The sequence below is a fragment of the Gasterosteus aculeatus genome, chromosome Y, assembly GCF_964276395.1.
Source record: "Gasterosteus aculeatus chromosome Y, fGasAcu3.hap1.1, whole genome shotgun sequence".
In the NCBI taxonomy this organism is placed as follows: Eukaryota; Metazoa; Chordata; class Actinopteri; order Perciformes; family Gasterosteidae; genus Gasterosteus; species Gasterosteus aculeatus.
In genome coordinates, this window is record NC_135709.1 from 8076096 (window position 1) to 8148184 (window position 72089).

A 72089-nucleotide genomic window follows, 5' to 3' on the forward strand; every position below is an offset into this window, starting at 1 on the left:
TTTGGTGAGGGCATGCCAAACCATTTGGAAGTTACGAGTCTTGCGAGATTAAGCGCACAAGATTACATTTTATTCAACAATTAAATGCAGCGCCCCTTATTCTTCAAATATTCTGAAGAAATTAGGGTCTTTTAAGGGGTTCAATGTTCACTTGTGTTACAAGTTTGGTGAGGGCATGCCAAACCATTTGGAAGTTACGAGGCTTGCCAGATTAAGCCCACAAGACTACATTTTATTCAACAATTGATTGCAGCGCCCCCTGTTCTTCAAATATTCTGAAGAAATTAGGGTCTTTTAAGGGGTTCAATGTTCACATGTGTTACAAGTTTGGTGAGGGCATGCCAAACCATTTGGAAGTTACGAGTCTTGCCAGATTAAGCGCACAAGACTACATTTTAATCAACAATTGATTGCAGCGCCCCTATTCTTCAAATATTCTGAAGAAATTAGGGTGTGTTAAGGGGTTCAATGTTCACATGGGTTACAAGTTTGATGAGGGCAGGACAAACCATTTGGAAGTTACGAGTCTTGCCAGATCAAGCGCACAAGACTACATTTTAATCAACAATTGATTGCAGCGCCCCTATTCTTCAAATATTCTGAAAAAATTATGCTGTGTTCAGGGGTTCAATGTACACATGTGTTACAAGTTTGGTGAGGGCATGCCAAACCATTTGGAAGTTACGAGGCTTGCCAGATTAAGCCCACAAGACTACATTTTATTCAACAATTGTTTGCAGCGCCCCCTGTTCTTCAAATATTCTGAAGAAATTAGGGTCTTTTAAGGGGTTCAATGTTCACATGTGTTACAAGTTTGGTGAGGGCATGCCAAACCATTTGGAAGTTACGAGTCTTGCCAGATTAAGCGCACAAGACTACATTTTAATCAACAATTGATTGCAGCGCCCCTATTCTTCAAATATTCTGAAGAAATTAGGGTGTGTTAAGGGGTTCAATGTTCACATGTGTTACAAGTTTGGTGAGGGCATGCCAAACCATTTGGAAGTTACGAGTCTTGCGAGATTAAGCGCACAAGATTACATTTTATTCAACAATTAAATGCAGCGCCCCTTATTCTTCAAATATTCTGAAGAAATTAGGGTCTTTTAAGGGGTTCAATGTTCACATGTGTTACAAGTTTGGTGAGGGCATGCCAAACCATTTGGAAGTTACGAGTCTTGCGAGATTAAGCGCACAAGATTACATTTTATTCAACAATTAAATGCAGCGCCCCCTATTCTTCAAATATTCTGAAGAAATTAGGGTCTTTTAAGGGGTTCAATGTTCACATGTGTTACAAGTTTGGTGAGGGCATGCCAAACCATTTGGAAGTTACGAGTCTTGCCAGATTAAGCGCACAAGACTACATTTTAATCAACAATTGATTGCAGCGCCCCTATTCTTCAAATATTCTGAAGAAATTAGGGTGTGTTAAGGGGTTCAATGTTCACATGGGTTACAAGTTTGGTGAGGTTATGCCAAACCATTTGGAAGTTACGATTTTTGCCAGATTAAGCGAACAAGACTACATTTTAATCAACAATTAATTGCAGCACCCCCTATTCTTCAAATATTCTGAAGAAATTAGGGTGTGTTAAGGGGTTCAATGTTCACATGTGTTACAAGTTTGGTGAGGGCATACCAAACCATTTGGAAGTTACGAGGCTTGCCAGATTAAGCGCACAAGATTACATTTTAATCAACAATTGATTGCAGCACCCCTATTCTTCAAATATTCTGAAAAAATTATGCTGTGTTCAGGGGTTCAATGTACACATGTGTTACAAGTTTGGTGAGGGCAGGAATACCATTTGGAAGTTACGAGTCTTGCCAGATTAAGCGCACAAGACTACATTTTAATCAACAATTGATTGCAGCGCCCCTATTCTTCAAATATTCTGAAGAAATTAGGGTGTGTTAAGGGGTTCAATCTTCACATGTGTTACAAGTTTGGTGAGGGCAGGAATACCATTTGGAAGTTACGAGTCTTGCCAGATTAAGCGCACAAGACTACATTTTAATCAACAATTGATTGCAGCACCCCTATTCTTCAAATATTCTGAAGAAATTAGGGTGTGTTAAGGGGTTCAATGTTCACATGTGTTACAAGTTTGGTGAGGGCATGCCAAACCATTTGGAAGTTACGAGTCTTGCGAGATTAAGCGCACAAGATTACATTTTATTCAACAATTAAATGCAGCGCCCCCTATTCTTCAAATATTCTGAAGAAATTAGGGTCTTTTAAGGGGTTCAATGTTCACATGTGTTACAAGTTTGGTGAGGGCATGCCAAACCATTTGGAAGTTACGAGTCTTGCCAGATTAAGCGCACAAGACTACATTTTAATCAACAATTGATTGCAGCGCCCCTATTCTTCAAATATTCTGAAGAAATTAGGGTGTGTTAAGGGGTTCAATGTTCACATGGGTTACAAGTTTGGTGAGGTTATGCCAAACCATTTGGAAGTTACGATTTTTGCCAGATTAAGCGAACAAGACTACATTTTAATCAACAATTAATTGCAGCACCCCCTATTCTTCAAATATTCTGAAGAAATTAGGGTGTGTTAAGGGGTTCAATGTTCACATGTGTTACAAGTTTGGTGAGGGCATACCAAACCATTTGGAAGTTACGAGGCTTGCCAGATTAAGCCCACAAGACTACATTTTATTCAACAATTGATTGCAGCGCCCCTATTCTTCAAATATTCTGAAGAAATTAGGGTGTGTTAAGGGGTTCAATGTTCACATGGGTTACAAGTTTGGTGAGGTTATGCCAAACCATTTGGAAGTTACGATTTTTGCCAGATTAAGCGAACAAGACTACATTTTAATCAACAATTAATTGCAGCACCCCCTATTCTTCAAATATTCTGAAGAAATTGGGGTGTGTTAAGGGGTTCAATGTTCACATGTGTTACAAGTTTGGTGAGGGCATGCCAAACCATTTGGAAGTTACGAAGCTTGCCAGATTAAGCCCACAAGACTACATTTTATTCAACAATTGATTGTAGCGCCCCCTGTTCTTCAAATATTCTGAAGAAATTAGGGTCTTTTAAGGGGTTCAATGTTCACATGTGTTACAAGTTTGGTGAGGGCATGCCAAACCATTTGGAAGTTACGAGTCTTGCCAGATTAAGCGCACAAGACTACATTTTAATCAACAATTGATTGCAGCGCCCCTATTCTTCAAATATTCTGAAAAAATTATGCTGTGTTCAGGGGTTCAATGTACACATGTGTTACAAGTTTGGTGAGGGCATGCCAAACCATTTGGAAGTTACGAGTCTTGCGAGATTAAGCGCACAAGATTACATTTTATTCAACAATTAAATGCAGCGCCCCCTATTCTTCAAATATTCTGAAGAAATTAGGGTCTTTTAAGGGGTTCAATGTTCACATGTGTTTCAAGTTTGGTGAGGGCATGCCAAACCATTTGGAGGTTACGAGGCTTGCCAGATTAAGCCCACAAGACTACATTTTATTCAACAATTGATTGCAGCGCCCCCTGTTCTTCAAATATTCTGAAGAAATTAGGGTCTTTTAAGGGGTTCAATGTTCACATGTGTTACAAGTTTGGTGAGGGCATGCCAAACCATTTGGAAGTTACGAGTCTTGCCAGATTAAGCGCACACGACTACATTTTAATCAACAATTGATTGCAGCGCCCCTATTCTTCAAATATTCTGAAGAAATTAGGGTGTGTTAAGGGGTTCAATGTTCACATGTGTTACAAGTTTGGTGAGGGCATGCCAAACCATTTGGAAGTTACGAGTCTTGCGAGATTAAGCGCACAAGATTACATTTTATTCAACAATTAAATGCAGCGCCCCTTATTCTTCAAATATTCTGAAGAAATTAGGGTCTTTTAAGGGGTTCAATGTTCACATGTGTTACAAGTTTGGTGAGGGCATGCCAAACCATTTGGAAGTTACGAGTCTTGCGAGATTAAGCGCACAAGATTACATTTTATTCAACAATTAAATGCAGCGCCCCCTATTCTTCAAATATTCTGAAGAAATTAGGGTCTTTTAAGGGGTTCAATGTTCACATGTGTTACAAGTTTGGTGAGGGCATGCCAAACCATTTGGAAGTTACGAGTCTTGCGAGATTAAGCGCACAAGATTACATTTTAATCAACAATTGATTGCAGCGCCCCCTGTTCTTCAAATATTCTGAAGAAATTAGGGTGTGTTAAGGGGTTCAATGTTCACATGTGTTACAAGTTTGGTGAGGGCATGCCAAACCATTTGGAAGTTACGAGTCTTGCGAGATTAAGCGCACAAGATTACATTTTATTCAACAATTAAATGCAGCGCCCCTTATTCTTCAAATATTCTGAAGAAATTAGGGTCTTTTAAGGGGTTCAATGTTCACTTGTGTTACAAGTTTGGTGAGGGCATGCCAAACCATTTGGAAGTTACGAGGCTTGCCAGATTAAGCCCACAAGACTACATTTTATTCAACAATTGATTGCAGCGCCCCCTGTTCTTCAAATATTCTGAAGAAATTAGGGTCTTTTAAGGGGTTCAATGTTCACATGTGTTACAAGTTTGGTGAGGGCATGCCAAACCATTTGGAAGTTACGAGTCTTGCCAGATTAAGCGCACAAGACTACATTTTAATCAACAATTGATTGCAGCGCCCCTATTCTTCAAATATTCTGAAGAAATTAGGGTGTGTTAAGGGGTTCAATGTTCACATGGGTTACAAGTTTGATGAGGGCAGGACAAACCATTTGGAAGTTACGAGTCTTGCCAGATCAAGCGCACAAGACTACATTTTAATCAACAATTGATTGCAGCGCCCCTATTCTTCAAATATTCTGAAAAAATTATGCTGTGTTCAGGGGTTCAATGTACACATGTGTTACAAGTTTGGTGAGGGCATGCCAAACCATTTGGAAGTTACGAGGCTTGCCAGATTAAGCCCACAAGACTACATTTTATTCAACAATTGTTTGCAGCGCCCCCTGTTCTTCAAATATTCTGAAGAAATTAGGGTCTTTTAAGGGGTTCAATGTTCACATGTGTTACAAGTTTGGTGAGGGCATGCCAAACCATTTGGAAGTTACGAGTCTTGCCAGATTAAGCGCACAAGACTACATTTTAATCAACAATTGATTGCAGCGCCCCTATTCTTCAAATATTCTGAAGAAATTAGGGTGTGTTAAGGGGTTCAATGTTCACATGTGTTACAAGTTTGGTGAGGGCATGCCAAACCATTTGGAAGTTACGAGTCTTGCGAGATTAAGCGCACAAGATTACATTTTATTCAACAATTAAATGCAGCGCCCCTTATTCTTCAAATATTCTGAAGAAATTAGGGTCTTTTAAGGGGTTCAATGTTCACATGTGTTACAAGTTTGGTGAGGGCATGCCAAACCATTTGGAAGTTACGAGTCTTGCGAGATTAAGCGCACAAGATTACATTTTATTCAACAATTAAATGCAGCGCCCCCTATTCTTCAAATATTCTGAAGAAATTAGGGTCTTTTAAGGGGTTCAATGTTCACATGTGTTACAAGTTTGGTGAGGGCATGCCAAACCATTTGGAAGTTACGAGTCTTGCGAGATTAAGCGCACAAGATTACATTTTAATCAACAATTGATTGCAGCGCCCCCTGTTCTTCAAATATTCTGAAGAAATTAGGGTGTGTTAAGGGGTTCAATGTTCACATGTGTTACAAGTTTGGTGAGGGCATGCCAAACCATTTGGAAGTTACGAGTCTTGCCAGATCAAGCGCACAAGACTACAATTTAATCAACAATTGATTGCAGCGCCCCTATTCTTCAAATATTCTGAAAACATTATGCTGTGTTCAGGGGTTCAATGTACACATGTGTTACAAGTTTGGTGAGGGCAGGAATACCATTTGGAAATTACGATTTTTGCCAGATTAAGCGAACAAGCCAACATTTTAATCGACAATTAATTGCAGCACCCCCTATTCTTCAAATATTCTGAAGAAATTGGGGTGTGTTAAGGGGTTCAATGTTCACATGTGTTACAAGTTTGGTGAGGGCATGCCAAACCATTTGGAAGTTACGAGGCTTGCCAGATTAAGCCCACAAGACTACATTTTATTCAACAATTGATTGCAGCGCCCCCTGTTCTTCAAATATTCTGAAGAAATTAGGGTCTTTTAAGGGGTTCAATGTTCACATGTGTTACAAGTTTGGTGAGGGCATGCCAAACCATTTGGAAGTTACGAGTCTTGCCAGATTAAGCGCACAAGACTACATTTTAATCAACAATTGATTGCAGCGCCCCTATTCTTCAAATATTCTGAAGAAATTAGGGTGTGTTAAGGGGTTCAATGTTCACATGTGTTACAAGTTTGGTGAGGGCATGCCAAACCATTTGGAAGTTACGAGTCTTGCGAGATTAAGCGCACAAGATTACATTTTATTCAACAATTAAATGCAGCGCCCCTTATTCTTCAAATATTCTGAAGAAATTAGGGTCTTTTAAGGGGTTCAATGTTCACATGTGTTACAAGTTTGGTGAGGGCATGCCAAACCATTTGGAAGTTACGAGGCTTGCCAGATTAAGCCCACAAGACTACATTTTATTCAACAATTGATTGCAGCGCCCCCTGTTCTTCAAATATTCTGAAGAAATTAGGGTCTTTTAAGGGGTTCAATGTTCACATGTGTTACAAGTTTGGTGAGGGCATGCCAAACCATTTGGAAGTTACGAGTCTTGCCAGATTAAGCGCACAAGACTACATTTTAATCAACAATTGATTGCAGCGCCCCTATTCTTCAAATATTCTGAAGAAATTAGGGTGTGTTAAGGGGTTCAATGTTCACATGGGTTACAAGTTTGATGAGGGCAGGACAAACCATTTGGAAGTTACGAGTCTTGCCAGATCAAGCGCACAAGACTACATTTTAATCAACAATTGTTTGCAGCGCCCCCTGTTCTTCAAATATTCTGAAGAAATTAGGGTCTTTTAAGGGGTTCAATGTTCACATGTGTTACAAGTTTGGTGAGGGCATGCCAAACCATTTGGAAGTTACGAGTCTTGCCAGATTAAGCGCACAAGACTACATTTTAATCAACAATTGATTGCAGCGCCCCTATTCTTCAAATATTCTGAAGAAATTAGGGTGTGTTAAGGGGTTCAATGTTCACATGTGTTACAAGTTTGGTGAGGGCATGCCAAACCATTTGGAAGTTACGAGTCTTGCGAGATTAAGCGCACAAGATTACATTTTAATCAACAATTGATTGCAGCGCCCCCTGTTCTTCAAATATTCTGAAGAAATTAGGGTGTGTTAAGGGGTTCAATGTTCACATGTGTTACAAGTTTGGTGAGGGCATGCCAAACCATTTGGAAGTTACGAGTCTTGCCAGATCAAGCGCACAAGACTACAATTTAATCAACAATTGATTGCAGCGCCCCTATTCTTCAAATATTCTGAAAAAATTATGCTGTGTTCAGGGGTTCAATGTACACATGTGTTACAAGTTTGGTGAGGGCAGGAATACCATTTGGAAATTACGATTTTTGCCAGATTAAGCGAACAAGCCAACATTTTAATCGACAATTAATTGCAGCACCCCCTATTCTTCAAATATTCTGAAGAAATTGGGGTGTGTTAAGGGGTTCAATGTTCACATGTGTTACAAGTTTGGTGAGGGCATGCCAAACCATTTGGAAGTTACGAGGCTTGCCAGATTAAGCCCACAAGACTACATTTTATTCAACAATTGATTGCAGCGCCCCCTGTTCTTCAAATATTCTGAAGAAATTAGGGTCTTTTAAGGGGTTCAATGTTCACATGTGTTACAAGTTTGGTGAGGGCATGCCAAACCATTTGGAAGTTACGAGTCTTGCCAGATTAAGCGCACAAGACTACATTTTAATCAACAATTGATTGCAGCGCCCCTATTCTTCAAATATTCTGAAGAAATTAGGGTGTGTTAAGGGGTTCAATGTTCACATGTGTTACAAGTTTGGTGAGGGCATGCCAAACCATTTGGAAGTTACGAGTCTTGCGAGATTAAGCGCACAAGATTACATTTTATTCAACAATTAAATGCAGCGCCCCTTATTCTTCAAATATTCTGAAGAAATTAGGGTCTTTTAAGGGGTTCAATGTTCACATGTGTTACAAGTTTGGTGAGGGCATGCCAAACCATTTGGAAGTTACGAGGCTTGCCAGATTAAGCCCACAAGACTACATTTTATTCAACAATTGATTGCAGCGCCCCCTGTTCTTCAAATATTCTGAAGAAATTAGGGTCTTTTAAGGGGTTCAATGTTCACATGTGTTACAAGTTTGGTGAGGGCATGCCAAACCATTTGGAAGTTACGAGTCTTGCCAGATTAAGCGCACAAGACTACATTTTAATCAACAATTGATTGCAGCGCCCCTATTCTTCAAATATTCTGAAGAAATTAGGGTGTGTTAAGGGGTTCAATGTTCACATGGGTTACAAGTTTGATGAGGGCATGCCAAACCATTTGGAAGTTACGAGTCTTGCCAGATTAAGCGCACAAGACTACATTTTAATCAACAATTGATTGCAGCGCCCCTATTCTTCAAATATTCTGAAGAAATTAGGGTGTGTTAAGGGGTTCAATGTACACATGTGTTACAAGTTTGGTGAGGGCATGCCAAACCATTTGGAAGTTACGAGGCTTGCCAGATTAAGCCCACAAGACTACATTTTATTCAACAATTGTTTGCAGCGCCCCCTGTTCTTCAAATATTCTGAAGAAATTAGGGTCTTTTAAGGGGTTCAATGTTCACATGTGTTACAAGTTTGGTGAGGGCATGCCAAACCATTTGGAAGTTACGAGTCTTGCCAGATTAAGCGCACAAGACTACATTTTAATCAACAATTGATTGCAGCGCCCCTATTCTTCAAATATTCTGAAGAAATTAGGGTGTGTTAAGGGGTTCAATGTTCACATGTGTTACAAGTTTGGTGAGGGCATGCCAAACCATTTGGAAGTTACGAGTCTTGCGAGATTAAGCGCACAAGATTACATTTTATTCAACAATTAAATGCAGCGCCCCTTATTCTTCAAATATTCTGAAGAAATTAGGGTCTTTTAAGGGGTTCAATGTTCACATGTGTTACAAGTTTGGTGAGGGCATGCCAAACCATTTGGAAGTTACGAGTCTTGCGAGATTAAGCGCACAAGATTACATTTTATTCAACAATTAAATGCAGCGCCCCCTATTCTTCAAATATTCTGAAGAAATTAGGGTCTTTTAAGGGGTTCAATGTTCACATGTGTTACAAGTTTGGTGAGGGCATGCCAAACCATTTGGAAGTTACGAGTCTTGCGAGATTAAGCGCACAAGATTACATTTTAATCAACAATTGATTGCAGCGCCCCCTGTTCTTCAAATATTCTGAAGAAATTAGGGTGTGTTAAGGGGTTCAATGTTCACATGTGTTACAAGTTTGGTGAGGGCATGCCAAACCATTTGGAAGTTACGAGTCTTGCCAGATCAAGCGCACAAGACTACAATTTAATCAACAATTGATTGCAGCGCCCCTATTCTTCAAATATTCTGAAAAAATTATGCTGTGTTCAGGGGTTCAATGTACACATGTGTTACAAGTTTGGTGAGGGCAGGAATACCATTTGGAAATTACGATTTTTGCCAGATTAAGCGAACAAGCCAACATTTTAATCGACAATTAATTGCAGCACCCCCTATTCTTCAAATATTCTGAAGAAATTGGGGTGTGTTAAGGGGTTCAATGTTCACATGTGTTACAAGTTTGGTGAGGGCATGCCAAACCATTTGGAAGTTACGAGGCTTGCCAGATTAAGCCCACAAGACTACATTTTATTCAACAATTGATTGCAGCGCCCCCTGTTCTTCAAATATTCTGAAGAAATTAGGGTCTTTTAAGGGGTTCAATGTTCACATGTGTTACAAGTTTGGTGAGGGCATGCCAAACCATTTGGAAGTTACGAGTCTTGCCAGATTAAGCGCACAAGACTACATTTTAATCAACAATTGATTGCAGCGCCCCTATTCTTCAAATATTCTGAAGAAATTAGGGTGTGTTAAGGGGTTCAATGTTCACATGTGTTACAAGTTTGGTGAGGGCATGCCAAACCATTTGGAAGTTACGAGTCTTGCGAGATTAAGCGCACAAGATTACATTTTATTCAACAATTAAATGCAGCGCCCCTTATTCTTCAAATATTCTGAAGAAATTAGGGTCTTTTAAGGGGTTCAATGTTCACATGTGTTACAAGTTTGGTGAGGGCATGCCAAACCATTTGGAAGTTACGAGGCTTGCCAGATTAAGCCCACAAGACTACATTTTATTCAACAATTGATTGCAGCGCCCCCTGTTCTTCAAATATTCTGAAGAAATTAGGGTCTTTTAAGGGGTTCAATGTTCACATGTGTTACAAGTTTGGTGAGGGCATGCCAAACCATTTGGAAGTTACGAGTCTTGCCAGATTAAGCGCACAAGACTACATTTTAATCAACAATTGATTGCAGCGCCCCTATTCTTCAAATATTCTGAAGAAATTAGGGTGTGTTAAGGGGTTCAATGTTCACATGGGTTACAAGTTTGATGAGGGCAGGACAAACCATTTGGAAGTTACGAGTCTTGCCAGATCAAGCGCACAAGACTACATTTTAATCAACAATTGATTGCAGCGCCCCTATTCTTCAAATATTCTGAAAAAATTATGCTGTGTTCAGGGGTTCAATGTACACATGTGTTACAAGTTTGGTGAGGGCATGCCAAACCATTTGGAAGTTACGAGGCTTGCCAGATTAAGCCCACAAGACTACATTTTATTCAACAATTGTTTGCAGCGCCCCCTGTTCTTCAAATATTCTGAAGAAATTAGGGTCTTTTAAGGGGTTCAATGTTCACATGTGTTACAAGTTTGGTGAGGGCATGCCAAACCATTTGGAAGTTACGAGGCTTGCCAGATTAAGCCCACAAGACTACATTTTATTCAACAATTGATTGCAGCGCCCCCTGTTCTTCAAATATTCTGAAGAAATTAGGGTCTTTTAAGGGGTTCAATGTTCACATGGGTTACAAGTTTGATGAGGGCAGGACAAACCATTTGGAAGTTACGAGTCTTGCCAGATCAAGCGCACAAGACTACATTTTAATCAACAATTGATTGCAGCGCCCCTATTCTTCAAATATTCTGAAAAAATTATGCTGTGTTCAGGGGTTCAATGTACACATGTGTTACAAGTTTGGTGAGGGCATGCCAAACCATTTGGAAGTTACGAGGCTTGCCAGATTAAGCCCACAAGACTACATTTTATTCAACAATTGTTTGCAGCGCCCCCTGTTCTTCAAATATTCTGAAGAAATTAGGGTCTTTTAAGGGGTTCAATGTTCACATGTGTTACAAGTTTGGTGAGGGCATGCCAAACCATTTGGAAGTTACGAGTCTTGCCAGATTAAGCGCACAAGACTACATTTTAATCAACAATTGATTGCAGCGCCCCTATTCTTCAAATATTCTGAAGAAATTAGGGTGTGTTAAGGGGTTCAATGTTCACATGTGTTACAAGTTTGGTGAGGGCATGCCAAACCATTTGGAAGTTACGAGTCTTGCCAGATCAAGCGCACAAGACTACATTTTAATCAACAATTGATTGCAGCGCCCCTATTCTTCAAATATTCTGAAAAAATTATGCTGTGTTCAGGGGTTCAATGTACACATGTGTTACAAGTTTGGTGAGGGCAGGAATACCATTTGGAAGTTACGAGTCTTGCCAGATTAAGCGCACAAGACTACATTTTAATCAACAATTGATTGCAGCGCCCCTATTCTTCAAATATTCTGAAGAAATTAGGGTGTGTTAAGGGGTTCAATGTTCACATGGGTTACAAGTTTGATGAGGGCAGGACAAACCATTTGGAAGTTACGAGTCTTGCCAGATCAAGCGCACAAGACTACATTTTAATCAACAATTGATTGCAGCGCCCCTATTCTTCAAATATTCTGAAAAAATTATGCTGTGTTCAGGGGTTCAATGTACACATGTGTTACAAGTTTGGTGAGGGCATGCCAAACCATTTGGAAGTTACGAGGCTTGCCAGATTAAGCCCACAAGACTACATTTTATTCAACAATTGTTTGCAGCGCCCCCTGTTCTTCAAATATTCTGAAGAAATTAGGGTCTTTTAAGGGGTTCAATGTTCACATGTGTTACAAGTTTGGTGAGGGCATGCCAAACCATTTGGAAGTTACGAGTCTTGCCAGATTAAGCGCACAAGACTACATTTTAATCAACAATTGATTGCAGCGCCCCTATTCTTCAAATATTCTGAAGAAATTAGGGTGTGTTAAGGGGTTCAATGTTCACATGTGTTACAAGTTTGGTGAGGGCATGCCAAACCATTTGGAAGTTACGAGTCTTGCGAGATTAAGCGCACAAGATTACATTTTAATCAACAATTGATTGCAGCGCCCCCTGTTCTTCAAATATTCTGAAGAAATTAGGGTGTGTTAAGGGGTTCAATGTTCACATGTGTTACAAGTTTGGTGAGGGCATGCCAAACCATTTGGAAGTTACGAGTCTTGCCAGATCAAGCGCACAAGACTACAATTTAATCAACAATTGATTGCAGCGCCCCTATTCTTCAAATATTCTGAAAAAATTATGCTGTGTTCAGGGGTTCAATGTACACATGTGTTACAAGTTTGGTGAGGGCAGGAATACCATTTGGAAATTACGATTTTTGCCAGATTAAGCGAACAAGCCAACATTTTAATCGACAATTAATTGCAGCACCCCCTATTCTTCAAATATTCTGAAGAAATTGGGGTGTGTTAAGGGGTTCAATGTTCACATGTGTTACAAGTTTGGTGAGGGCATGCCAAACCATTTGGAAGTTACGAGGCTTGCCAGATTAAGCCCACAAGACTACATTTTATTCAACAATTGATTGCAGCGCCCCCTGTTCTTCAAATATTCTGAAGAAATTAGGGTCTTTTAAGGGGTTCAATGTTCACATGTGTTACAAGTTTGGTGAGGGCATGCCAAACCATTTGGAAGTTACGAGTCTTGCCAGATTAAGCGCACAAGACTACATTTTAATCAACAATTGATTGCAGCGCCCCTATTCTTCAAATATTCTGAAGAAATTAGGGTGTGTTAAGGGGTTCAATGTTCACATGTGTTACAAGTTTGGTGAGGGCATGCCAAACCATTTGGAAGTTACGAGTCTTGCGAGATTAAGCGCACAAGATTACATTTTATTCAACAATTAAATGCAGCGCCCCTTATTCTTCAAATATTCTGAATGAAATTAGGGTCTTTTAAGGGGTTCAATGTTCACATGTGTTACAAGTTTGGTGAGGGCATGCCAAACCATTTGGAAGTTACGAGGCTTGCCAGATTAAGCCCACAAGACTACATTTTATTCAACAATTGATTGCAGCGCCCCCTGTTCTTCAAATATTCTGAAGAAATTAGGGTCTTTTAAGGGGTTCAATGTTCACATGTGTTACAAGTTTGGTGAGGGCATGCCAAACCATTTGGAAGTTACGAGTCTTGCCAGATTAAGCGCACAAGACTACATTTTAATCAACAATTGATTGCAGCGCCCCTATTCTTCAAATATTCTGAAGAAATTAGGGTGTGTTAAGGGGTTCAATGTTCACATGGGTTACAAGTTTGATGAGGGCAGGACAAACCATTTGGAAGTTACGAGTCTTGCCAGATCAAGCGCACAAGACTACATTTTAATCAACAATTGATTGCAGCGCCCCTATTCTTCAAATATTCTGAAAAAATTATGCTGTGTTCAGGGGTTCAATGTACACATGTGTTACAAGTTTGGTGAGGGCATGCCAAACCATTTGGAAGTTACGAGGCTTGCCAGATTAAGCCCACAAGACTACATTTTATTCAACAATTGTTTGCAGCGCCCCCTGTTCTTCAAATATTCTGAAGAAATTAGGGTCTTTTAAGGGGTTCAATGTTCACATGTGTTACAAGTTTGGTGAGGGCATGCCAAACCATTTGGAAGTTACGAGTCTTGCCAGATTAAGCGCACAAGACTACATTTTAATCAACAATTGATTGCAGCGCCCCTATTCTTCAAATATTCTGAAGAAATTAGGGTGTGTTAAGGGGTTCAATGTTCACATGTGTTACAAGTTTGGTGAGGGCATGCCAAACCATTTGGAAGTTACGAGTCTTGCGAGATTAAGCGCACAAGATTACATTTTAATCAACAATTGATTGCAGCGCCCCCTGTTCTTCAAATATTCTGAAGAAATTAGGGTGTGTTAAGGGGTTCAATGTTCACATGTGTTACAAGTTTGGTGAGGGCATGCCAAACCATTTGGAAGTTACGAGTCTTGCCAGATCAAGCGCACAAGACTACAATTTAATCAACAATTGATTGCAGCGCCCCTATTCTTCAAATATTCTGAAGAAATTAGGGTGTGTTAAGGGGTTCAATCTTCACATGTGTTACAAGTTTGGTGAGGGCAGGAATACCATTTGGAAGTTACGAGTCTTGCCAGATTAAGCGCACAAGACTACATTTTAATCAACAATTGATTGCAGCGCCCCTATTCTTCAAATATTCTGAAGAAATTAGGGTGTGTTAAGGGGTTCAATGTTCACATGTGTTACAAGTTTGGTGAGGGCATGCCAAACCATTTGGAAGTTACGAGTCTTGCGAGATTAAGCGCACAAGATTACATTTTATTCAACAATTAAATGCAGCGCCCCCTATTCTTCAAATATTCTGAAGAAATTAGGGTCTTTTAAGGGGTTCAATGTTCACATGTGTTACAAGTTTGGTGAGGGCATGCCAAACCATTTGGAAGTTACGAGTCTTGCCAGATTAAGCGCACAAGACTACATTTTAATCAACAATTGATTGCAGCGCCCCTATTCTTCAAATATTCTGAAGAAATTAGGGTGTGTTAAGGGGTTCAATGTTCACATGGGTTACAAGTTTGGTGAGGTTATGCCAAACCATTTGGAAGTTACGATTTTTGCCAGATTAAGCGAACAAGACTACATTTTAATCAACAATTAATTGCAGCACCCCCTATTCTTCAAATATTCTGAAGAAATTAGGGTGTGTTAAGGGGTTCAATGTTCACATGTGTTACAAGTTTGGTGAGGGCATACCAAACCATTTGGAAGTTACGAGGCTTGCCAGATTAAGCCCACAAGACTACATTTTATTCAACAATTGATTGCAGCGCCCCTATTCTTCAAATATTCTGAAGAAATTAGGGTGTGTTAAGGGGTTCAATGTTCACATGGGTTACAAGTTTGGTGAGGTTATGCCAAACCATTTGGAAGTTACGATTTTTGCCAGATTAAGCGAACAAGACTACATTTTAATCAACAATTAATTGCAGCACCCCCTATTCTTCAAATATTCTGAAGAAATTGGGGTGTGTTAAGGGGTTCAATGTTCACATGTGTTACAAGTTTGGTGAGGGCATGCCAAACCATTTGGAAGTTACGAAGCTTGCCAGATTAAGCCCACAAGACTACATTTTATTCAACAATTGATTGTAGCGCCCCCTGTTCTTCAAATATTCTGAAGAAATTAGGGTCTTTTAAGGGGTTCAATGTTCACATGTGTTACAAGTTTGGTGAGGGCATGCCAAACCATTTGGAAGTTACGAGTCTTGCCAGATTAAGCGCACAAGACTACATTTTAATCAACAATTGATTGCAGCGCCCCTATTCTTCAAATATTCTGAAAAAATTATGCTGTGTTCAGGGGTTCAATGTACACATGTGTTACAAGTTTGGTGAGGGCATGCCAAACCATTTGGAAGTTACGAGTCTTGCGAGATTAAGCGCACAAGATTACATTTTATTCAACAATTAAATGCAGCGCCCCCTATTCTTCAAATATTCTGAAGAAATTAGGGTCTTTTAAGGGGTTCAATGTTCACATGTGTTTCAAGTTTGGTGAGGGCATGCCAAACCATTTGGAAGTTACGAGGCTTGCCAGATTAAGCCCACAAGACTACATTTTATTCAACAATTGATTGCAGCGCCCCCTGTTCTTCAAATATTCTGAAGAAATTAGGGTCTTTTAAGGGGTTCAATGTTCACATGTGTTACAAGTTTGGTGAGGGCATGCCAAACCATTTGGAAGTTACGAGTCTTGCCAGATTAAGCGCACACGACTACATTTTAATCAACAATTGATTGCAGCGCCCCTATTCTTCAAATATTCTGAAGAAATTAGGGTGTGTTAAGGGGTTCAATGTTCACATGTGTTACAAGTTTGGTGAGGGCATGCCAAACCATTTGGAAGTTACGAGTCTTGCGAGATTAAGCGCACAAGATTACATTTTATTCAACAATTAAATGCAGCGCCCCTTATTCTTCAAATATTCTGAAGAAATTAGGGTCTTTTAAGGGGTTCAATGTTCACATGTGTTACAAGTTTGGTGAGGGCATGCCAAACCATTTGGAAGTTACGAGGCTTGCCAGATTAAGCCCACAAGACTACATTTTATTCAACAATTGATTGCAGCGCCCCCTGTTCTTCAAATATTCTGAAGAAATTAGGGTCTTTTAAGGGGTTCAATGTTCACATGTGTTACAAATTTGGTGAGGGCATGCCAAACCATTTGGAAGTTACGAGTCTTGCCAGATTAAGCGCACAAGACTACATTTTAATCAACAATTGATTGCAGCGCCCCTATTCTTCAAATATTCTGAAGAAATTAGGGTGTGTTAAGGGGTTCAATGTTCACATGTGTTACAAGTTTGGTGAGGGCATGCCAAACCATTTGGAAGTTACGAGTCTTGCGAGATTAAGCGCACAAGATTACATTTTAATCAACAATTGATTGCAGCGCCCCCTGTTCTTCAAATATTCTGAAGAAATTAGGGTGTGTTAAGGGGTTCAATGTTCACATGGGTTACAAGTTTGATGAGGGCAGGACAAACCATTTGGAAGTTACGAGTCTTGCCAGATCAAGCGCACAAGACTACATTTTAATCAACAATTGATTGCAGCGCCCCTATTCTTCAAATATTCTGAAAAAATTATGCTGTGTTCAGGGGTTCAATGTACACATGTGTTACAAGTTTGGTGAGGGCATGCCAAACCATTTGGAAGTTACGAGTCTTGCGAGATTAAGCGCACAAGATTACATTTTATTCAACAATTAAATGCAGCGCCCCCTATTCTTCAAATATTCTGAAGAAATTAGGGTCTTTTAAGGGGTTCAATGTTCACATGTGTTACAAGTTTGGTGAGGGCATGCCAAACCATTTGGAAGTTACGAGTCTTGCGAGATTAAGCGCACAAGATTACATTTTAATCAACAATTGATTGCAGCGCCCCCTGTTCTTCAAATATTCTGAAGAAATTAGGGTGTGTTAAGGGGTTCAATGTTCACATGTGTTACAAGTTTGGTGAGGGCATGCCAAACCATTTGGAAGTTACGAGTCTTGCCAGATCAAGCGCACAAGACTACAATTTAATCAACAATTGATTGCAGCGCCCCTATTCTTCAAATATTCTGAAAAAATTATGCTGTGTTCAGGGGTTCAATGTACACATGTGTTACAAGTTTGGTGAGGGCAGGAATACCATTTGGAAATTACGATTTTTGCCAGATTAAGCGAACAAGCCAACATTTTAATCGACAATTAATTGCAGCACCCCCTATTCTTCAAATATTCTGAAGAAATTGGGGTGTGTTAAGGGGTTCAATGTTCACATGTGTTACAAGTTTGGTGAGGGCATGCCAAACCATTTGGAAGTTACGAGGCTTGCCAGATTAAGCCCACAAGACTACATTTTATTCAACAATTGATTGCAGCGCCCCCTGTTCTTCAAATATTCTGAAGAAATTAGGGTCTTTTAAGGGGTTCAATGTTCACATGTGTTACAAGTTTGGTGAGGGCATGCCAAACCATTTGGAAGTTACGAGTCTTGCCAGATTAAGCGCACAAGACTACATTTTAATCAACAATTGATTGCAGCGCCCCTATTCTTCAAATATTCTGAAGAAATTAGGGTGTGTTAAGGGGTTCAATGTTCACATGTGTTACAAGTTTGGTGAGGGCATGCCAAACCATTTGGAAGTTACGAGTCTTGCGAGATTAAGCGCACAAGATTACATTTTATTCAACAATTAAATGCAGCGCCCCTTATTCTTCAAATATTCTGAAGAAATTAGGGTCTTTTAAGGGGTTCAATGTTCACATGTGTTACAAGTTTGGTGAGGGCATGCCAAACCATTTGGAAGTTACGAGGCTTGCCAGATTAAGCCCACAAGACTACATTTTATTCAACAATTGATTGCAGCGCCCCCTGTTCTTCAAATATTCTGAAGAAATTAGGGTCTTTTAAGGGGTTCAATGTTCACATGTGTTACAAGTTTGGTGAGGGCATGCCAAACCATTTGGAAGTTACGAGGCTTGCCAGATTAAGCGCACAAGACTACATTTTATTCAACAATTGATTGCAGCGCCCCTATTCTTCAAATATTCTGAAGAAATTAGGGTGTGTTAAGGGGTTCAATGTTCACATGTGTTACAAGTTTGGTGAGGGCATGCCAAACCATTTGGAAGTTACGAGTCTTGCCAGATTAAGCGCACAAGACTACATTTTAATCAACAATTGATTGCAGCGCCCCTATTCTTCAAATATTCTGAAGAAATTAGGGTGTGTTAAGGGGTTCAATGTTCACATGTGTTACAAGTTTGGTGAGGGCATGCCAAACCATTTGGAAGTTACGAGTCTTGCGAGATTAAGCGCACAAGATTACATTTTATTCAACAATTAAATGCAGCGCCCCCTATTCTTCAAATATTCTGAAGAAATTAGGGTCTTTTAAGGGGTTCAATGTTCACATGTGTTACAAGTTTGGTGAGGGCATGCCAAACCATTTGGAAGTTACGAGGCTTGCCAGATTAAGCCCACAAGACTACATTTTATTCAACAATTGATTGCAGCGCCCCCTGTTCTTCAAATATTCTGAAGAAATTAGGGTCTTTTAAGGGGTTCAATGTTCACATGTGTTACAAGTTTGGTGAGGGCATGCCAAACCATTTGGAAGTTACGAGGCTTGCCAGATTAAGCGCACAAGACTACATTTTATTCAACAATTGATTGCAGCGCCCCTATTCTTCAAATATTCTGAAGAAATTAGGGTGTGTTAAGGGGTTCAATGTTCACATGTGTTACAAGTTTGGTGAGGGCATGCCAAACCATTTGGAAGTTACGAGTCTTGCCAGATTAAGCGCACAAGACTACATTTTAATCAACAATTGATTGCAGCGCCCCTATTCTTCAAATATTCTGAAGAAATTAGGGTGTGTTAAGGGGTTCAATGTTCACATGTGTTACAAGTTTGGTGAGGGCATGCCAAACCATTTGGAAGTTACGAGTCTTGCCAGATTAAGCGCACAAGACTACATTTTAATCAACAATTGATTGCAGCGCCCCTATTCTTCAAATATTCTGAAGAAATTAGGGTGTGTTAAGGGGTTCAATGTTCACATGTGTTACAAGTTTGGTGAGGGCATGCCAAACCATTTGGAAGTTACGAGTCTTGCGAGATTAAGCGCACAAGATTACATTTTATTCAACAATTAAATGCAGCGCCCCCTATTCTTCAAATATTCTGAAGAAATTAGGGTCTTTTAAGGGGTTCAATGTTCACATGTGTTACAAGTTTGGTGAGGGCATGCCAAACCATTTGGAAGTTACGAGGCTTGCCAGATTAAGCCCACAAGACTACATTTTATTCAACAATTGATTGCAGCGCCCCCTGTTCTTCAAATATTCTGAAGAAATTAGGGTCTTTTAAGGGGTTCAATGTTCACATGTGTTACAAGTTTGGTGAGGGCATGCCAAACCATTTGGAAGTTACGAGGCTTGCCAGATTAAGCGCACAAGACTACATTTTATTCAACAATTGATTGCAGCGCCCCTATTCTTCAAATATTCTGAAGAAATTAGGGTGTGTTAAGGGGTTCAATGTTCACATGTGTTACAAGTTTGGTGAGGGCATGCCAAACCATTTGGAAGTTACGAGTCTTGCCAGATTAAGCGCACAAGACTACATTTTAATCAACAATTGATTGCAGCGCCCCTATTCTTCAAATATTCTGAAGAAATTAGGGTGTGTTAAGGGGTTCAATGTTCACATGTGTTACAAGTTTGGTGAGGGCATGCCAAACCATTTGGAAGTTACGAGTCTTGCGAGATTAAGCGCACAAGATTACATTTTATTCAACAATTAAATGCAGCGCCCCCTATTCTTCAAATATTCTGAAGAAATTAGGGTCTTTTAAGGGGTTCAATGTTCACATGTGTTACAAGTTTGGTGAGGGCATGCCAAACCATTTGGAAGTTACGAGTCTTGCCAGATTAAGCGCACAAGACTACATTTTAATCAACAATTGATTGCAGCGCCCCTATTCTTCAAATATTCTGAAGAAATTAGGGTGTGTTAAGGGGTTCAATGTTCACATGGGTTACAAGTTTGGTGAGGTTATGCCAAACCATTTGGAAGTTACGATTTTTGCCAGATTAAGCGAACAAGACTACATTTTAATCAACAATTAATTGCAGCACCCCCTATTCTTCAAATATTCTGAAGAAATTAGGGTGTGTTAAGGGGTTCAATGTTCACATGTGTTACAAGTTTGGTGAGGGCATACCAAACCATTTGGAAGTTACGAGGCTTGCCAGATTAAGCCCACAAGACTACATTTTATTCAACAATTGATTGCAGCGCCCCTATTCTTCAAATATTCTGAAGAAATTAGGGTGTGTTAAGGGGTTCAATGTTCACATGGGTTACAAGTTTGGTGAGGTTATGCCAAACCATTTGGAAGTTACGATTTTTGCCAGATTAAGCGAACAAGACTACATTTTAATCAACAATTAATTGCAGCACCCCCTATTCTTCAAATATTCTGAAGAAATTGGGGTGTGTTAAGGGGTTCAATGTTCACATGTGTTACAAGTTTGGTGAGGGCATGCCAAACCATTTGGAAGTTACGAAGCTTGCCAGATTAAGCCCACAAGACTACATTTTATTCAACAATTGATTGTAGCGCCCCCTGTTCTTCAAATATTCTGAAGAAATTAGGGTCTTTTAAGGGGTTCAATGTTCACATGTGTTACAAGTTTGGTGAGGGCATGCCAAACCATTTGGAAGTTACGAGTCTTGCCAGATTAAGCGCACAAGACTACATTTTAATCAACAATTGATTGCAGCGCCCCTATTCTTCAAATATTCTGAAAAAATTATGCTGTGTTCAGGGGTTCAATGTACACATGTGTTACAAGTTTGGTGAGGGCATGCCAAACCATTTGGAAGTTACGAGGCTTGCCAGATTAAGCCCACAAGACTACATTTTATTCAACAATTGATTGCAGCGCCCCCTGTTCTTCAAATATTCTGAAGAAATTAGGGTCTTTTAAGGGGTTCAATGTTCACATGTGTTACAAGTTTGGTGAGGGCATGCCAAACCATTTGGAAGTTACGAGTCTTGCCAGATTAAGCGCACAAGACTACATTTTAATCAACAATTGATTGCAGCGCCCCTATTCTTCAAATATTCTGAAAAAATTATGCTGTGTTCAGGGGTTCAATGTACACATGTGTTACAAGTTTGGTGAGGGCATGCCAAACCATTTGGAAGTTACGAGGCTTGCCAGATTAAGCCCACAAGACTACATTTTATTCAACAATTGATTGCAGCGCCCCCTGTTCTTCAAATATTCTGAAGAAATTAGGGTCTTTTAAGGGGTTCAATGTTCACATGTGTTACAAGTTTGGTGAGGGCATGCCAAACCATTTGGAAGTTACGAGTCTTGCCAGATTAAGCGCACAAGACTACATTTTAATCAACAATCGATTGCAGCGCCCCTATTCTTCAAATATTCTGAAAAAATTATGCTGTGTTCAGGGGTTCAATGTACACATGTGTTACAAGTTTGGTGAGGGCAGGAAAACCATTTGGAAGTTACGAGTCTTGCGAGATTAAGCGCACAAGATTACATTTTAATCAACAATTAATTGCAGCGCCCCCTATTCTTCAAATATTCTGACAAAATTAGGGTGTGTTCAGGGGTTCAATGTTTACATGTGTTACAAGTTTGGTGAGGGCATGCCAAACCATTTGGAAGTTACGAGTCTTGCCAGATTAAGCGCACAAGACTACATTTTAATCAACAATTGATTGCAGCGCCCCTATTCTTCAAATATTCTGAAGAAATTAGGGTGTGTTAAGGGGTTCAATGTTCACATGGGTTACAAGTTTGGTGAGGTTATGCCAAACCATTTGGAAGTTACGATTTTTGCCAGATTAAGCGAACAAGACTACATTTTAATCAACAATTAATTGCAGCACCCCCTATTCTTCAAATATTCTGAAGAAATTAGGGTGTGTTAAGGGGTTCAATGTTCACATGTGTTACAAGTTTGGTGAGGGCATACCAAACCATTTGGAAGTTACGAGGCTTGCCAGATTAAGCCCACAAGACTACATTTTATTCAACAATTGATTGCAGCGCCCCTATTCTTCAAATATTCTGAAGAAATTAGGGTGTGTTAAGGGGTTCAATGTTCACATGGGTTACAAGTTTGGTGAGGTTATGCCAAACCATTTGGAAGTTACGATTTTTGCCAGATTAAGCGAACAAGACTACATTTTAATCAACAATTAATTGCAGCACCCCCTATTCTTCAAATATTCTGAAGAAATTGGGGTGTGTTAAGGGGTTCAATGTTCACATGTGTTACAAGTTTGGTGAGGGCATGCCAAACCATTTGGAAGTTACGAAGCTTGCCAGATTAAGCCCACAAGACTACATTTTATTCAACAATTGATTGTAGCGCCCCCTGTTCTTCAAATATTCTGAAGAAATTAGGGTCTTTTAAGGGGTTCAATGTTCACATGTGTTACAAGTTTGGTGAGGGCATGCCAAACCATTTGGAAGTTACGAGTCTTGCCAGATTAAGCGCACAAGACTACATTTTAATCAACAATTGATTGCAGCGCCCCTATTCTTCAAATATTCTGAAAAAATTATGCTGTGTTCAGGGGTTCAATGTACACATGTGTTACAAGTTTGGTGAGGGCATGCCAAACCATTTGGAAGTTACGAGGCTTGCCAGATTAAGCCCACAAGACTACATTTTATTCAACAATTGATTGCAGCGCCCCCTGTTCTTCAAATATTCTGAAGAAATTAGGGTCTTTTAAGGGGTTCAATGTTCACATGTGTTACAAGTTTGGTGAGGGCATGCCAAACCATTTGGAAGTTACGAGTCTTGCCAGATTAAGCGCACAAGACTACATTTTAATCAACAATTGATTGCAGCGCCCCTATTCTTCAAATATTCTGAAAAAATTATGCTGTGTTCAGGGGTTCAATGTACACATGTGTTACAAGTTTGGTGAGGGCATGCCAAACCATTTGGAAGTTACGAGGCTTGCCAGATTAAGCCCACAAGACTACATTTTATTCAACAATTGATTGCAGCGCCCCCTGTTCTTCAAATATTCTGAAGAAATTAGGGTCTTTTAAGGGGTTCAATGTTCACATGTGTTACAAGTTTGGTGAGGGCATGCCAAACCATTTGGAAGTTACGAGTCTTGCCAGATTAAGCGCACAAGACTACATTTTAATCAACAATCGATTGCAGCGCCCCTATTCTTCAAATATTCTGAAAAAATTATGCTGTGTTCAGGGGTTCAATGTACACATGTGTTACAAGTTTGGTGAGGGCAGGAAAACCATTTGGAAGTTACGAGTCTTGCGAGATTAAGCGCACAAGATTACATTTTAATCAACAATTAATTGCAGCGCCCCCTATTCTTCAAATATTCTGACAAAATTAGGGTGTGTTCAGGGGTTCAATGTTTACATGTGTTACAAGTTTGGTGAGGGCAGGCCAAACCATTTGGAAGTTACGAGTCTTGCCAGATTTAGCGCACAAGACTACATTTTAATCAACAGTTAATTGCAGCGCCCCATGTTCTTCAAATATCCTGAAGAAATTAGGGTCTTTTAAGGGGTTCAATGTTCACATGTGTTACAAGTTTGGTGAGGGCATGCCAAACCATTTGGAAGTTACGAGTCTTGCCAGATTAAGCACACCACCCTACATTTTAATCAACAATGAAACTGATGTGACTGGCTGATATGATAACCTTTTGTCATGCGATGGACAGACCGATACATTAACAAGAAATGCAAGTGAAACATGTGATAAGTCCATCATGCCACTCAAGTTATCAGACACTAACCCGTTTAAAGCTGATGTGGAGAAAGACTTTGGGACTGATGTGAGATGTAAAGAACCACGTTCACACATTCATAATCATAGAGGTGACCCTCCAGCAGTGCCATTAATTGCCACTATTGCAACTCCCAGCACTAACCCATTTGCCGCAGCCCACTCAGGGAGTTTCATTCATAAAACTCCAGTCCCCTGTCATTCCACACGCCCCATGGGTTCACATCCGCACCGCCCTGATGACAATTCACTAATGAATAATGTAGAAATGCCATCACAGTCCCCTCTCCCCATCTATGAGCATCATAAGTCACATGCACGCCGGCCCCATTCCAAACGCCACCAGGTTTCTTCGGAGAGTAAAGATGAGTATGACTCCAGGGAAAGAATACCCATCCTGCGTTCCGGCCAGTATGATGGCACTACCCCGTGGAGGGAAGTCTTGCACCGGTTTGAGAGCTGTGCGAAGGCGAACCGCTGGACTGAAGAGACCAAGGGCATTCAGTTAAAATTCTGCCTGGTGGGTGCGGCAGGAGCCATTGTCCACAGGAACCCACGGTCAGTTTAGTGGGATTAGGGCCGCCTGGTGGAGGAAGTCGAAATTGCCTATGGTCCATCCTCAGAACATGCCGCTGCAGTGGCTGTCGAGTTGAGACAGCGTGTCCTCAAACCAGGTGAATCTCTCTACATGACATATATGAAAGAGTGTCTGTAGCCTACAGTGACAGGACTGAAAAAGAGCAAGATGCCATAGGTGTAGAGGTTTTCAATCATGCTATTGGGGATACACAGATTGTACAGAAGTTGTTGGAGAAGCGGCCCCACACACTAGCCCAAGCCTACGACATTGCCCGCCGTTATGAAACCACCAAGCGGGCAGCGTCACAGGTAACCAGCTTCACGCACACAGGGGTACGTGGTTTGTCTGAGCAAAAGCCCCGTACAGCTGTGGTGAGGGAAAGAGTGGATGTGGATGTTGTGGAGGCTGCTCCGAAAGCGAGTTTCAAATCAGCCACACCGGAACGCCAGCGAGTCCCAGTCCCGCAGAAAGGATATAAGGATTTTAAATGGGAAGAAATTCGCTGTCATAACTGTTCTGGAATTGGTCACATGAAAAGAAATTGCCCTTCTCCAAGGAAGACTACGAGGGGTCAACCTCCAGCTGTTCTCCGTCACGACCCCGAGCCCGCTGTGCTTCACTTTAGAACCCACAATCAGGAAATGAGCATCCATCTGAAAATCAATGAGCTGGATGTCTGTGCTGTGCTAGACCGTGGAGCGCCGAAAAGTGTGCTGTCCTTGCATCACTACAATGCCATCCACCCTGACGTCTGAACCCCACTACAACCATCAGCTGGGAAGACGTTGCTGGGTGTTGGGCCCTGTGATGTTCCGGTGATTGGCGAGGTTCACGTTCCGGTCCAGATCAACAACCGGCAGCTGAGCGTGCATTTCTTGGTGGCTGACATCACAAGCGAAGAAGTCCTTCTGGGTCATCCGTTCCTCACCCAGGCCCAAGCACGCCTTGATTTTGGAAATAGCCACATCCTACTTTTTGGTGAGGAAGTGTCATACTTCCACAGCATGGGCCTGTCAAGGACGCAGGTGGTGAGAGTTGCCAGGACGGTGGTGGTCGAGGCTGGATTTGAGTATGTAGTCCGAGGGAACACCCGTCAAAGAGACCATTTCCCAGGCGAAGTGACAACAACTACATACAAAGTGAGGATCTGCCCACACTTGGGTAACGGCGGTTTAAAAACTACAGCTCAGTAAACTGTCCGTTTGCCTCCTCGGGGCTGTAGACCGTCACTGGCGCCGTGTTTTCCGTGGCAGGTCTGTTGTGCAGGCGGCTCGTGTGTGTGTGGCGACCGTACAATCCACCCGAGACCCCGCCAACAACGCCGTCCCCTCCGTCCGACGTGAGCTCTACGGTGGCGGATTTCCACCTCATCATCAGCCAGCGCACTTTGTCTCGATTCCAGCAGCTGTAAAAACAACAATGAATCAGTACTGTGCGATGCGTACGGACACAACACATCGATCAATGCACCTGAAACAAGTCAGCAAATAAACTCTGACCCGCTTTCTTCTCGCTCGACTCCGCGCTGAATCCTTCGCAGCTTCCGCTCGCAATGAGTGTTCCGCCTGAACCTGAAGCTCCTGCGTCCCGTCTCAAAATACGTCTCACAGGCGGCTGGAAAACAATTAAATGAGTGTGGTATGAATACAAAAAGAAAATCAAACGCAAGTCACAGTAACATTTAACAAGGAAGGAGAAACAGTGTCACTTACACACAATGACGTCGTCTAAATCTGGACTTTTCCCGGAGCAAATACGAGGTCACCGCCTCATTATGAGGCGAGATTAGTCTGTGAAAACAAAATGTACAGTTATGATCGGTATCCATCCTATGGTATCTATACGTATATATTCCTTTATACCGCAGAATGAAAGCATATTCTTTAAATCTTACCCTTGCTCCGGTTCGTGGCGCCTGTAGTTCGTCTCGGAGTTGAGAAGACGGCGCACCGCTTCCTGTAAACGACACGGCAAAGAAAACACACTTTAATAAAGCGGGTTCTGCTCACTTGTAGGGCTACTAGGCTACTCTTAGCTTAGCTTGAAGCTATGCTACTTTTAGCTTAGCTTGCAGTCATCGAACGTATTCTTACCGCTATCGTGGGATTGTGCGCCCGTCTCCTCTTCTTTGAGTCGGTTCCTCTGATCTATGGACAGAAACCCGCAGAGTCCCGAACGCTCCAGTGGAGCGAACCGCTCGTTGATATCGGCAGTTTGTTGTTGGAGTTGACGAGACGATCCACTGGGAGCATTCAGCAGCTTCTTCTCGTCTGTCTGCGGACTGGCCGAAAGTTGGTGACCGCGGAGAGGAGTTGAAGGCGAGTTGAACGCGAGACGTCGTCCCGCCATTATTCACGAACCAGCAAAAACCAAACAAAGGAACTGGAGATACAGTTCTTCTGAATATAGTAACACACTGTTTGCATGCTCGTCTTGCAAGTACTGCTGTATCAGTCATGCCTATGACCTCACACGTGATTGGACGAGGAGTCTAAGGGTCCTCCAATCACATACGAGGTTATTGTTATACGGAAGGACCAGTATTTTAGGAAGACAAATGGTTGTTTTGGTGTCAGCAGAACGACTTTCCCTAGAAAACTGTACAGTGGTGCCTCTTCTCCATTCCACCAGACACTCTTGAGTCTGACATACATGCAATGTTACAATGTATCATCAGATGTACCCTTGTGTCACTGAGGTTGAATGTTTTGCCATGACATGTAAACGGGTAACATATATGAATGTAACTATCTCAATCGATAGATGAAGAGCAGATAGGTCAGCATATGTTTATGCTAAGTGGTGTGGAAACACTAACAGTTTTGAGGAACCCATCCTTGATCCTCTAGCAGAACTACGACCAGCCATTATAAAGCAGTTTATAGTTGTTAATGTTGGGTCAGAGGGTACGGCATTGAAACATGTTCTTGCACAAGTTTCCTGGCTTCATCTCCACCCGGACAGACATTTTTATGGAAAGCCAATAGAAGTTTGGGGCTTGCAGGGAACAGACACGTCATACCCAGCATCATTCTGCCAGTTGAGCGCATTGCTAGAAGATGTGTGGTTAATACATCCTCTGTGCATTTAAGTAAGACCAAAGAAAAGGTCACTGTAGTCCTGCCACTATGCACTGTAGTTGAGCTCTAGGAGACTGATCTCTGCAGACCCCTCATGCTGATTCAAATGTTGTTTGCATGGAATGCTCATTTTTCCTTGATTAAAACAAATTTTTTAAAGAAGTTATTTTGTGTATCTTTTTTACATAACATTTGCCATTGCTAATGGCGTACACAGTAATCTAGCATATTTGAATTAAATAAATCAATTCAAGCTAAAATGTAAGAGTCTATAATTAGGCTACTGAGCCTGATCTATTTGTACCAGAGATTTTCTTACCTTTTAAAAAAATGTCACCTGGGCTAAAACTCCCTCTGCGACCCTGTTTTGCATTTGTATAGCTCACAGCATTTTCATTTACATGTCAAAGCCTCCCCTAGAAATAGGAGGAGGGGGGTCATGGGGGGACAACTGCCAAGGGAGGCCCACGTCAATTTCTGACAATTTACGGCAGTTTTCGGCGTTGCCCGCAAATTGCCGCAAACCTGAAATTCCACGACAATTTACAGTGCCGCATACTGCCAAAAATCCCACTTTTCATGCAGTGAGAGCGGGTTGAGGGTAGGTTTCTTCAGGAGGGGGTTGACTCTTGCCTCCTTCAGAGAATTGGGAAAACAGCCAGATAACAGAGCGTTGTTAATGAGACAGGTGAGGAACGGCAGAAGGTCAGGTGCGATAGATTGTAGAAGATGTGATGGAATGGGGTCAAGAGGGCAGGTGGTCGGACGGGCAGAGGTTACTAGGGTAAGAATTTGGTTAGGAGAGAGGGCGGTGAAAGAGGAAAGTGAGGGCGAAAGAGGTGAGGTCGGTGGGACGTGAGAAGTAGGAAGTGGGTTTGAGAAGGAGGAGCATATGTCAGCTATTTTCTTGGTGAAGTAGTTGACAAAGTCTCCCGGAAGAAGGGGGGAGGAGGGGCAGGGGGTTCGAGGAGATTGGAGAAGATCGAGAAGAGTTTTTTGGGGTTAGAAAATGAAGAATCAATTCTGGATTGGTAGAAAGAGCTTTTGGCAGCAGAGATAGAAGCAGAAAACGAGGAGAGATTGAAATTTAAGCAGGTCATCAGGTCGTTTATATTTACGCCATCTCCTTTCCGATGCTCGCATGGTGGCTCTCATGGCACGCACCGGTTGAGACAGCCACGGAGCCGGAGGGGATTTGCCAGTCCGTCGTGTCGTAAGAGGGCAGAGAGAGTCTAGAGAGGAGGAAAGAGTTGAGAGGAGAGTCTCTGCAGCAGCGTTCGGATGCAAGAGTGAGAAGGAATCAGTTGAAGGGAGAGCTGATAGAACAGAGGATGACCTGGTGTAAGACCAAAATGAAAGTGGTCCATCACGATCAGTTGAAGCCATATCGCAGCTGCGAACAACTGGATAAAACCTGGGCCATGGAGCTGGCCAGGGTCTGGGCACCGGCGGAGGTACCAAACCCAGTCATGGACATGGACTCTGCAGACTTGGGGCTGTCTGGCCTGTTCTCCAGCAGAGAGAATGGGTGGCTCACTGAGTCCATTAGATTCATGGACTGTTCCAGTTAAGATATTTTGCTGTACCACGTATACAAGACACAGGTTAGCGTTATTTTCTGTCGAGTTCTTCTTAAAAAAATTGAGGATTGTAAACTGATGATTTTGGGGAATGTTTTCCTGTAAACTGGGATATTTTAGTTTGAGTTGCTCTTACATACTCTGGTTGAATAGGTGGTATTTTGACTAGAAAAGGAATTGTGTAATACATGGATGTCTTGCCAAGGATTGTAATGCCCCACGTTCTGTGTGCCCACACAACAGCCTACAAATGTTGTATATGTGTTATATATATATATGTACACTGTATAACTACGCCAACGACTGTTGTACCCTCTGATAGACTGTGGAAGACGGTTGCCCAGACCACCTTTCCTTTCACTGCAAATGTGTGCGATGTGCAAAAAGAAGAGGGGCAAGGCTGAATTACATGTTGTATGTGTGCTGGAGTGGCATTAAGTTAGGTAGCTGCCATCCAGAGTGGTGGTAGTGTTGTAAAGTGGTGCGGCCCCTTTAAGAGCAGCACGCATGGAGCAGGTGTGAGCGAGAGAGAGTGGGAGAGGAGGAGCAGAGTTTTTTTGTTAATGTTTTGGGTGGATGTAGGGACAGGAGAAACCCATGTGCTGTAACCTGTAACCCCGAAGTATTACCAACAGACAATACTTGGCCCTGGAGCAGAGAACGAAGTCTCCCCTGCAGTCTACAACTACGGTCAGAGACGGACAGGCAGGAAAGGTTAACACAGCCTTCCAGTCAATTAGGCTAATTGAGAGAAACCAACTGGCTGGGGGTTCTGTCACGTCTAATTGAACATTCTGTATCCTACACAGTTATGATAATAATTCACATACATTCTTATATAACGTCAACACTGTTGTCGTGTGGATGTAAACAATTATATAATCAAGTGCTGACATTAATGTACACATTTAGGCGGTTACATATATATTTTGTCCCCTGTCCCAAACCAGGAATGAACTAACCCACTTGTCAGTCAATTTGGGGAAACGGCCCTTCCTTTTCACACCTGTGTAATTATTGTTACTGAACGAACAAATTATAACCAGGTTGTTGTGAAGCAGTTTAACATTATTTTGCTCTTCTGTAAAGTTAACAAACATGCCAACTTTACTGCACTGTAAATGTATTTAAGTCATTAAGCTAACGTTAGTGGTTTTATGTCGTCATGTTCACATTTTTGTATTCTATGACAGATTTTTTTAATACTACTGCAGAAATGGAGACTGTTACCAAATGCTCTCCATTTCAATCTGATTACACCAGTTGTCTGAATTCAGAGCCATTGACAAAGCAGCCAAGAGTCCTTTTAACATAGTTGCATTGGATTGGATGACTTAGAGCTCCAGGAATGAGTTTATACTATCATATATAGATCAGTTGAGATATGACCACCCTGTTAGTGGATGTAGAATAAGATATTTGTGAACATAGAATTAATATTAATTTAATTTGGTGGATGTTCAATTGGGACCTAAAGCTTTGGATGTACAGTGCGTAATACTCAATCTTGCTATTTCAGGGTGCTATGGAATGCCGTTTTAGTCAAAAACTAAATACATAAATAAATACATGAAATATGCATTTGAAATACATCATGAAATAAATAAATGAGGCAATAAATACATAAATATTAAATACATTTAATTATTTCATGGTACTTTATTTCATAATGCGACTTTTCATTTCATGGTACTTTTATTTCATAATGCCACTTTTCATTTCATGGTACTTTTGTTTCATAATGCCACTTTTCATTTCCAGAGACTTATTTCATAATGCCGTTTTTCATTTCATGGTACTTTTATTTCATAATGCTGTTTTTTATTTCATGATACTTTTATTTCATAATGCCACTTTTCATTTCCAGAGACTTTTATTTTATAATGCCGTTTTGCATTTCCAGAGAATATTATATAATGCCGTTTTTCATTTCATGGTACTTTTATTTCATAATGTCACTTTTCATTTCATGGTACTTTTATTTCATAATGCCACTTTTTCATTTCCAGAGACTTTTATTTCATAATGCCGTTTTACATTTCCAGAGACTTTTATTTCATAATGCCGTTTTTCATTTCATGGTACTTTTATTTCATAATGCCACTTTTCATTACATGGTACTTTTATTTCATAATGCCACTTTTTATTTTCAGACTTTTATTTCATAATGCCGTTTTACATTTCCAGAGACTTTCATTTCATAATGCCGTTTTACATTTCCAGAGACTTTTATTTCATAATGCAGTTTTACATTTCACGTTCTTATATGCAAATCAGGTGACGTGGCTATATCTCACATTCAGAACAGACAACAGAGCCGTGTGCAAAAGAAGGCTGGCAAAGAGACGTTAGTGTTGACATAATGGAAGACATCGGTGGGATCCGAGGTAGCATGCTAGCATTAGCAGATCAAATCAATCAACATGGGTTTTCTGCAGATCCGATTTTGACACATATTGTTTTTTTGGAAATACTAGGGCAGATAAGTGCTCTTCAAGATGTATACATAGACGACAAAGTTTTAAATTGTTTAAGACTGATTGAGCACCGCGTGCGTGTGGAAGAGGTCCAAGTTGAAGAAGTCAACATTAGCTGGTACTACAAGCACAGGTGCTGGACGCCCGCCTCTGGATATTCCTGGCGACAAGCTGGCTAACTTTGTGTTGTCCGGTCTATCAACCAGAGAAATCGCGGATCTGTTTGGTGTGTCATCCAGCACGATTCAGAGGAGATTGGCCGAAGAAGGGCTTAGGTAAGTTAACTTACTTATTGCGCTAAAGAGTAGGCTTTGTTCTGTTTTATTTTTTTGAAATAGAGGTACCTGACAAAGTCAAAAAGCCTTGATGCATAAAAACAAATATATGTGGTTCTTTTAGGCTTTTAAAATGTAAAACGGTTCGGTGCCGACCCTAACACAAGAGGAAGGTTAAGAGGAGTCGTTGCGGAGGAGGATGGGGAACAGCGAGGAGAGAGAGGAGTGAAGTAAACAGCAGTGTTAATTTCGCCGACGAAAACTATGACGAAATTTTTTTTCATGACTAAAACGAGACTAAGATGAGACTAAGACGTGACGAAAACGATCTTAAAAAATAAAAACTATGACTAAATCTATTCTAACTTAATTCGTTAACGGGACGAGAAGAGACAAACATGTTGGTGTTTGACGAATTCACAATACTTTTTCCCCCCTAAATTCGCACGCAGCTAACAGACAGGAAAAGTACGCTCGGTTCTTGTGCACTGACTACGGACCGCGACGACTATTTTACGCTTTGGCGAGTTTGAATGTGCGCTTCGTTAGTTTAGCTCAGCTGTCTCGGTTTAGCTGACTGTTAGCAGGCTGAAGCCGCGGTGCTTCAGAGAAACATGAAGACCCGTTTAACAGACTGTCGGACCTTTCTGCTCTGTTCTCTGGCGACGGCAGGCAGCGTTTCCTCGGCTGGATGAGACGGTCCGTTACAGGCTTCTCCAAACACGTCTAACGTAATAAACTCATTGCAGGTTCTGAAGCCTCACGCATTGACCGTGAGACACACGCATTTGAACTATAGTTTACACGCCACATCGTGAGAAGACGGTGTTAAACCGTCTCGGCCACCGTAAGCTCGTTACTAAGCAACATAGAGGCGCGCACACACGTGACAGGTGGATTCTTTTGATAGAACTGCACAGTGCAGGTGAAGGACGTGGCGGCACAGAGCAGGTGGAGGAAAACCCGCAGGGCACAAGAGAGAAGAACTGGTCAAGAAACCAAAAAATAAACAAAGAGAAAGAAAAGAATGTTGAATGAAAAGTGGGGGTCCAGTTTAGAATGGTTGGTTTGTGATGCAGCCAAGAAAATTGTAGGACGTTAAGGTCTCTTACAGTGGAAACACTAAAGGAGCATGAAGTTTCCGGTGGCCATGTCAAAAGCATTGCAAGTAAACAGACAAAGACAACAAAAGCTTAATTTACTAATTTACCAAGGCGAAGGAAGTCTGTCACAACCAGATTAAGAAGATACACCTTTGGCCCGAAAATGAAAAAGGTTTAGAAGATATCCATCGCCATCCGTCTAAATGTAAAACAATTATATGTGTGTAGCAGTATAGAGGTGCCACCCTGCTGGCAATTAACACCAGGTGGCTGTAATGAGGTGGGCCGGTTTAAAAGTGGCACACCTCCACCAGCTCTTCCTCTTGCACCTCTGTTCTGTGAGGTGCGTCAATTCCGGGCAACTAGATGCGTGCTGCTCTGTGCTCCCGTACGCCCAGTGGCGTATTTGCTTGGTGAGTGTCCCTCTCTTCTTGGCGTTGTGGATACTATCTGATGGCTAACCCCAGTGTGGTCACAGGTAAATGCCAGCGACAGCCAGTGTCCTCTCCCTCCCTCCTCCTGTGTGTAAGCGTGTGTCATAGAACAGGTATGTGTGTTTTTAAGTATACGCGAGCAACCACAGTTTTACTTTGAACAATTAACGGTATTTTCCTGTAAACAGGAGTTGCTGTGATCAGCGGATTGGGGTCGCTGCTGTTTTCTCCACTGTCTCCACTGAAGCTCCACCTCCGGGGAAGCTTTGTCTCCGCGGCAGCGTCCCTACTGAGGCGTTGTCTCGCCACGCTGCTTTTCCTAGCCTCCCCGGTTCATACCGTGCGTTGGTGCTGGTGGCCGGGTGGTGGTCTCCTACCCCTTTGTTTGCTGTGTCCTGGGAAGCGGGTTCACTACGTCGGGTGGTTTTGAGTTTGTTTTATTAATTTGGTGGGTTCCCCCCAACTCCTTTACACCTAGCCTTGTCCATCCACCCAGCTCCAGCTCTCTAATTGATTTTCTATCTATTTTTTACTGATTTTCTTTTGGGATGAATTAAATTGCATTGATTTTAAAATCGATTTTAAATGAAGCTGTACTTTTCTAAAACCGTGAACTGCGTCTCCTGCCTCAAAACGAGTAAACTTACCTGTGGGCCTTGTGCATCCAGATATTTCTCGGGCTGAGTGGCGTTGTTGTTTTTTCTTTATTTAGTTTAATTTTCCTTTTTCACCCTAAATTGTCCATTAGGTGTATTTGAAACATTTACTTTGACTGTCCATTTCTTACTGCTGCCCGTCTTTATTTATTTTCCGATTCTCTTTCCAATGATAGATTTGTTAACTTGAAGGTAACATTTCTATTTGTTAATACTATTGAATTGATATTTTTCTTTACATGATCGATCTTTACAAATATGCTGTGTTTTTACAAATAGCAGACACAGTGAGAAAGAATATATAATCTCGAGATTAATTGATACTCGTTTTACAATCACGTCGTAGCCCTCTGAATCAAAATTAAATCGTGTTTTCTAGAGAATCCCGCCTTGAATTATTACCCCTAAGCAATTGGAACTGGTATCTTAAACTGTAATTTATTTTCACTTCAATGCACAGTTTAACTTGAGTTACTTTCTATAACAATATATATTTTTTGTCAAGATAATTTAATATCATAACCTCCATGGATATCAATTGATTGGTCTATGACTTTTTTACAGCAATTTCTGACTGCAAAAGTGTCCTCTGTCTGCTATCCCCCAAAGAGTGTCCTGGTCCACCTCACTGACTGCACCATCCCACCGCAAGAGTGTCTTGCCAACCTCACTGACCTACCAGGCATAAAACAGTGAATGTTTCTAAATGAAAAACGATTCCAATGTTAATAAGCGCATGTGTGATGGTCTAGGTAAATTAGACTTGCCTAGTTCCCATGTGTTTTTTTAATGTTTTATAGGTGCAACCTGCTGCTAGTAAAGGTTGCTCTTTCCGTCGCTAGTTCAGTTGGAATTTTAGGTTGGTCAAAAAATAGGGCCAGTAAATGGTCGGTCTCAGCTCATCACATTCTTGTTTTAATATTTGTTTTGGTTTTGTTTTGCTGAGGGGATGTGGAGGTGAACTCTGGATTGCGTATGCGTTTTTGCACAAGATCCCAGTAATCATTAAGAGAACAAGCCGCAATGAGATATCGAGAGAAGACGTAATCCTTGAAGTCAAGTGCATTGCTATCAGTGTTCGTCACACATAGGTAAGCAACATATCTGTATCCTCATCTTATGTAAATGTTCAATACTATGATCAGATGTTAGTCTGTTCATGTTTAAACACCTGTGGCATTCATTGTAATGTTTTGGGGGATACAAAAGAGGAGTGCATGGAGTACAGAGGGTTGGCGGTTCGAACCCTGGTTGCTCCAAGTCCCATGTCGAAGTGTACTTGAGAAAGACACCTAACCCCTAACTGCTCCCATGTGGGATGGGTTATGCATGTAAACCATAGCTTAAAATGTAAACCATATAATGCGATGCAAATGCGTCAACTTTAATGGCATGTAATTGTAACCCCCGTAAGATGTCTTCTGCTTTCCCTGTAAAATATAACGGACACAAAAGGAAATTGTGGACCTTCCTCCATTTCACTACACAAAATACAGTGATCGTATAGTTTTAGAACAGAACTTGACTACACAAGCAATACAATGAAACATATAACCAAAAAAATATATATAGGTTAGTCAACTTAACATACCTGTAAAATACAACGGACACAAAAGGAAATTGTGGACCTAGAAGGACGACAAAAAATTGATGTTAGCTAGATAAAAAAACGGACATTGTTACAGACAATAAACATATTACTAACTTGATAAAAACATGGCAACTTTAAACAGAGACAACAGACACCTAAAATAATAAAGATAAACATTTTCCACAGACATTAAAAAAACACGTTAACTTCTTTTAATCCTGCATTTCTCGGAGGATTACCCACAATCCTTCCTTTTTACGGTCCGTTTTTGTACCATTTTTGTGCCAGTAGATGGCGTAGTTCAGCCAATTTAGAAGAGTTTTAGCTCTCATAATGTAAATGCAATGCAAGTCGCTTTGGATGAAAGCGTCAGCTTGAATGACATATGTAAATAAACTTGCCTCAACCACATAATACATGGTTTCTTTATTTGTCACTGCATGAAAAGTGGGATTTTCGGCAGTATGCGGCACTGTAAATTGTCGTGGAATTTCAGGTTTGCGGCAATTTGCGGGCAACGCCGAAAACTGCCGTAAATTGTCAGAAATTGACGTGGGCCTCCCTTGGCAGTTGTCCCCCCATGGCCCCCCTCCTCCTATTTCTAGGGGAGGCTTTGACATGTAAATGAAAATGCTGTGAGCTATACAAATGCAAATCAGGGTCGCAGAGGGAGTTTTAGCCCAGGTGACATTTTTTTAAAAGGTTAGAAAATCTCTGGTACAAATAGATCAGGCTCAGTAGCCTAATTATAGACTCTTACATTTTAGCTTGAATTGATTTATTTAATTCAAATATGCTAGATTACTGTGTACGCCATTAGCAATGGCAAATGTTATGTAAAAAAGATACACAAATAACTTCTTTAAAAAATTTGTTTTAATCAAGGAAAAATGAGCATTCCATGCAAACAACATTTGAATCAGCATGAGGGGTCTGCAGAGATCAGTCTCCTAGAGCTCAACTACAGTGCATAGTGGCAGGACTACAGTGACCTTTTCTTTGGTCTTACTTAAATGCACAGAGGATGTATTAACCACACATCTTCTAGCAATGCGCTCAACTGGCAGAATGATGCTGGGTATGACGTGTCTGTTCCCTGCAAGCCCCAAACTTCTATTGGCTTTCCATAAAAATGTCTGTCCGGGTGGAGATGAAGCCAGGAAACTTGTGCAAGAACATGTTTCAATGCCGTACCCTTTGACCCAACATTAACAACTATAAACTGCTTTATAATGGCTGGTCGTAGTTCTGCTAGAGGGTCAAGGACGGGTTCCTCAAAACTGTTAGTGTTTCCACACCACTTAGCATAAACATATGCTGACCTTTATGCTCTGCATCTATCGATTGAGATAGTTACATTCATATATGTTACCCGTTTACATGTCATGGCAAAACATTCAACCTCAGTGACACAAGGGTACATCTGATGATACATTGTCAACATTGCATGTATGTCAGACTCAAGAGTGTCTGGTGGAATGGAGAAAGAGAAAGAGATTTCTAGGGAAAGTCGTTCTGCTGACACCAAAACACTGCTTTACATAAAGCATATCAGCTGTTTCAAAGTCCCAACCATTTGTCTTCCTAAAATACTGGTCCTTCCGTATAACAATAACCTCGTATGTGATTGGAGGACCCTTAGACTCCTCGTCCAATCACGTGTGAGGTCATAGGCATGACTCAGACAGCAGTACTTGCAAGACGAGCATGCAAACAGACACGTGTGTGTTACTATATTCAGAAGAACTGTATCTCCAGTTCCTTTGTTTGGTTTTTGCTGGTTCGTGAATAATGGCGGGACGACGTCTCGCGTTCAACTCGCCTTCAACTCGCCTTCAACTCCTCTCCGCGGTCACCAACTTTCGGCCAGTCCGCAGACAGACGAGAAGAAGCTGCTGAATGATCTCAGTGGATTGTCTCGTCAACTCCAACAACAAACTGCCGATATCAACGAGCGGTTCGCTCCACTGGAGCGTTCGGGACTCTGCGGGTTTCTGTCCATGGAGGAGAGGAACCGACTCAAAGAAGAGGAGACGGGCGCACGATCCCACGATAGCGGTAAGAATACGTTCGATGACTGCAAGCTAAGCTAAAAGTAGCGTAGCCTCAAGCTAAGCTAAGAGTAGCCTAGTAGCCTTACAAGTGAGCAGAAACAGCTTTATTAAAGTGTGTTTTCTTTGCCGTGTCGTTTACAGGAAGCGGTGCGCCGTCTTCACAACTCCGAGACGAACTACAGGCGCCACGAACCGGAGCAAGGGTCAGATTTACAGAATATGCTTTCATTCTGCGCTATAAGGAAATATATACGTATGTATACCGATCATAACTGTACATTTTGTTTTCACAGACTAACCTCGCCTCATAATGAGGCGGTGACCTCGTATTTGCTCCGGGAAAAGTCCAGATTTAGACGACGTCATTGTGTGTAAGTGACACTGTTTCTCCTTCCTTGTTAAATGTTACTGTGACTTGCGTTTGATTTTTTTTGTATTCATATCACACTCATTTAATTGTTTTCCAGCCGCCTGTGAGACGTATTTTGAGACGGTACGCAGGAGCTTCAGGTTCAGGCGGAACACTCATTGCGAGCGGAAGCTGCGAAGGATTCAGCGCGGAGTCGAGCGAGAAGAAAGACGGTCAGAGTTTATTTGCTGACTTGTTTCAGGTGCATTGATCGATGTGTTGTGTCCGTACGCATCGCATCGCACAGTACTGATTCATTGTTGTTTTTACAGCTGCTGGAATCGAGACAAAGTGCGCTGGCTGATGATGAGGTGGAAATCCGCCACCGTGGAGCTCACGTCGGACGAAGGGGACGGCGTTGTTGGCGGGGTCTCGGGGTGGATTGTACGGTCGCCACACACACACGAGCCGCCTGCACAACAGACCTGCCTCGGAAAACACGGCGCCAGTGACGGTCAACAACCCCGAGGAGGCAAACGGACAGTTTACTGAGCTGTAGTTTTTAAACTGCCGTTACCCAAGTGTGAGCAGATCCTCACTTTGTATTTAGTTGTTTGTGTGTTGTTAATAAAGCTCTTTCTTTGCATAAACATGTGGCAAATGTTCATTTTCTCTATAAATTCATTGATGTCCTGGTTGGTATCCTAATAATATTGTAGTAGCCTACATAGGATAACCATGAAATGAATATACAGCATAATATGAATATATAAATAAAATGAGGCGGGTGACCAATAGCGACAGATCTGCCAACCAATCACGAGTGATTGAAAGTTGTGGTTTCATCCAATCATGAACAAGGAAACTCAAGCCTTGTCTGCCCACGTGTGGTTTTGCTGCCAATCACGAGTGATTTTATTTGTTAGTAAGTTGTGGTTTCATCCAATAAGGAGTAAGGATATTCAAGCCCGCTCGGCTCGACCACCCGCGGTTTCGCTGCATTCATATGCTAATTCGGGCCATTCGCACCTCCGCCAGCTCTTCCCCTACGTCATGGTTCGTTTCCGACAATTTGTGGCACAGACAAACGCGACGTGCGCGGGTTGCAAATTGACGGAAATTGTCGGAAATTAGGGAGATTTCCGGGCGTTTACGGGGACGAAAATCTCACTTTTCATGCAGTGTGTGTTATTGTCATTTTTTGCACTTAATATTTATTCTTTGACTTAACCTAATAAAATCATGGAAAGGATTTCCACTTGATTGAATGGCTTTCTTTTAGCACTAAGAAGTTATTTTCGGCCAAGTCTATTGTATTGCGTTATTTTAATGTGAATTAATAGGTTAAATGTATTCAATTTGAACTCAATTACATTAACTTCAACTAATTTAACTAAATCTAGTTGAAAATGATTAAACCATTCATATCAATTCAACTCTACAAAACTGTATTAACCCAACACAATAACATAGTGTTAGCATAACGTAATTGTTTAGCATAGAGAAAAAACAATTTAATTTTCAGTGCGTGCTCAATCCCCCAAACCTCAGTACTTTACCCGGTTTTCTCAGTAATTTTAAATTCAGCCAACCAATCCTCCGTTACCATTACGGAAAACTCCACATCGACCACCTTTGTGACGCAAAATTTAATTTGTATCCTATTTCACCTCCGTTTAATTCCTTTACTTCTCCCCAAAAAACGAACATATTAAACATTCTTTGTGAGAAAGAGCACGGTCGTGATCAACTCTTTAACTTCTGCAGCGTATCGTCGCCGTGATGTAATGGTAGTTCTCTTTGCTTTCAACCATGAAATTCTTCCAAATGACTGAGGCTCTGTCTGAATTTGCAGTTCAGAGACCCCCCTGTCATTTTTTGCAGTAGTACCCTCCGGTGAACTCTATAGGTGACCACAAGTTCCCTAAGATGCTTCTTGCGGATGTTATGATGATGTGGATGTTTCGGTCAAAGGCTCCGCTGTTACATTCAGTTATTACATTTTCACTGGGTATTTGGATTTTGCTGGTTTATAGGAAGGGTGCTGTTTTTTGTGAAAGCGTGAAAATGTCTCATCATTTCCATCACATGTCTTGTTTATATTGTATTGTTAATGTAATGTTAATAATCTAGGGTTTCATATTTCGATATAACCCTTTGAAGCGACGGTCGGTTCATCAGCCTGGCAAACGCAAAAAGGCAGAATAAAAAGAAAAGACATATTAACAAATAGCCAATCTTATCCATACATCAATGCATATAAATATACACTTCCCCTGCTGTAGATCACAATTTGGTCATCCCTGTCCATTGTTTGTTTTTCTTTCAAAAAGGGGGGTCCCTATATGAGCTAGACACCGATTGGTTGATGACGAGGTTTGGCGTCTTCAATGAGATCCCGCCCTGCTCTCTATTTATTGCCAACAGTTTACAGCCTTGCTCTCTCCTCACCGGAGCTCTAGAGCGGCTGCAGAGAGCCACTGCTTCACTATACGGAGAGACCACGGGCCAGGGGATATAGCACAGAGCGAGAGAGCACACTCACAACAAAACGCATCGATGCACCGCTCCCAGTGATCACACGGGCTATGCACACCGTTTGGATAATAAAAAAAGGAAGACAGGAGAATATGAGGTAGACACACAGAGTGAGAGGAAAGGGAGAGAAGAGAAAGGAATGGACGAGGGAGGGAGACGAGAGGGGAGAATTCAAACTGGAGGAGAGGGGAATCAAAGCGAAAGGACCTTGGACAGCTCTCGGTTACAGCAGCATCCGTGGCATCCGGAGATCCCCTCCTCTTTTTTTTATCTCTTTATCATCCTTTTCTGTCGCTCCGGCCATACATCCCCCGTGTCTGTGTGTGTGTGTGTGTGTGTGTGTGTGTGTGGGGGGGGGGTGCATTCACGGAAGCAAAAAGGGAGCAGACTCCCCGGGTGTCACGGAGTCTCCGCGTGACGGCAGCGGCAGCGGCAGATAATGTCCTTCACGAATCTTTTTGCGGTCTGGGCTTGCTGTTCATAACTATTAATCTGGGAAGCCCTTACCCCAAAAAGCATTTGCGGAGGGCGCATTCAACGCCAAGACTCCGACATACGGAAGACGGCTCAACTCGTGACATTTTCATTTTAAAGGGCTGGTTTTTCTTTTTCTCAAATTTGATCTTCGCTTCTTTCTTGTCCTTATTTGCTCTTGTTATTTCCATCACTGCGGTAGCGGCGGTGTTTTTGTCAAGGTTGCTTTTCAACCCCTTGCGAGTGTCATTTTCTTAGTTCGGTAAAGTTAGCAAGATATTCGCAGATTCAGACTTCACGGTTCAATAGCTGGTCAGCGAAACGTTGTTGAAACACAAACGACACCTCACTGTAATGTTGACAACCAGCTACAACCACAATTATCCATAATTTTACCAATACGGACCAGTGCAGGGTCTGTATAAATCACATTGATCTTAATGAGTGCGCCCCCCGTGAGACGAGTGCGCAGGGACCGTCTACAAAGTGCAACACGGAAAAACACATTACAGAAATATTCAATAACTTCACTATTATGAATAGTAGCATCCCCACAATAATGTCATAAGTCCATGGCAGTGTACCTGTTGTATTACACCCTCTACTTAACTCTACTATTTTCTATGAATATTATTCAATATTTATGGCAAATAACATTCAATAACTCCACTGTTATAAACTCTAGAACCACCAAAATCATAGCATACGTCTATGATCGTGTACCCATTGTACTACACCTTTTACTTTGTATAGAAATTGCTTCAGACTATTTCTTATGAATATTATTCAACATTTATTGCAAATGACGTTCAATAACTCCACAGTTATGGACTGTAGAACCACCAAAATCATGTCATATGTCAATGTGCTTTTACCCATTGTACTACAACTTTTACTTTGTTTCAAAATGGCTTCTGACTATTTCTTATGAATATTATTCAATATTTATGGCAAATGACGTTCAATAACTCCACTGTTTTGGACTGTAGAACAACCAAAATAATGTCATATGTCAATGTGCTCTTACCCATTGTACTACACCTTATACTTTGTATAGAAATTGCTTCAGACTATTTCTTATGAATACTAGTCAACATTTATGGAAAATAACGTTTAATAACTCCACTGTTATTGTCACAGTGTGGTTTTATTTATTTTATTAGTTCTGTGTCTCCCAGCCGGCCATTCCGAAGGCGTTTCGTATCTCCCCGCCGGCTATGCTGCTGACTGCTGACCTAGTGTATTTAAGCAGTGTGTGTCTCTTGTCACTTGTCGCGTCATTGTCGAATGTCCTGGATGTTTCTAGTTTCTGCCTGCTTTTTTGCCCTGGTTCCTGTGTGCGTTTTTCCCCTTGACCTTTTGCTTTTGGTACGTTGACTATTAAAGTCTTTTTGTTTTGAAAGTCTGCGTGTGAGTCCTGCCTTCCCCGCATCCCTGACAGTTATGGACCCTAGAACCACCAAAAGCATAGCATATGCCAATGGGCTTTTACCCATTGTACTACACATTTTACCTTGAATAGAAATTGCTTATGACTAATTTTTAATAAATATTTTTCAACATTTATTGCCAATAACTTTTAATAACCAATGTTGTGAATAGTAACATCCCCAAAATCATGTCACATGTTCATGGGATTGTACCCATTGTAATGTATATATGTATGTATATATACCCACCTACACATGTGTGTATATTTTCATGTACTCTTGCTACTTTTTTGATTCAATGTTTGATTAAATGATGGTGAATATTCATTGGAAACAATATTCCCTGGCTTTTTTTGTATCAAGTGTAGTTTCACCTGTCATTTAGATGCAAACCATTAGATCAGCTCATGGCAACCTCATGGCAACGTCATGACCATCAGCCCCATAACCAATCAAATGAAGGATGCAGAGGGTGACCAAGTCACTAGCCAATCAGGAGTCACAGCCTCAATTAGGCTGTACATGCAGTCGTCTTTCAGTTTGTCATTCTTCATTTCAAACCACAATGACCGGAAAAGACATCTTTAAATACATAATATGCTTGGATTGCTTTGAAAATGTTCCTACACTCCAGGTCCATGGTTATATGTAAGTAATCTTTTCTTTTTGTTGCCTTTTTATTCTAGTAATTAAATTAGTTATTGAGCTATAGTTGTATACCTTGAGACTCTAATGTTAATTGTAATGTATTTCCTGTGCATATATGAATAACTGAATTGTTAATCATCTATTATTAAGTACATTTTGTAAATATAGCATACCACACTATGTGGGTGGTTGTACGTAGGCACATACGTTCGCGTGGTTGGCTTTTCCCACCATGGCACCATGTATCTTTAATACAAAACAGGTTACTAAAAAATCTCACTTGATCTTCAAAAGATATGCAAGCTTTGTCTGTCCCCCTTTCTGTAGGTAGGAGGACTTTTAAAGAAAATGGGAGTGAAAAAGGGAAACAGAGCTCAGAGGAAAAACATATGGGCAATGTCTGGTGGAATAACAGCCTTGGTCAAAACAATGAAATGTGCAAACATTACACATATAGATACTAGCTACTCCTCCGAAATCTGGTCCGAGCTTTCTACAAATATATTTGGCCAAGATATTTTTAAAAATCGTCATTGGTTGTGGGTCGTATGGACCAGAAATCGTAACGGAGTGAGAGATTTAATTAGTAAAGAGAGAAATGTAACAAGTTCTCAAGACAGTGAGACTGTGCCTTTGGGTACCCTTCACAATATTCAGAGAGGATCAGATGAGGTCACAGATGAGAATGAAGCAGAAGATGACCAAAATATGTCGCTGCAGTGTGAAGCTCAAGTAGAGCAACAAGACGAGAACACAATTGACAAACACAAAACCAAAAATATGGCGCAGCACAGAGGAGCCCAACCTAAACGTGGAAAGAAATGGGAAAAAAACAATGGAGAAAGTTGCCAGTTGTATCAAAGAGGTTCATCATTACAGTGAATAGAAAGAAATGGCAAACGATTGTTCCACGAAACGGTTCAACAAAACTAAGGCGACCATGGACCAATGTGCTGTACAACTGTTTCCAAAAGAAGAATCCTTGTTGTAACCTTGCCTTTAAGAGCCAGCATATAAAATCTCCTCACAGCCGTAAAATAAATAGTCCATATCTGAACATCACTGCAGTTTGTACATTTCCGTCTTGTAGTGCAAAATACTTGTTCAAAATGAAAAAAGAGCCAGTGGGAGAGAGCCTTTGTAAAATATCTGTTCTAAGAGGAAAAATGGCACATGCAAAGAGTGAAAAGAAATTCAGACCAACAGCAAACATGAGAAAAGGAAGAGTGGCCAGAGCTCTTCGTAAGGAGTGGGTCCACTCTTCTATAGTAAACTGAAAAAAACTCCCGTTGTGGAGTTGATTTACGGAAACATAACCCAAAGTCTCAACAAGAATGTTCTTAAACTGATACGTTTAGAGGTTAGAAAGGGGAAAAGAATACATGATGATGTTTTTATGGAGATGTACCGCACACAAAATATCATGAAGGAATGTGATGTTGGAACTCACAAGATGCCTGGATACATACAGCACTTTCAAGTTGACCCTTTTGGTGTACAAATGTATACTGAAACAGGAATAAGCATAGTTGTGCAGCACTTGAGACAGAAGACCCCATTGACCTTATACCTTATTCTTAACCTGGGTTCGATCGAACCCCAGGGTTCGGTGAGTCTGTCTCAGGGGTTCGGCGGAGGTCAAGACACACACCCGACTCATATGATTCGTGATTACACGCCCCGCTTGGCCATCATTGGCTGCAGGTGATCACGCAATATCGCTTGGCCTATCTGTGCTGCAGGGAATTTGGCGCGCTCAGTAGTCAAATTGTGACTGTCGTGATGGTACGTCGCGTGATTTCTTTCTTAATATTTTAATCCCTTCATACTAACTATGTCGAGCAAACGAAGAAAGTGGTCAGACGAATATGTACAATATGGATTCACATGTATAACGGAACGTGATGGGAGTCAGCGTCCTAACTGCATGATTTGCAATGCCAAGTTGAGCAATTCTAGTCTAGCACCGGCAAAACTAAGAGAACACTTCCTTAAGCTGCATGGAGATGGACAATACAAGAACACAACGCTCGCTGAATTCAAGGTGAAGAGAGCCAGATTCAATGAAAAGGCTACTCTGCCTGTTCTCGGCTTTGTACCAATCAACAAACCGATCCTCACAGCATCGTACGAAGTTGCTTACCTGATCGCAAAGCAGGGCAAACCACACACCATTGGTGAAACACTCATAAAACCATCTGTGTTGAAGATGGCGAATATCATGCTGGGAAAAGCGGCTGAAGTTCAGTTATCCCAAATTCCTCTTTCAAATGACACCATTAGCGACAGAATAGAGGACATGAGCAAAGACATCTTGGCTCAAGTAGTTGCAGATCTGATTTCAAGCCCGGCAAAATTCAGCCTTCAACTGGACGAGACCACAGACGTTTCCAATCTAAGCCAGCTTGCTGTATTTGTGCGCTATGTGAAAGACAACGTGATAAAGGAAGATTTTTTATTTTGTAAGCCTCTTACGACAACAACTAAGGCAGCCGATGTGAAGAAACTTGTGGATGACTTCTTCAAAGACAACAATCTTTCGTGGGATATGGTTTCTGCAGTCTGTTCGGACAAAGCTCCAGTCATGCTGGGAAGAAAGTCTGGTTTTGGTGCACTAGTGAAAGCCGATGCACCACACATCATTGTTACTCATTGTATTCTGCACAGGCATGCGTTGGCAACAAAAACCTTGCCTCCAAAACTGGCAGAAGTATTAAAAATTGTTTTAATGGTTTTGTTCTTCGAACACTGATGTTGATGCACGGTTCATTTTGTGCACCAGTAAAATATATACCTATGTTTTGAATTGTATTTTTCCAATTAAGAAGGGTTCGGTGAATGCGCATATGAAACTGGTGGGGGTCAGTACCTCCAACAAGGTTAAGAACCACTGACCTAGATGCTACAGGTAATGTAGCTTCCAAAATTCCCGTGCAGTCTAAAAGACTGCTTTACTATGCTCTCACTCTTCCTGGAGGTGGTCGGAATGCACCTCCCGCCCCAGTCTGTGAAATGCTAACAAATGAGCACTGCATACCACCAATCACATTCTGGCTGATGCAGTTCATCCGAAAATTGTCCCAGTACACAAAACTAAGAGTACACCAGGTTGAAATAGACTACAGCTGGGCACTACTTCAAAGTGTTCTCCTGTCATTTAACAAGGAGAGCATTGTCAGCTAGTTGGACAGGGCTTTTGCTACTTGTTCAAAAGTGAAGACATGGAAGGAAATACAAATTTATACAGTGCTTCACATCTGCTCTGCACACATGCTCAAAGCTGTCACTCAGTTAATTGGGAGAAAAACATCAGACAAAGGTTTAAAGGACTTTGCCACATTTGGATTTGCCAGGTTGCAAAACACTACCTCGATGACCACAGCACTCAACATCTTCCGCTCACTGTGTGCTGTCTTAATGGGTAAGCACAAGACCAATGTTGTCATGATTCATTTGAACACCTTACAGGACTTAATAAAGAAATGCAAGATTCCCGACATGGAAGAGACAGAAATGTTACAAGGCAGCCCCCTGGCTCAGGAGGAAGATGATGAAGAAAGGAGAAATGCCAACACAATTGTTGACAAATCTCCCTTCACTTACGAATTCAAGAAAGTGAAAGAGGAGGTGCAGGGAGAGCTTGAAAAAGAAGATGCCGAGACCCCACACGAGGAGGCCAATCCATACTTCTGCCCGCCAATCCATACTTCTGCCCAGACATTGTTGATGTCCTTTTTGAGAGCTACCTCATCATTTTTCCCCTTTGTAGTGGTCTGTTGTTGGGGAGCTTGAAACGGTATGCATATGACACCGAAAGAAGACACCATTGATTCAAGTAAAACAAGGGACACAAACTGCCACGTAGAGAGATAGTTTGGTATCGTCAAACACTCCATTCTGAAAAAGCAGACAAGACTGAGATTAGGGGTCTTTGTCAGAAAGATGTATGGCTCTCTACAGGGGAGATACAGAGAACACATCATGTGTCATAACTTCTCTGACCAGTTGCTCCTTAAACTCATGACACCAAAAGATATCACTCAATCTCAGGAGGGTTGGGAAAAGAAAAACAGCACAAGGCCCCACACTGCTAGGTCCAAGTACTACACTGCTCCAACAACTGTTCCAGTTCGAAAAAAGCAAAATCAACTCTGAACACTGGCAGAAATCTTCTGACAAGAACAGATGAGAAGAGCAGGAGTAATGACCTCACAAGTAAAGGGTTCTTTCCTGCAACAGAGGTACTTTTTTCTGATTCCCGAAATATTATGTATGCAGTTAACAGATCAAATGTTTATTTATTTTGCTTAAGTCCATCTTCTATAAAGTACTTACGAAATCACAACTATTTTAATAATGTCAGTAAATAGCCATCAATACAAAATGAAGGTGGCTCGTTCAATGTCAGCTTTCTTTACCAGGACAATATAATTACCACCTGAGTATTGACAAATTTCCAATGGAAAAGGTTTCCTGACAATTGTTCATATGCCTATAGGTTGACGCCCTTTGGACATGCAAACCAACTGAGGTGGTTGTGGCTGTTATAAGACATGCTGAACAGAAGCTGAATTTCACTCTGCGTTACAGTGAATTTCAAAGTTTGAGGCCAGATGAACTCATCGTAGGCGAGGCAAGTTTTTAAATAAAATTGTTGCACCCCATAATCTATATCCAATGAATTTATCTGTTAAAGCTTTAAGCCTTTTAAAATATCTTAAAATGCCATAAGTTCTATTGCTAAACAGATATTTAAGTAGATTGTCAGCCTGACCAGATGGTCTGCAGTGTGATGTCAGACAAACCCAAAGTGTGAAGTATATATAACTTAACTTTAACTTTACACATTACCAAACATTTCTGTATGATATTTTTGTAACAATTCCTTCAAAAGGTAACTGAATGTTTCATTAGAGCCATCCTCAAATCTAAGGATTCTTCTGTCCGACTATACCTCATGAATAATCCTGTTTTTATTGAAGGAAAATACACAATGTATGGTATGTTATATTTCTATTTTACGCAATTGGTCAGGTCACATTTGAAGACTATGATGCAGCCATTGGATTTGTCAACATAAGAAATGTGTACTGGAAGTTTGTGGTGAGTATGCAGCCACTCATGTGGCACTCTATACCATTAAAGCATTTATGTATGGCTCATGGTTTGTGCATTTTAAGGTTGTTGATCTTACAATTACTTTAAATATGTATTTATAACAACCTATAATCAAGTAAATACAACAAAATCTTCATTAATATTAAATAAAAGCTAGATATTAGTGACAGATTTATATCCTGATATTTGTATCTAATACTGCTGCAGTTTGTACATGCTTTGATATATGGATTCATTTAAACACTTCTTTTATTTTTCTCTCTCTCTTCATGGTCGACACCGTATCTTAATGAAAATAATAATACAATTTTTGTCCAGACAAAGCACTTGGTTCCTCCAACAGGATTCCCTTGGTAGTCCCTACTGCTAATCTAACGATTTGTGTCTTCTCGATTGAGTACTGCCCAATATTGTGGAACTCACTTTCAACAAATCTCATTCAGTACTTTCAAGTAAAAAGTTAATAAATGCCTATTTTAAATGTTTTGTTTCTTTATTTACTCTCATTTGTGATTATCTGTTGTACAATAAATATACTTACAATGTTGCTATCAATTTGTCAACCGTGAATTTCATTCAAGGGTTTCACATAAAGTAAATGTATCACTTTGTCATTCTTCTTTTTGTTGCTAATATTAAATATTGCATGCTTTAACAATATATTACTTTTTACAGTATCTGCATGCCCTTTCAAACCGCATATTTGTGGTTGATCCTCTGCAAGGGTAAAATGAAGTTGAAGACTCCAGAAAGACTGGCAAAAGATTTGGGTAATATTAGTTAGATTATGGGAAATAGATGTTTAAACACATCTTGTAAATGTAAACCAAAATTATTTTCCTTTCATTATGAAGACAGTATTTCAAGATGCGCCAGAATCAACTTGGAAAGGAGGACTGGGTCAACATCAAGTGGCAGCCTGGCAAGATAAATCATACCTGCCAGAAAGATAACACCAGGTCTCCGTCATGCAGGTTATTTAATGCAACGTGTTACATTACATTACAGGTCATTTAGCAGACGCTTTTATCCAAAGCGACTTACATTACACTTTAAACCCATGGCTTTTTCACATTTTGCCCAACCTTTTGCTTCCCAGCACACCTTCTCTAACCCCTGCGCCACGACGACGTGTTATCTTCCTGATAGGTTAAACAAAATGCTGTTTTAGCATATGAATTCATACAAGATCTATTGTTTTTCCATTTGTACAGATGGCCAGGATGATGGTGTTGGAATTTCCAAAAATTCCACAGACATTTTACATCCATTCAACAAAACATTCTCTCCAAAAGATCAGAAGAGACATGGCTGAAGAAATTCTGAAAGAATCTGGTTTTGTTCAAAACATTTAACTTTTTTTTTTTATTCAAACAAACTTGACACTAATGTACTTCAACTCAAGTACATTATTTAACTCAAGTTTCAAAGGATGAGCTCTGCTCCTTCTGTGGAAAAGAGGACCTTCCCAAAACTGCTGTACATGTTGTTTGGGTGAGAAAATGTTTCAAGACATAAACATATAATCTGAGTTGTGGACAATCTATAAATAACCTGGATCGAGATTAAAGGAATACCATTAAAGTATTCAAATATTGTAAACCTTTATGCATTACAGGTTTCCTTAAGTTGCCATTTTCTTAATACATTTAATGTATTCATCCCCATGTAGATTCAATGTGAAACTTGCTCAAGATGGTTTCACATGCAGTGCCTTAGAATGACCGCAGTCGAAATACCCAGCAAAACCACCCATTGGTATTGTTTGTTGTGTAACACCCAGTCTATTCAATAAAAAGGCAGACATCAAGCTCAAGTTTTAAGAAAAAAAGTAAAGCACAAAAACATGAAAAGTGGTTCTGTAAAGTATGTGCAACATTTGTTCACAGCTTAACTCTTTTTGATCCATAAGACGTATTGTAAAGACCTGTAAAAAATCATCAAAATGTTGTTCAAGCATAAATATATGTTTATATTGTTATGTATTCTTCCTTTGAATTAAATCAGTGACCAAGTTACAAAGGCTCTTATCTTAATATATCTTTTAATATTTTATTGGTCAAGACAAACACAAAGTACAAAACATGGGTTTACAATAGCACTATTTTGACCAAACCAATAATACTAGCAGACTTTGAAAATGTAATCGCACTACATTGCATTAGAACTAAGTTAATTAAAATGATGCCAAAGAAAACTTTATCAAAGTAAATGGTGTAATACAACAGGAACAATCCCATGGACATATGCTATGATTTTGGTGTTTCTAGAGTCCATAACAGTGTTATCTGCCATAAATACTGAATAATATTCATAAAAAATAGTCAGAAGCCATTTTAAAACAAAGTACGAGGTGTAGTACAATGGGTAAAAGTCAATTGACATATGCTATGCTTTTGGTGATTCTAGGGTCCATAACAGTGGAGTTATTGAACGTTATTTGCCATATATATTGAAAAATATTCATACAAAATAGTCAGAAGCAATTTCTATTCAAAGTAAAAGGTGTAGTACAATCGGTAAAAGCCCATTGACATATGACATGATTTTGGTGGTTTTACAGTCCATAACAGTGGAGTTATTGAACGTTATTTGCAATAAATGTTGAATGATATTCATTAAAAATAGTCTGAAGCAATTTCTATACAAAGTAAAAGGTGTAGTACAATGGGTACACGACCATAGACATATGCTATGAATTCGGTGGTTATAGGGTCAATAACAGTGGAGTTATTGAACGTTATTTGGCAAAAATATTGAATAATATTCATAAAAAATACTCAGAAGCATTTTTAAAACAAAGTACAAGGTGTAGTACAACAAGAACACGCGCATGGACATATGAAATGTTTGATGCTACTGTTCACAACAGTGGCGGTATTGAATATTTCTGCAATATTCTTTTTACGCATTTTAATTGGGAAACGGTCCCTATACACTTGCCTCGAAAGCGGCTGCACATTCAGACCAAAATGATTCGTCCAGCTCGCTGAGCGGTCTGTTTTGGTGATTGTTGTTGTTAATTGAATTGTTGTTAATAACGGTTGTAGTTGGTCGTCAACATCACTACGGTTACAGTGAGGTGTCGTTTGTGTTTTAACAACGTTTCGCTGACGTGCTGTTGAACCGTCAAGTCTGAATCTGTGAATATCTTGCTAACTTTATCGAATTAATTTTCTTTCTAGACTACAGTTTTCTTCTTTGTTAGAAATTGCGATGCTCTGCAGCCACGTCGCACCCAGTTTTTTTTTTTACTCAAAACTCGTGCGGGGATCAGTGTCAACAAACATCCGACCAAAAACCTTGATCCGTGCAACAAGATTAAGAGTAATTTGACTAATTAAAAACAATTAAAACTGTGGCCCCCAGCCTAGTAGAGTATAAACACGGGGAGACCCAGACCATGCACAGACACACACAGACAGAACATAACCTGCCCCCATGTCTGGTTGTATGTGCATTATGACTGATGTGTGCACACTGAGTGATAAAACTGATGAAAAATTAAAGCCAGAGATGAGCATTCATTGCAACTTTACGCTCAGTTTGTCTCTGCTGTCCCATCACAGCTTAAGGGAGCAATAGTGTACATAATCACAATGCATACCGAAGTACATTTGCAATAAAGTGTCTCAAATTTGAGGAAGTAAAGATACTCGGAAATGTATGGCCTGTTTACGCTGCAGGCACGTCAATAAAATATATTGTCAGCCTGTGAAGTATGCACGTCAGAGAGGAGAAAGGCACGTCATTTAAATCTAAATCAAACCTTTTAGAGGCAGGCATATGTGTATTTTGGCAAATCAGAAAAGCAAGCTCAAAAAGTCAGGACACACAGAGAGAAAAGTGTATCCTCAATTAGAAAAAAAAACTGTGCACACGTCAACCTATCCGGGAGGTCTCTTTTCCAACATACGATCATGCATAAATTGGGCCGCAATTTTGTAATCACCAATACGTTAACCTGAGAATGGCGTATTACAACATATGATAATTTACAAATTCGGTCCCGTCGGAATGTTGTTTTTTTTACACGGTCAGAACAATCTTGTCACAATTCACTTGCAATTTACAATGTAATGATTGCAAACATTTTTGCAATCATTACAATTGACTATGCTTGCAGCGCTCCATACTCACACCCACTTTCACTGTTCAGAATTTAAATGCCTATATATCACAAATATGCAGATTCATCGCAATAGGGACTGCTCACCTTTTTAAACTACAATGCGTTGTTTTGATCAGTGTCCGCAGTGTGAGAAGAACGAGCAAAACAAGGACTAGACTGGACACTTAAATCAAAGCAATATGACAAAGTTTATTTGCAACGAGAGTATTCTGTCCTGCAGTTTAATGTGCACGGACCTATTTCAGGCAGTTTAACAACAACATGAAAGAAGGCGCTTAATACAAAATGAGCTCAAATTATATAGTCTCTAAGAGCATTTTTAATTGGTTATTAAGATTGAGGTGGCTCCTGCTTAGAATCCTCGGAGAGCCCCATTGGAGCAGAGATGTCCATTCCTCTAGGCTCTTGGATCATCACGCCTTTTGCATATGAGTGTTGGGTGCAGTTCCATGTATGGACATATTATTCTTAATATGGGGACAGGTGTTTCCTGTTGAACTGCATTTGACACAGATAGTGCGTGCCGCTTTTGTTTTCTTTAGCAACATGTTTGTGTGCTGGTGTTGTGACTTGATATTACATTACATTACATGTCATTTAGGTGACGCTTTTATCCAAAGCGACTTACAATAAGTACATTCAACCATAGGGTACAAACTCAGAAGAACAAGAAACAAGAAAGTGCAATTTCCTCAATTAAGACAATTTACAATTTGCTATGGATAAAAGCCATTATAAGTACAATTTAACTGCTACAATTTGTTAGTCTTTAGTTGAGGTAGAGTCTGAAGAGGTGTGTCTTTACTTTGCGGCGGAAGATGGGAAGGCTCTCTTCGCTCCTGTTTTGAGAGAGCTCGTTCCACCATTTCGGAGCAAGGACAGCAAAGAGTCGTGATCTGGTTGAGTGTTTTGCTCTCAGTGAGGGAGGGACGAGCAGTTTTGCAGATGCAGAGCGGAGAGTGCGGGTCGGGATGTAGGGTTTGACCATGTCCTGGATGTAAGCTGGACCCGATCCATTCACAGCATGGTAGGTGAGCACGAACGTTTTGAACTGGATGCGGGCAGCCACTGGTAGCCAGTGAAGAGAGTGAGAGCGGAGGAGTGGAGTACATTACATTACATTACAGGTCATATAGCAGACGCTTTTATCCAAAGCGACTTACATTACACTTTAAACCCATGGCTTTTTCACATTTTTGCCCGGGAGCAATTAGGGGTTAGGTGTCTTGCTCAGGGACACTTCGGCATGGAACATGGGGCAGCCTGGAATCGAACCACCAACCTTGTGCTTCCCAGCACACCTTCTCTAACCCCTGCGCCACGACAACGGAGTAGTGTGGGAGAATTTCGGAAGGTTAAAGACCAGTCGAGCTGCTGCATTCTGAAATAGGAAATACATGCTATTTGTGCAATCCAACTTTTAAGCGGCCTTCACCCATTATTACTATGCATTTAGAGTTCAAGTGTAATTTCATTCTAGTGTGAGAGTGCATGATTATGTTTTAATACTCAACAGTGCACAGAACACCCCTCAATTGCAGATTCCTCTGGTCAACGTGTTTATTCAATTCAAATCATTTTATTTTGTTCAGCATTACAATCTGTAAACATGCAACATCTAGTCCCAAAACCCCCAAAATGGAAAAAAACCTTCAAATGGGAGGAAACACGACATATAAAACAAATGCTTATAGTTCCAGGTGCGCTTCATTCAGACACTCACGTACTAACAGAGTATTGGAGCGGGTAAAAGCTGTCGAAGCTCTACTCGTGCATGCGCGTTACAGATGTGAGCGGAGTTACGTGTTTACAAGTAATGTTTGAAACTGCCCGCATTATTATTTCTTAAAAGCCTCTCATTAACAACACACAGCCCGTAGTTTTATATTTAGGACATTTTCTGTGAAATATTAAATATGTTGAAATCACGTCTTCGCGTAGACCAAATTTTGCCGACCAGTTCATTAATTATTTTGAAATCTTAATGTTAATATTGTCTCTCTTGCAACCTTACGTTACAACATGACACATTTATCAACAAATGGACGTTTTTTGGCACGTTGATTTTTCATCCACTTTTCAGCTGGTTGAAAAGACATTAAAATGAGGTCTTTGACATTCAGACCTTATTTCAACCAGATTTCAACCAGATTTCAAGATTGAAATTACGTCTTGTGCTCACTGGGTACAGACTCTGCAGTTGTCTTTTTTTGCATCAGTCATGTGAATAAGGAATTTGCAAGCAATTCTCGCAAAAATATCTTGTGTGTATTTTTTCTTCTATAAGCTACATGGACTTTCTATAAAATTATTAATATAATTTCCTTAGTTTGCTGTGCTTCTTGTCTACTTCCCCTGATTTGTATCACTTGCACGTCTTTTATTGTGATGCTTTTGTTGTTGCTTCATCAAAATAATATACACCAACCTCCTACTTCTTGCATCCCACTGACTTCACCTCTATCGCCTTCACTCTCCTCTTTCACCCCCCTGTCTCCTAACCAAATTCTTATCCTAGTAACCTCTGCCCATCCGACCACCTGCTTTCTTGACCCCATTTCATCACATCTTTTACAATCTATCGCACCTGTCTTCTTCCTTTCCTCACCTGTCTCATCAACAATGCTCTGTAATCTGGCTGTTTTCCCAATTCTCAGAAGGAGGCAAGAGTTAACCCTCTCCTAAAGAAACCTACCCTCAACCCTTCTGAAGAACACAACCACAGAACGATCTCTCTTCTTCCCTTTTTGTCCAAAACTCTTGAATGTGCGATCTTTAACCAACTCTCCTCCTATCTCCACCGTATTAACCTCCTTGACCCCACCAGTCAGGCTTCAAGGCAGGCCATTCCACAGAGGCTGCTCTCCTTGCTGTCTCAGAGCAACTCCACACTGCTAGAGCCGCCTCTCTCTCCTCTGTCCTCATCTTTCTGGACCTCTCTGCTGCATTTGACACCGTCAACCACAAAGATCCTTATTTCCTCCCTTCGGGAACTTGGTGTCTCAGGCTCTGCTCTCTCCCTTCTCTCGTCCTACCTCGACGGCCACACCTACCAGGTAACCTGGCGAGGATATGTTTTGGAACCTTGTCCTCTTACTACTGGAGTTTCTCAGGGTTCCGTCCTGGGTCCCCTTCTCTACTCGCTCTACACCAACTCTCTCGGAGCTGTCATTCGCTCGCATGGCTTCTCCTACCACAGCTATGCCGATGACACCCAACTAATTCTCTCCTTCCCTCCCTCGGACACTCAGGTGGCGGCGTTGATCTCTGCCTGTCTGACTGATATCTCTCAGTGGATGTCAGCCCACCATCCAAAAATCAACCCCGACAAGACTGAACTACTTCTCTTTCCGGGAAAAGACTCTCCGAACCAGGACCCGACGGTCAACTTTGGCAACTCCTTGCTAACGCCCACTTTAACTGCTAGGAACCTCGGCATCACACTCGACAGCCAACTCTCCCTGACTCCCAATATTACTGCGACCACACGATCCTGTAGATACACGCTCTACAACATCAGGAGAATACGTCCTCTTCTCACTCAGAAGGCTGCTCAGGTACTGATTCAGGCTCCTATCATCTCACGCCTGGACTACTGCAACTCGCTCCTGCAGGTCTCCCTGCTATTGCCATTCGACCTCTGCAGCTCATTCAGAATGCAGCAGCTCGACTGGTCTTCAACCGTCTGAAATTCTCCCACACTACTCCACTCCTCCGCTCTCTTCACTGGCTACCGGTGGCTGCCCGCATCCAGTTCAAAACATTGGTGCTCACGTACCATGCTGTGAATGGATTGAGTCCAGTTTACATCCAGGACATGGTCAAACCCTACATACCGACCCGCACTCTCCGCTCTGCACTGAGGGCGAAACACTCGACTAGATCACAAATCTTTGTTGTCCTTGCTCCGAAATGGTGGAACGAGCCCTCTCAAAACAGGAGCGAAGAGAGCCTTCCCATCTTCCGCCGCAAAGTAAAGACACACCTCTTTAGACTCCACCTCGACTAAAAGACTAATAAATTGTAGCACTTAAATTGCACTTATAGGGCTACTCATCTATAGCAAATTGTAAATTGTCTTATTTGAGGAAAATGCACTTTCTTGTTTCTTGTTCTTCTGAGTTTGTACCCTATGGTTGAATGCACTTATTGTAAGTCGCTTTGGACAAAAGTCTCAGCTAAATGACATCTAATGTAATGTAATGTAAAAAGCACAAGGACTTGGTCAACGATGAAACAGAGCAAACAGTTTGATACAAGTTTGATTTGTCCTTCCTTTGTGTAGTTTGTTTGAATGTAAAATCTTTTTATTTGAAGAGATGTAAGATACTATTTATTTCAAATAAAACCATAAACTCAGCAATGATTTGATCATCTTAGAAAGTATCGTTGTGTAGCCACACCCTCATACCTTGGTACCAAAGAACTCCCATTGCCAAACTTAAGGCTTCAAAACAACAGTCCACCAACCAAAGGGCAACCTATTTCATACAGTCATCAGGACGTCCCGTGGACAGACCTACTGACTCGCAGCTCACATGCAGTCACGCACACACGTGACGGATTAGGGAGATTTTAAAGTATTTAAAAATGTGCAAAACTTAATTTGTCCTGGTGAATGTTTCAAATCAATGTTTTTGGAGTACAAAAGTTATTCGCAAAGAAAATGCTAATTGGAATTGTAGGATATTAGAAACAAATTGACGATCCGGTTCATAAAATTAATAAAAATGCATATAGTGTACACCAGAATACAGCCATGATTCTGAAACTGTGTAATCAATAAAGTAATGACAATATTGTAAAACCACTGTAATTCTGCAACTGTAATAGAATAATACCAATGTAGTTATGATTGTATTTGATGTAATGTAATCAACTGGAATGCATGCATGTAATACTTGAACAACAACTGATATTGACTAAGGATCATTCGAAATCCGAGTTACATTGAACTCACCAGAAGACCACTCCCAGAGGTGTGGACACTAACTTTCACACCTTTAAGCATTGTTATAAATACCTGTAGGAACCATTGTTCTCGAGTTCACTGGTGGAGGCGACAGACGGGCACTAGGGATGGTCAAAGGACTGACCTGGGGCCTGTTGGTTGCTGAGACCAGCGGCTCCTCAGCTGAGATGTTCTTTTTACCGCAACGCCATCTCCTTTATTAAATACATTCAATTTTAACCTTTTGATAAGCGATGACCTCTGTCCGTCCGCCGTTTCTTCATTTTTGAACACAACAGAATCTAAATTAACCCACCTGGATAGTGTCCAACATTAACACATCCATGAAAAGTCACTCTTTATTTAGATGTATATACATCAGCTTCTAATCCTGATAGCTAATAACTTATTATGGGGATGAACAGATGATGAACAGTGTTTAAAAGTATTAAATCTCTGAGCATTCTGAAGGGGCCAGGATCATAGTGTGTGTTATATTGTATATGTAGTATACGCATAAAGAACAGAACAGACATGAAAATCCTTGCACGCATGCAAGAATTGGCAAAAAGGATATTAAGAGATGGAAAATGTTTTGTGCATGAATCTACAAAAAGCCTACATTTTAGAGATTAAAAAAATGGATTGGTTAGTCTACAAGAACAGGAATAATAATAAATGATTATCTTGTTCAAGTGGTATTTTCCCATTAAGTTATAAAATGAGACCTTTAAAAACTTGAGGACAAGCTCCGGAGTGCAGGGTTTTAGTCACAGAGCTTGACATTTCTTTATGAGTCTAATGAAAAACCTGGGGTAAATTGAGAAGTCAGTTGAGGCAACTTTCCCCCAGGCAGTCAAACAACATCACCTGATATTAGTTGGCGAACCTTTGATAATTTTTACTTGTCCAGGCCTTGTAACAACAACATGATCACCTTGTAAGGGTATCGTCACCACCACTACCACTCCTGGTCGTGACTCACAGCGCACAATGGGTTTCACTCCTCTCCGAACACTGTATTTATTTTTAGCTAAGCAACATTTTATATGACCGAACTGTAGAACTGCACACGAGATGACACGCACACATACAGACACACAAAGGAAAATATGTAATGCACAACATACTTTTTTCATACTTTCATACATGCTATTATATTTCTAGAATGCTGCGTGTGTGTCTTGTAGTTAGTTAACAGGCTTTATAGTCCGTGTGTATATTTTTGGCATTATAGCTCAAATTTTAAGACTAACATTGCCGTTAAAAGTTTACATGTTTGATCTGATCAAAGAAGCAATATAATAATAATAAACCTCCACAAAATACCCAATAAAAGTTGATGCATTGCCCAGTTCAGACTTTTAATGGTTGTTTGAATGAGTCAAAGCTAATAATGATTATTTCTATTTTTCTTGTTTTTCTGGACAACAGCTGGGAGGCTTCTGTAAACTAGCGTGCTTACCTAAGTTTCAATTTAGTTTGGACCTGAAAACCTGCTCCTAATAAACATTTTGCATTTCAGTTTGATCCCTTGTGGGTCTGTTTTCAGTACCAACTCACGATTCCATGATATTCCAGATTAGATGGAGCATTGTACAAAAATCCTAACTCTATTTAGTTTTGTTTTTCTATTTTCAATACTGTGAACACAAGAAACAAAATTCCATTCACCTTGTATGTAGACAAGCATGTAGGCAGATATGACAAACACTGACATCTCAATAAAATGAAACAAAACCTACATGGCTTGCAATTTTAATTAAAACATCGTTCTGCTCTAGTGCTAAATGAACCCTGCATGTCGCACATATTACTGTCATGATTTCTCATGGTTTCAAATTCTTTTGCAAACACTAAAATTCCCTGCAGGCCTCAGAGGACTGGCCTCAAAGCTATGCCTTTATCCAAATGGTGAATTTAAATGTTTTTCTTTAATAAAAAGTCACGCAAACAAGCCCTGGATATAAAACACATCAGAAATATAACAAGGGTTTCCATCACCAAACGTAAAAGCAGTTACAAAATGGCCATGTTAGAGCTTCTGAGTCTCTGAATTGAGGTGTGTGAGGTTATATATTAAAACTGTAGTTCTATATGGTGGCAAATCACTGTCAAAATTCGAGAGGGCAAATCAAACATTCGCGAGCAAAAGTCCGTCTCGCCCAAGATATTTGCTCGCTCGCGGAACATGAACTTCGTTGCTCACGAGGTTAATCTCTGCTCGCGCTCGAAGGTGTTTTCTACGCGCTTGCTGTTTTTCTTTTTGACAGTAAGTAAGTGGTCTCTACATCTGATTGATAACAAACCCCGTGTTTGGATTGGCTGGAGTGATGCGTTCACACAACTATAGAAGCCCACTTCCACACTACAGAAAGGGGATAGAAAGTCGAAATTATGAGGTAAAACGTTGTCAAAACACAAACGACACCTCTCTGTAACCGTAGTAGACTGTAGATGACAATCAGTTACAACCATCATTTACCATCATTACCGGCACATTAAGACGAATGCGTCCAGTACGCTGACCGGTCTGTATTGGTAAAATGAAGTCATAATCTGTGAATATCTTGCCAACTTTAATACTGATCGATTTTTTTGAAAATCGAAATAATGAGATAAGATATAGACTGTGTGGAACTTGGTGATCAGCCTTCTGAACAACATGTCCGTGCATCCCGCAGCCAGGCTTCTATCAGATACGACAGATAGGAATCGGCAGTGCACCTGTAACTCACTGACTTTTCTTGCATTCCTTCATGAGAATGAAAGCATCACCAGAGCAGACCTGGACCATGTTTTAGATAAAGGTAATGCAATGTATAGAGAGACCAGGAAACAAGTCACTAATCACATCTATCTGACAACCGATGAGCTCACTGATGAAGTTCCTGCACGCAGCGCTACACACTATGCAGACATGACTCAGCTTGCTGCTTGTTGTCAGATGTGAAGTACGCTCTGCTGTTGATGAGACTCTTGTGTATCGCAGTGTTCAGAACCAAGTCGGGGAGATACAGTTTCTTTGACCCACACTCTAGAACAGCCAGAGGTTTGCCCCTACCAGGCGGTTCACGCACACCAGGTACTGCTGTCATAGTGACATTCTAACGTCTCAGTGACATGATTGAAAGGCTCAAGAAGTCCCACAGAATGATGAACACATAGTCCTCCTGTAACTATGAGTTAAAGCCTGTGGAGTTCTACAATGTGAACACAGGCAACCTGAACGATGGTCTCCCAAATACAGACTGCAGACCTACAGCTGTCCCTGTGGTTGAATCAAACTCACCTACAGCCACTGATCAGACCAGTTCACCTGAACTGACTCCTCACACTCCAGCTGTAAAACAACCAGAGGTCTTCAGCCATGACGCTAGCTAGCATTGCAATAGTAATAGCACGATCGAACTGCTGACAAGTGGCTAAAACAGCCAGAAAATATCGAGTGGGGGGACAATACAGTCAACGGTTGGGGGGGGCAAGGCACGGACGTTACGTCGGGGGGCGGGGCGACGATACGGTCGACGGCGTGGGGGGGCGTGACGCTAACATGGCTGTAGCTAGCAGTGCACTAGTAAAAGGACCCGACTGCTGATGTAACATAGTTAGAATGGATGGCTAAAACCCTTCTAAATTGGATGAAATACGCTATCTACTGGCACAAAGTTGTACAAAAACGGACCGTAAAAAGGAAGGATTGTGGGTAATCCTCAGAGAAATGGAGGATTAAAAGAAGGTAACGTGTTTTTTTAATGTCCGTGAAAAATGTTCACTTATTTCATTTATGGTGTAGCTAGCTTTATTATTTTAGATGTCCGTTGTCTTTGTTTAAAGTTGCCATGTTTTTATTAACTTAGTGATATGTTTATTGTCTGTAGTGTCCGTTTTTTTAGCTAGCTAACATCGATTTTATGTCGTCCTTCTAGGTCCACAATTTCCTTTTGTGTCCGTTGCATTTTACAGGTAAGCCTATGTTGTGTTAAGTTGACTAACCTGTATATATTTTTTGGTTATATGTTTAATTTTATTGCTTGTGTAGTCAAGTTCTGTCCTAAAACTATACGATCACTGTCTATGTATTTTGTGCAGAGAAATGGAGGATTAAAAGAAGGTCCACAATTTCCTTTTGTGTCCGTTGTATTTTACAGCGTATTTTACAGAGGTTAACAGCTCCAGCACAACAAATATAGGGAAAGCAGAAGACATCTTACAGGGGTTACATTGGTGCTGTGACTCGTCCATGACCTACGCCGGACCGGGCAGGTTTCTTCTCTCCAACTTCAACTTGGAGCTGAGGTTCTTTCTTTGTAGTTTCAAACTGTCAGTTGTGTTTAGCGAACAACAGTCATATTTCCTTGTGGTTGAGTGGGGGTTTTATCATCGAACATGAGTTTGTATGTTTGCGTGATGTCGGTGCATCTGACAAGACTCCTCTCAGTTTTGGCAGGGGGAGAGGGCTGCGCATCACACCGGTCCCCTTTTCACTAGCTGACCAACAGGTGGGGGATAGAACAGCTTTTGGTGAAGATTTGGTACACAGCCCTTTCAGACGTAGGGATGTAGGGACACCTGAGGGTCAGCCAATAGTTGAGTTCCCTCCACCACAGTGCGCTAGTACATCAGTTCCAGATCCCCCCCCCAGAAAGTGGGAGACTAGTTGACCAGATGAGCACCATTGTGCAACCTGCAGCTTCTGTAGATACAAGTCATGAAGAAGCGACCCAAACAAAGGACTGCAGCCACACACTGGATCTCTCCCAAGTGCAGCTGGTAACTCAGAGAGGAGTTAAGGACCCACCTGTATTCCGAGGGGAGAGTTTGGATACGCTGTCTGTCGATGAATGGGAAGATTCAATGAAATATTACATCAGAAAGAGTGGCATTCTGGTTGAGAATCAGGCTGAGGAAATTATCATTCACCTAAAAGGCAGAGCCAAGGACGTTGTGAGATTTGGGATAAGAAACGGTGAAATTGATGTCCGACGTAACCTACAGGCCATCTACGTGCTCCTTCGTAGACACTTCAGTACGAGCTATTGCTCCTGTGTGCCATTGGCTGACTTTTACTCCACCATGCCAAAACAACAGGAAGATCCATACGAGTATTGGCTTAGACTAAACCGAGCTGCTGATGTTACTGCAAGTTGTCTTGGAGAGCAGGGAAAAACATTTGACAACCCCAGCATTGAAGTCACACAGATGTTCATTAGACACTGCCCCAGTAAAGATCTAGCACTTACCTTTAGGTCCAAGACAACCGATAGATGGTCAGCCCGTGAAGTTCAGGAAGTGTTAGATGAATACCATCTAGAGAAAGGATTCAGGTCTTCCGCAGAGGGGTTGGAAGGATCGAAATAAATAGAGTTGAGGTTGGCACTAATGCAACTTCAATTCCAGACATCCCTGAACAGAAAGAAGCTAAGAGTCAGGAGAACTCTACACCAGAGAGGTTAATTGGAATGTTAGAAAAAGTGTTGCTCCAGGGCCCAGGTTATGCTCAGGCCAACAAAAAGCCACATTCCAACAACAGACTTCGAAAAGTTGAGGGGTTAAATGAGATAACATGTTCCATATGTAAAGACGCCTCTCACTCATTGCCGAGAGAACAGGCTGTGTTTCCTGTGTCACTTGCCTCGCCATCCAAGACGCAACTGCCCGGAGGGAGGACGTCATCTTGGGAATGGTCAGCAGGGAAACTAAATGATCTGTGTGCAGGGGAGGACCGCGCAGATCACGTGAGTGAGTCTCCCACCTTGGATTTGACAGACATTGACGATTACGAAACATTGTGTCACACCTACAGCAGCATAGTGCCATCTAAGAAAACATTGATTGTGCAACGCTTACAGAGACTCTCAAAGACTGACAGCCTGTTCTACACAGACGTGGCGACTGATGGTGGGCATTCTCTCAGAGCATTAATAGACAGTGGATCTATGGCCTGCACTATAAGTGAGACAGTTGCCACACAACTTTCACAGTCCATCTCTGACATTGTAAAGAAGTCAGCTGAGGACTTTGTCATTGTTTGCTGTGGGGGTCACCTTGTCACACCTTCTGCCATGTATGACCTCGCTGCATCAGTTTACGGCTACAAGTTGATAATTCCTGTTCTAGTTGTACCAGGCCAAACTGATGACATGATTCTAGGCATCAATGCCATCAAGTGGCTCATATCAAGAATGAAAGAAACAGTTTGTTTTCTAAATCCTCTTCTACTTTCAGATATTTCAGCTTCGCAAATCTTTCAGCTACAGACACCATTTATACTTTCAAATGTCGCTTGTTAACTATTTTATGAAAAAAACTGCTTGTTGATATCTATTGTACTTTTTTCATAATCATTGATTATGTTTCACTAGTTCTTCGCTCCGTTTCTGACTTTTACATGAGTGTGTATTGCGTCTGCTAGAGTGGGGACCTCGAGGGCTAGAGTGTGAGGCAGCGCCAGAATCTGGGTAAAAAAATATGGAACTTCTGTCCTTGCAGCCAAAGTATACACTCTAGAGGCTTAATTTCTTCAGATTAATGGGGACATGGTTGTGCTGATTGGATTAACGTGTTCATAGAATCCCAGAGTTCTTTAGTTTTGGCCTACGGAGACCAACAGTCACACAACCTCTGCTAAAGCCCCATAGGCTCCAATACAAATCTGCCGACATATTTCTCAAAAAATCCAGAAGGTACACGTTTTGTAAACTGGGACAGGAGCCGTATTTATTACCGGACAGACATAAAAAACGCATCCATGCGTTCGGTAGAGTCTTGGGTCTCGTACAAACGAGTACAATTTTTTAGATAGCTGTTATAGTTTTGCGCTGGTGGACACTTGTTTGAGGTGTGGATTCTGTGTACCTCGCTGTCCTGTCTCTGCCCTTTGCAGCAGCTCATTAATGAGCACAGGTGCGCCGTTGCCGTGGTTACTCGCACACACGCTGCAGGATCTCTGTCTGTGACTCACAGCTGCTCCTATGACCTCATTAGTGGAGTCACATGACGCAGCTATGCTTTCTGTCAACAGACCATGATGATAAAGACACTCGCCCCCCCTCCCCCCTCCACCCTGACCTCTTCTCACTGTTAATCACTCACTCGGTCAGTCTGTCTGTCTAATTCTTCTATCTCTTCCTCACCACCCTTATTTTTTAGATAGCTGTTGTAGTTTTGCGCTAGAGGACACTTGTTTGAGGTGTGGATTCTGTGTAACTCGCTGTTCTGTCTCTGCCCTTTGAGCAGGTGCTCCGTTACCTTGGATACCAGCACACACGCTGCAGTTTGTCAGTTGGTCAGTTTGTGTAACACAGCTGATCCATAATAGTTCATTAGTGGAGTCACATGACGCAGATATGCTTTCCCTTCTCTCTCTTCCTCCCTCCCTCTCTTTCACCTTTGCTCTCTCTAGTGTGCTCTCTCCTTCTACCTTCCCCAATGCCAACATTTTAAAATATAACCCCCATGGAGGGAATTTTACTGCAGTGTAGTATTACTAATACTACTACTAGTATTTCAACTGGTATTAATACTAAATGACTCTTACTACTCTTAATACTAATAGTAGTTGTACTAAAAATACTATTTCTACCAGTAGCAGTGACCCAGCAACTGATATTACTACTCTTACTACTATAAGAAAACATACTACCAGTATTTATACTGCTATTAATACCATAACTACTACTCATTCTACTACAATGACTAACAGTTTAGTACTACAGATGATACAATTAACACTGACACTAGTTTTCTACTGCTATTGATACTAAAACTACTACTTATTCTAATGCTAATATTATTACTGCCAAAATTACAATTACTACTAATATTACTAAGAAAAAAAAAATAATTTAAGACTCAACTCAGCTTTTGTCATATCTGAATTTTCAGCAATATTTAAATTTATAAATTTCTTTCCAATATTTTTTTAGTCCATTTCAGATTCTTCCATTTCTGTATTTCCACCAATTTCTTGTAATTTATTTAAGCTTTTCTCAACTGTGTATTTTCAGCAAATCTATTGAAGTTAATTTCAGCTTTTCTGATGTCTGTATTTTCATCAATATTTTGATATTCTTTCTTCTATAGTTGTTTCATTTCTTTATTTTCAGCAAATCTGTGGAAATTCCTTTCCGCTTCTCCTATTTCTGTATTTTCAGCAGGAAATGCATTTTCTAGTTCTATATTATTCTCCTTCCGTACAAAGTTTGGCACGCATCTCCTCCCGCACCGTTGGTCGGAATTGGCTTAAAATAGTCTCAAAGTGTCGGTACAGATCGGGAATTGTGTGCTATTATCAGAATAAGAGACTAGACTAAGAAAAGTCTCCATGATTTGAAATAAGTAAACACGTTGACCAGAGGAATCTGCAATTGAGGGGTGTTCTGTGCACTCTGACTCACTTTACACAAAGAATCATCACGAGTGAGATGCAGCTGATTTTAGGTATACTATTCCAATTCAAGTGACTCAGAGCCTTCTTGTTACAGAATCTGAAAATTAACTACAAACATAGAATTCGAAACTAACTTGTCCTGTGGTTTCTGCACTTTTAATTCCATAGTTTATTTCCCTAAATATATTTTTGTATTTTTTTACTTGTGTGTTGTTATATGTAATGTATTGTGTTATATTTCTAATAAATACAAATTAATAAAATAATGTGTTTGTTAATATGACATCTGTGACTAAGTATGTAACTTGTAAGTTTCCAGAGAGCAATTTATTCGTTGAAACGACGTTTAAAAGACGTCTTTGGCCGGACGAAAAGCGGTTGCAAATTGGTTTAAACGTTGAAAAGACGTTTACCTATAGACCCGTTTTCAACGTGATTTATAATATCGGTGGTAAACTTACAAATTCTAAACTCTAAAATATTGATATAGGACACAAGAAAGGACGAAAAATTACCCTATACAAAAATTACATGGAAATGTGATCTAAACATAGACCTCCTTTTAACGTATACGAATATACGTTCACTTCCGAACCATTTTGCAACGTCCTTTTAACGTCTGGCATAGACGTCTTTTCAACCAAAATATGCTCACTGGGCAGCAATATGATGCAGTCGGAATACCTGAAATTGAATGGCGACTCATTTCTAGGTGGGAGCATGCCGACTTCACAGAACGGCACCCCTTTAGCCAATAAACCGCCACCAAGTGCCCTCCGAGAGGCGGAATCACCAGCAAACACCTCCTCAATGAGGGCATTATTTTCATTCATATTCAGTGGTGTGGGCAGTTTTTTTTATGAACGCTGTAGTTTATGAATGTGGGTATGCAGGGTTTCGTAATCCTGAGAGAAACCAACAAACCTGCTCCGTCCAATGACGGGCCCCGCATGGGAGCTGACGTAATGTCGGACCAATCGCTACTCGGCCGGTCGCCCTTCGACCCGCCCTCCTTCATAGAGAAACTCGAATGAACGAGGAAGGCTCGAGATGATGATCGGCGCGGAAATGCGTCCAACCGGCGGGTTGGATCAGCCGAGGGACGTCCGTATCAGCCAGTGAGAATCCAAGGAAGGCGGAATGGAGGGAGAGGGAGAGGGGGAGTGGGGGGGTGTTGCGGGTGTGGTGGGCGGTGCACTTCAAATCAGGCTAGACAAGTGTGGGGGGAGTGTGAGAGTGTGATGCTACAACCTCCTTATAAAGGGACTCTCGCTCACGTTGCGGCTCGGAAATTAGAGCACACTGACTAAAAGTGCGATCTCCACGCACGCGCACACACACATCCACCGCACACGCCGAGCGCCGCAGCCATGAATTGGATGAACGCTGAGGAGACGCTCCGCAGGGCCGAGGCGCCTCTCTTCTGGGTCGGCGCGTTCACCGTGGCCTCGCTGGCGCTGTGGCTGCTCTACAGGCTGCTCTCGGGCTTCAGGATCTGGGTGCTGGGGAATGGACAGCTGCTCTCTCCGAAGCTGGGCAAGTGGGCAGGTGAGTTCTGGGTTCACGTCACCTTCCTTGCATCCTACATCGCGGTCACGAAGAGGGCAGCTCACCAAAAGTAGGCAGGTGGACTCGACGTCCATTTTATGTGGGGGGCTTTAGCTCAAACTCCACTGTCCCAAAAAAAGCTTAATTCTGTGCGTGTTTGTCTAATTCAAGGGGAGGTTGATGTTGCGTAACAAGCGCAAGTAAGCAGCTGATTGACTGGCAAGATAATTGTCCTTTATTAGCTCAATTGGTTATTGGCCCCTCCCTTCCCGACTGTGGGGCTCCAATCAGCGTTTTCAGCCAATTTGGAAGTGTTGTGGGGGCGTGTGTGTGAAGGGAGGAATACCCTACATTGGTGAGCCAGGAGCCAAATTGCGCAGCCTATGCGCACTTTTCAGAGGGCTCTCTCAGCCAGCGCACCACTCAAACCTATTCGCCCATCCGCATGATGTGAGACAAACCCACGTGTCCAGTTAAAACGTGACCCACATGAAGATCGTTGCCACGGCTTTGTCTTTCCAAAATCAATCAAATCAAATCAATTTGGGCTCTGGGCCGATTTTGGGCTATACAAAATAAAATGAATTGAATTGAATCAAGCGGTGTGTTGTCACGCTTCTGCTTGGGTCGTCGGTTTCCCCTAATTATAGTTGTTAAGATTAAAGCGTCTTTAATTAGATTTCCCTCTTTAATGAACTTGGTGGAAGCGAGTCTTTAAGTGTATTTAAGTCTGAGAGACTTTGAGAGAGTAGAGACTGGGCCCACAGGAATCGCCCTGCCATGGCTTGACCCACTTGTCCAGTCTCCTGTTTGGAGGAGACTTGCTGCGCAATTTTGCCAATCGCTCACTTTCGCATTGGGGTAGGTTAATCATCTCAACACCACTAAACCCGACGACCCGGGTGATTTGAATGCTTGACGTTGTCTCTTTTCCTTGTAAAATCTCTTGTTTATCTGCACCTTGACGTGCTTTCCCTCCAAATCGTCCTTTTTTGTAGTGTTGTAATGACTTGAGCGTTAAATTGCTGCCCATTGCACCATAAGAAGCGACGACACTCACAACGCAAAGGTAGCGTACATTGAGGAATGACTAATGTCCTTTTTTTATGGTCCTTGTGAAATAATGCGAAGGCATACTGGTGCACACCGATGAGTCATGCGCTTATTAACGCTTTGTCATCATTCATAGAAATGTGATACACCCCCAGTTTCTCATCAGTCATTTCTTTTGATGTTGTTTCAGAAAAGTTTCTTGACTAAGGTTCGTGAAAACTAAACGTTTAAAACGCCGTTCACATGAATTCCATCGTACCATCTTTCTTTGCACACATAAGCTTGACTGCCGCTCCCTGAAACCAGTTCTTTGCACCAGTCTGACATGCCAACGGCAGTAGCATGGCAGGAGGTGAACAGGTGGAAGAGGAGAGGTGTTTTCTAAGGATGAGGTGTCCTCGTCTCGCTGTACCAGATATGCAGGTCTGGCCCGCTCAGGCAGTGATTTACTTTTCAAGCCATTTCTGTCTCCACCTTTTCACTTGACGGCACCTGTTGCAACAAGTTATGTCACGTCACCTCATAGTCTGAATTTTACAAGTTGGGAGGAGTTTCAGTCTTTAACGTATTTTCTTTCACATTCCTCACAATCTCAGTCTTTTTGGCTGTGCAGTTGCACAATACTTTGTTTTAGTTGTCTACTGATTTTTAAAACGTATTTTTCTGTACCTCAAAAATACACTTTCGTATGAAATTCATGTGCTATTTAGTACATGAATGTCAATTTAACAAATATTGTGACTGCTGTATGTGAATTAACAAAGAAGCCACTAATGTTAGTATTTATTCATGTGATATGAGAGGATATTTACTTGTCATTACCTTCCCCCTTAGAAATATGTACTTCTTTGACAAACCAGCTTTTCTCAAAATAACGTCCCACTTCTGGCCTGCTGGGCTGATCCCTAAAACACGTGCCTTTCCATGTGCTTATGGATGTTGTTGCAACACAGGAGACAACTGGTATTTCCTGATCAGACAGGTTTGAGTGTGTCTGTGTACAGACACAGACTGATAGAATTCCCTGAATTGAAATTCGCCTAAGGTCACATTTGATTTGCATGGTAATATATTTATCTTAAATGTTTTCATTTAAAAAACATGTTTTTTTTCGTTTGGCGTTATTGTGTGTTATCACTGCTGAAGGGGTTTCTCTGGAGTTCCTATGCTGGTCTTCCCCTTAGGAGAGGAGACTCCTAGCGGCAGAGGTGAAGCACTGAGGCTTCCCCAGCTTTTCCAGCGCACCGTGCATCCATCCACCCACGGCCGCCCTCCACAGCCAATCAATGCGTGCAGCTCAGTTTCTTCTTTTAACCTTGAGTCAAATAATGGCCCTTCTTTAGATCATCACATGTTTTATTTCTTATTTATGTCCTGCATAGTCCGACGTTATTTTGTAATATATTCATCATATCATTTTTCTTCCAGCCTGCAGTGCTCATCTGGGCTTTCGATGTAGGGCTGAGGATACAGCAGCAGCCTGGTCGTCGTCGTGATTTGGGGGGCGGGGGCCTTGTTGGTATTCAGAGGCTGCGGCAGGCTGCTCCTAGACGAGTGCAGGCGCGCTGCTATTTTTACTCCTCCTGCTGCTTTTTTGAGACCCTCAGAATAGTGAGCAGGCAGGGGCTGCTCCACCAAGTAGGGAGGGAGACTGAAACGGCTGGGGGAGTCAATACCTCTGGACGTGACGTGCAGTACGGAGCACGGCAGAGCTGCGGTGGAATGCGCACCCGTCAGGCCGGATTTGGAGACGTGGTTGACGAGTTAGGCGCTGGGAGGAATGGAGGGGAAACTGGGAGTCTGGGAGGTGTGAGTCTCCTTTGTCGTCCAGCGTAGATTCACGGTCGAGGGGTTCCCCGTTGTTGGTGGCATCTCATTTCATTCTGCTGCATTTCAGGCGTGGCCGATAATCTGTTGGTCTGCAATATGTTTTGTTCGTGTAATTGACGGAAACTCTGCGACAAAAAGGAAGTGGCTCAAGGAACTGTGTCCTCATCTCACTGCACTTCCTACACAAACGATTAGACATCAGTCTTAAATTGTTTAAATCAGCAATTCCCAAAGTGTGGGCCGCGCCCCCCCGGTGGGCCGCGAAGGTACTGCAGGTGGGCCGCGAGAGGTCATTTACAATTAATAAATAAAGTTTTTTAATTTTCAATTTTTAAAAGTTTGAAATTAATATAAAAATATTTATGATGTGGCACATTAGTTATGTGAAACATTAGTTGATGAAGCACAAACAATTTAAACGGACAGATTAATAAAACAATAAGGCTCTAGCTCGAAACGGCTGCTCTTGTCCGCCTGTCGTTGTTCAACAAACGGGGCGCCCTCTTGTAGTATTAAAGTAAAGATACCGCATTTTCCGCACTCCAAGGCGCACTTAAAAGCCTTTAATTTTCTCAAAAAACGACGGTGCCTTATAATCCGGAGCCATATATATATGGATCAATTGGTTAATCGGTTGATCCATACTGGTTGTGCACGGCACTCAAGGCTGCCAAACATGACAACGCTCGTCTACGACGGCGAGATGCTGAGCGGCGCTCAAGCGCGTGAGATATGGAGCTTGTTTCAGGGCGCGTCGGAGAAACAAAGCTGTCGTTCTTGCCGAGCACATAATGAGATTAAAGAGCGAGAGACGGTGCCCTTTTCTCTACAGTAGCTGAACCATCTTAACGGGGAAATAAGTTATTCTAAAAGCAAAGATTTAAGGCGTGGATGGCGAGGGGGGCGGCGGGAGTGGACGCACCTCGTAGCATCGATCGGACCCTGAAAGCACCGTCTCCACCTTACTGTCAGAAAGAACCACAGTGAGCGAGTAGAAAACTCCTTCGATCGCAAGTTCACGTTTCGCAAAACGAGCAAATACCTTGCACAAGACGGACTTTTGCTCGCGGATGTTTGATTTTGGTTAAATTCTTAAGGTAATTTAATCTTTGTGTATTGATCAGAGTTTTGATTAAAGGTTTGGGTGGGCTGCGAAAGATTTTCAGATTTCAAATTGGGTCGCGTTTGGGAACCGCTGGTTTAAATGTTAGAATTGAGTGTAAAGGCCATTCTCCACACTGCTAGGCTGCCTCTCAACTATTTCAAAAGATGCAAACCTGCAGTGAGCAAGGTTTTCCACTGAAAAAGCAGCAAGCTTGGCTGATAGAAATGTTCTAGTTGTTTAGGGATGAGAAGGTGGAAGTTTTTCAAACCGTCAGGCCACATGTGTTTTTCGCTGCAAAACACATTCTTCTCCTTTATGTTAGGGTTGAAATGCCGTTGCTGTATGTGCATTTTAACACATTCTTGCGCACCTGGTGCAACTCACTGCCCGTGAAACTCTGTCATGCAAGAAGGTGACACCACAGCGGCCTTTGGGTTAATTTGCT

The 72089-nt window shown here is 41.3% G+C and overlaps 1 protein-coding gene and 2 long non-coding RNA genes across 3 annotated transcripts in view; 2 read left to right on the forward strand and 1 right to left on the reverse strand.

The window, feature by feature from the left end:
* Nucleotides 1–24931: 24931 nt before the first annotated feature.
* Nucleotides 24932–27237, reverse strand: LOC144390937 (uncharacterized). Its single transcript, XR_013454766.1, has 4 exons — nt 26721–27237; nt 26539–26616; nt 26326–26440; nt 24932–26231 (listed from the first exon to the last, which is right to left on the reverse strand). It is a non-coding gene; the product is annotated as an uncharacterized LOC144390937 (long non-coding RNA).
* A 9614-nt stretch (nt 27238–36851) lies between these two features.
* On the forward strand, nt 36852–38994 carry LOC144390979 (uncharacterized). The gene is made up of 5 exons (XR_013454827.1): nt 36852–38080; nt 38218–38279; nt 38370–38447; nt 38544–38658; nt 38758–38994. It is a non-coding gene; the product is annotated as an uncharacterized LOC144390979 (long non-coding RNA).
* Nucleotides 38995–67271: 28277 nt separating this feature from the next.
* Nucleotides 67272–72089, forward strand: part of LOC120812780 (very-long-chain 3-oxoacyl-CoA reductase-A-like) — a 13451-nt gene continuing 8633 nt past the window's right edge. Inside the window, exon 1 of the mRNA XM_040168983.2 lies at nt 67272–67656. Within this exon, the coding sequence (XP_040024917.2) occupies nt 67479–67656 (178 nt within the window). The 5' untranslated portion in view covers nt 67272–67478. The remainder of the gene's footprint in view (nt 67657–72089) is intronic.